This window comes from Hippocampus guttulatus, chromosome 4, assembly GCF_054856545.1.
Source record: "Hippocampus guttulatus isolate MCC_2025c chromosome 4, RoL_Hgut_1.0, whole genome shotgun sequence".
Taxonomy (NCBI): Eukaryota; Metazoa; Chordata; class Actinopteri; order Syngnathiformes; family Syngnathidae; genus Hippocampus; species Hippocampus guttulatus.
Window position 1 is genome coordinate 14,333,109 of NC_141264.1, and position 71,751 is coordinate 14,404,859.

General features: G+C 41.9%; 5 protein-coding genes across 8 annotated transcripts in view; 3 read left to right on the forward strand and 2 right to left on the reverse strand.

Annotated features, from left to right (window-relative positions):
• Nucleotides 1–4,495, forward strand: part of LOC147206056 (zinc finger homeobox protein 3-like) — a 14,395-nt gene extending 9,900 nt beyond the window's left edge. The window contains exons 8-10 of the mRNA XM_086109084.1: nt 1–622; nt 724–1,368; nt 1,447–4,495. The exon at nt 1–622 is cut by the window's left edge and continues 4,051 nt beyond it. Of these exons, the coding sequence (XP_085965210.1) occupies nt 1–622; nt 724–1,368; nt 1,447–1,563 (1,384 nt within the window). The 3' untranslated portion in view covers nt 1,564–4,495. The remainder of the gene's footprint in view (nt 623–723; nt 1,369–1,446) is intronic.
• Nucleotides 4,496–15,505: 11,010 nt separating this feature from the next.
• Nucleotides 15,506–21,451, forward strand: LOC147206057 (uncharacterized). The gene is made up of 9 exons (XM_086109409.1): nt 15,506–15,733; nt 16,977–17,469; nt 18,180–18,476; nt 18,879–19,054; nt 19,126–19,210; nt 19,349–19,581; nt 19,651–19,845; nt 19,915–20,140; nt 20,480–21,451. The coding sequence occupies exons 1-9, from the start codon at nt 15,506–15,508 to the stop codon at nt 21,013–21,015; spliced, it is 2,469 nt and encodes an 822-aa protein (XP_085965535.1). The 3' UTR covers nt 21,016–21,451.
• Nucleotides 21,452–22,065: 614 nt separating this feature from the next.
• gcsha (glycine cleavage system protein H (aminomethyl carrier), a) lies at nt 22,066–24,014 on the reverse strand. The gene is made up of 5 exons (XM_086109410.1): nt 23,832–24,014; nt 23,594–23,676; nt 23,441–23,504; nt 23,242–23,373; nt 22,066–22,469 (listed from the first exon to the last, which is right to left on the reverse strand). The coding sequence occupies exons 1-5, from the start codon at nt 23,974–23,976 to the stop codon at nt 22,372–22,374; spliced, it is 522 nt and encodes a 173-aa protein (XP_085965536.1). The 5' UTR covers nt 23,977–24,014; the 3' UTR covers nt 22,066–22,371.
• A 1,171-nt stretch (nt 24,015–25,185) lies between these two features.
• fam107b (family with sequence similarity 107 member B) lies at nt 25,186–47,606 on the reverse strand. Of its 4 annotated transcripts, none has more exons than XM_086109612.1 (4): nt 47,447–47,606; nt 32,298–32,436; nt 26,564–26,720; nt 25,186–25,977 (listed from the first exon to the last, which is right to left on the reverse strand). In XM_086109612.1, the coding sequence occupies exons 2-4, from the start codon at nt 32,423–32,425 to the stop codon at nt 25,858–25,860; spliced, it is 405 nt and encodes a 134-aa protein (XP_085965738.1). In that variant the 5' UTR covers nt 32,426–32,436; nt 47,447–47,606; the 3' UTR covers nt 25,186–25,857. The 4 variants fall into 4 exon arrangements, with proteins under 4 accessions (XP_085965738.1, XP_085965737.1, XP_085965735.1 ...); XM_086109611.1 differs by having other exon boundaries at nt 32,298–32,469; XM_086109609.1 differs by lacking the exon at nt 47,447–47,606 and adding an exon at nt 33,414–33,615.
• A 22,478-nt stretch (nt 47,607–70,084) lies between these two features.
• The window catches only part of elapor2a (endosome-lysosome associated apoptosis and autophagy regulator family member 2a), a 17,422-nt gene continuing 15,755 nt past the window's right edge, over nt 70,085–71,751 (forward strand). The window contains exon 1 of the mRNA XM_086109534.1: nt 70,085–70,367. Within this exon, the coding sequence (XP_085965660.1) occupies nt 70,230–70,367 (138 nt within the window). The 5' untranslated portion in view covers nt 70,085–70,229. The remainder of the gene's footprint in view (nt 70,368–71,751) is intronic.

Sequence of the window (71,751 nt, forward strand, 5' to 3'; positions counted from 1 at the left end):
ACCGAGCCTACCTTCATCTTCAGGGTCTGAAAATAACCATATTCGTCAGCCTGATCCCTCTCCCCGTGCATCTATCGAGAATCAGTCACTCAACCATCTCTCGATCCCAAACCCATTTCAGTGCAATCTATGCCCGATGTCCCTGCCAACATTCCAAATGTGGCAGGACCATCAGACAAGGCATCTGCTTGCAGCTCAGTCCCAGGTCCAACTCCTTCATTCTGGCTTCACAGACAGAACATTGCCATACATGATGCTCCATTCCAACCACTCACTCATGGCCAGCCAAATGCTTTCGGGCGCTATGACGCAGTTGCACCCTAGTGCCACAAGTCCCATGATTTCACACTTGAATAGCACACCAATTAAGAACTCGCTTGCTGACCTGTCTCAGAGTTCCTTGAAGCAGAACCCAAAGCTAATGTCAGAGGGCAGTTTTGATGTTCAAAGGTATAGCAGAGATGCTGAAGAAGAGCAGAGAAGGGATAAGCGTCAGAGAACCACCATCACCCCAGAACAGCTTGAAGTGTTATATCAGCGCTACAGCTTAGACTCCAACCCCACCAGAGGAGTCTTAGAGGGTATTGCACGGGATGTGGGCCTCACAAGAAGAGTGGTTCAGGTACCGTGAGCAAACATGTTATCACAAAGAAAATATATTGTTTTGTTATTTTATGATATATATTTTTTTCATCTTAAATGTGCTATTGTTTCATTACACAGGTCTGGTTTCAAAACACTCGGGCAAGAGAAAGAAAAGGGCAGTTCAGGTCAATGGGGCCAGGGTCGAGTTTCAGCATGGGCTTGAACCACCTCCGCTGTCCATTTTGCAGGGCTCTCTTCAAGGTGAAGAGTGCTCTGGATGCCCACATGAGATCGCGACACTGGGCAGAGGCTGAAAGAGCAGGCTACAATTTATCAATGAATAATGGTTCTCGTGGGACCAATGGGATGGCCGTGTCTTCTGTCATGGAAAAACCAGGCCCATCTGCCTCCTGTAACTTCGCCCCAAACACCGGCATTGCCATTCACAACAAAGAGCAAAGAGTGAAGTCAACCGGTACAGTTCTCTCTTCAAACAATGATCCGAACAACCCAGGGGAGTATGATGACTTGGAGGAAAACGATGATGAGTTCCAATGTGAAGAGGGTTCAAGTATGGCCGACCAAGGGTCTCCGAGTCCTGAGGGATCAGACTGGGGTGAGACCCTGCAGCCACACCACCATCAGCAGCAACGGCAAAGGACACAGATGAGCCACCTCCAAGTACTCCAGCTTAGAGACTTCTACAAGAACCATCGTACACCAAATCGACATGAGTGTGAGGCCCTCGGCCAGGAATTGGGACTGCCCCACCGTGTCGTGCAGGTAACTGTCTTAATTGGATTGAAGATAACAGAGGCTGAGTGTGAAACCCAAGATGTATACCTTTAAATCTATTTCCAGGTCTGGTTCCAGAATGCCAGAGCCAAGGAGAAGAGGGCAAGGACTCTGAACTCCGACTCTGCGGAAACGGAGCAGGCGGAGTTGAAAGCCGGGGCAGGGGAGAGAGACCGGGCTTAATGAAGGGTCCCTTTACATTGTTCTTAAGACTCGTTTTTCCTACCGTCAACTTCTTAAAACAAAACTTCACTTTGCTGTCAAGCCTGTTTCCTGAGCACCCCAAAGATGCAGAACCACCGTGGCCCAAAGAGAACCGTTTTCAACTGAAAGTCAACCCAAACCAAGCCCTCTTGGCAACAACTTTCCTCTTTTTTTCTATTGCTCTCTCTCGTATGCCGTCTGTCTTTCCTTGTTGCCCCTATTCCTGTTTGCGTCAGACACCTTTCTACAACCAAACCCGTCCTTGGAGAAAACAACAATGCCACATAGGCCAAAGAGCATTATTTAAGTCGGTGACCTTACTGCCTGGCTAGACCTGCAGTCTACCTCCCGGTCACCACAACAGACTCCACGTGGGCCCCTTCAACCAGACAGTGCTTGAGGACTAGCTGTGTAGCACGTGTTGTGGGTCTACGAAAAGTTGGAACAGGAACTTTTAAAGAGATTTTAGTGTAAATAGAGCACTCCAAAAGATAAACTTGAAGAAGGGGGATAAAAAAAAAAACAAAGCAGTTAATGATGGAAGATGAGGAGGAAACCAAGTAATATCCCGAAAGAGACGGTATTTCCATTGAGCTTTTGTCACGACTGACTCAGATTCCAAAGCTCGTAACCAAAATTTTCCATGTCTGTTGTTTCATCGTGTTTGTTGTCAGTAACAAACTGCAGCGCTTGACGTCTGTACAGAGAAGGGTGAGACCTGCACCTGGCACAGGGAAAAAAAAGGGTGGGGGAAAGCAATGGACTGATAACAGTGCCAGAGTGCAGCTCCACCCATCACAAGCCAATGATGAGTCTTCTGTTGTACATGGACACCTTCTATGTTCCTTTCATGGATAACAGCCCAAATAGCACAGAGCAGAAAGGCAAGTTTGCCCCAAAAGGGACTCACTATTTTTATAGCACTCAACCATAATACTGTCTATGATAACTTTAACCAAACTCAAATTTACAATGCGTGTGTGTGTGTGTGTGTGTGTGTCTAGTCATAGTTTCTTAAGATAAATCTTATGACTTGAGATCAACTGTCTTGCTTTGGTATAATAGTGTCATGATGATGAAAAGATTGTGACAGCTTTGAACTGTTCAGGTAAGGATGGACTGCCTTTCTGTTCTTTGAATATACCAATGGCTTCCTGATGTTGTGTGATGGATATGAAGCTTTCTACGCTCAGGTCAGCAGCTCAATATGGCTCCACATCCAATGTGAACCCGAGACTTTCTGTCTTGAAGGCAGAAGGGACGCAGTTTAGATTGGGACTTAAGTATTACATCGACAAAAAACAAAAACAAACAAACATCCGTGTACATCAAAGATCTGAGCTTTTCACCTCAAATAGATTGTTACACAAAAAAAACTTATTGAAGCTAAAGTGTTTAATAGCTTGAGGGGTATATGTACAGTATTTAGCTTTTGTATGGCTGACTCAAGACTCCATTGGATGTTTGCGAGGCAGCTCCCGTTCGTACACACCAACAAGGAGCTTCCGCATGAAGCAGATGGAAAAACGTAATGGATGTTTCCGATGTTATTTTTGTACGCTTAATTTATGTTTCCCTTTTCTTCCTCCCCTCTTTCTTTTGAATGTTTTTCTTCCTTTTTATTTGCAACCAGTCCTTATCTAACTGTAATAATAATAATAATATAACAATAATAGCTGAACAATAATTAATGCTTTAAGACAAATATCCAAAGACGTGAAAATACTTTACCATAAGACCTACAAAAATAAGTGCTACTGTGTACTTGACGATGTTTTTTGCTATTTCTAAAGAAGGAAAGGAGTCCCTTATCTAAGCTACTGTTTTCTGCCTCTCATAAGCACACTGGAGTACTCTGTAACCAAAACCCCAAACTAGAGCCATGGCAGTCTGTAATATAGCGGTTGAAGAGTTTTACTTCTCTGAGAAATGTTGCGGTTTATTTTGTTTCATTTTATTAGATTTTTTTTTTTTTTTTACCATAGTGTTAAACTCCAGCCCTTAAGGATGTCCAGTTTGCTGCTAATGTACTGTAGTTTCTAATGTTACTGTAGAAAGATGCATGCTCTGATCGCTTTTACCACTTAGGCTTTAATGACTTACAAACTGTAATAATGATACCTGCGATGCTGTTGATGAACTGCTTCTTTGATTCCGGCGGAAAAAAATTGGTACGCGGGGCTAAATTCGATCAAGTTGGGTTTTCAGTCATCGATTTAGAGAGGACAGCAGCAAAACATTTTCATAACAGACCAGGTCGAAACCTCCAGTTAGACCTAAAATTGTGTCCGGTGTGTTTACTTGTCAAACACAAGAATGGAAATTAGCATATTTGAAGGAGTTCAGCCCCAGAATATTGAAGGTATCATTTTATTTATTTTCGTTATTTGGTGCTTTAATCTCTGTGCTCCATTTTCCCAGTGAAAAACAGCTTTCCAAAGGACGTGGACTGACCAGTGCTATCTTGTTTTGTTCTCAAACTAACCAATGTTTACGACAATACCAATGAGCTTTCTTCTGTACAGAAATGTGCATTCCAAAAAAAAAAAAACCCCCAACAAAACACTTTTTCTACACTTATTTTCTGTGTTTTATTTCACTGATCACCGGTGACCATAAGATGTACATATTGGGGTCTTCTGCTGTGAAGGGACTCCTTGTTGTAGGTAAAACTGACTCTCTTGCTTTTTTTGTTTTTCTTTTTCCTGGATATGTTGTTGCCATAGTGATGACCAAAAAGATACGTGTGATGTGCACCTGTCCTTATGTCTTGCTCCAGTGGTTTTGTGTCTCTCTATAATATTCCCTTCACACTCCCCCCCCCACCCCCATTTCTTCCCCTACTGGTGTGTTTCTCTTTACCTTACCCCTCCCATATTCCACTGAGCTAAATAAAGTCTGCTTTGGTGCATGCTCTGGTCTCATCCCTTTTTGGTGTGATGATCCACGTTGCGCATGCTGTGCTGTGCGGGGGTGTTATTTTTTGTATTTAGAAACAATCTTCATATTCCAGGTGGTATTTCTGTGGTGCTCTGTGCATAGCCAGAAGGCTTTTGGTGTGCAATGGTGTGTGCGTAACGCGGCAAAGTGTTGGAAGCCAAGCTCTTTGGTGAATGGAGTCCTGACCTCTGGGGTCACTTCATTAATTACATCTGTGACATTCAGCCAGATGAGTTTCCTTTGTGACTAAATGATATGAGGAATATTAACGACTTTGGATGAATTACACCGCCGCTCCTGCTGATGATGATAATGTGTTTTATGACTCTGGGAGAGAGGGGAGGCAAAATTGCTCACTACAGCACATTTAGGGCGACACAGCTTTTCATCTGAAATAGTTCCAAGATGAGGAGATTGCAGTTATTATTTTTATGTTTGTTTGTTTGTTTTGTGGAATGGCAGATGATATGGAAAACGGTAACTAGTTAAAGCAAAAACTAATAACTGTGCCGTGAAAACATGTCTTCATCCTAATTGTGGAGCGTTGAGTCCAACTGCAAACACACAAAATGGCTCTGCAAAGGGAACAATTGTATAGCAAACACAGGAGCGGGCTTAAGATTGCTTTGCGGCTGATGATATCAATCTTAGAAAGTCATCCAGATAAAGTGATCCCCCACCATTTTTCCTTCTCCCTGTCCTCCCCCCTCTTAATCAAATGAGCACTGTGCAGCTGGTGGGGTTGCAGAAAAAAAAAGGGTATGAGTGTGTGGGGGGCTTTGAGGGATGGCGTGAAATTATTGCCTGCTGGTGTATATGTGTGCGTGTATGGGGAGAGGGGGGGTGCTGCGTTGTGCGTCTGTGGGGGTGGGGAGGGGGGGTGTAATGTCATTGCCTGCTGGTGAATCTGTATTGGGGGCTCATTTAGATTTAGATTGGTTATGCGAGGAGGGAGCTGAAAAGGCCAGCTCATGTTTATGCATGAAGCCCAAAGCATGCTGCTGTGGTTGGAGCCTGAATTAAAGAGACAGAGCAAAAATACATTCACACTTTTTTTTTTTTTTTGCCACGGTTTTGCGTTTATGGAAAAGACTGCAGGGTGAAGTCCCACTTTGCCTTCATTGTACATAGAAAACGTGCAAGGCCTGATCATTTTGGAGAGTTGTACACACAAATGCAGATTGATTACACTTTGATCCAAAAAACATTCCTTTTTTTTTTTGGCACCACTATCCAACTTGATTGCTGTTGCTACGGTTGCTACCCCAATAGCACTCAGTCATGCACCCAGTCATCAGTAAATGTCTCAGAAGGAGAGTTTGTTCAGCACTTCATCAGGTATAAAGTGGTTTTTATTTGGAAATGTGCTCCCTATCCATCTTTTAAATGACTTTTTAATGGTAGCCACACCATCCTAATCAATCATGTGGCAGAGCCGGCCTGCACGCAAATACACTATTTATATATCCTACACTCTGCTGCAAATGCTCTCTGCTGTGTAATTCTTGTTAATGAGTGGAACAATAGGAGCAACTGGTTTTTTTTCTTTTGGATTGAATTAATTTTGGTCGAGACATTTACGCAGTGGATTAAAATGTCTACCTTTGATAGTCATAGTAGTAGAGACAGAGTAACAATCAGCTCTGATTTACTCACAGGGGTGTGGCCAGAAATGTTTCAATAGGGTGGTTAGGGTGTCACAGAGGGGTGGCCATAAATGTGGTCATTTGCATGCTCATAAGGACCCGTTAAATGAGAAGTCATTGTTTATACGTCAGGGTTTCATGAAAGAAAATGCACACATCTCCAGAAACTTGCTCAAAACACTCAAAATACAAGCAATATCAAAACTAATGTTTTGCTGACTAGAGAATGACATTTTTATAATCAGTTGATTTGCTTTTGTGTAGTACTTAATTGACTACTTCTTTGCTCACGCATGGGTTACATTTTATGACAGGGGTGTCAAACTCGTTTTTTTGTCACAGGCCACATTGTAGTTACAGTTTCCCTTGGAGGGCCGTCATGAATTTTGGGAAACCATATAAATGATTTAATCCCCTCCACATGTTACACAACAGTGCACAACAAATTGATCAATAACTAGTTTTACAATCAGAAGTCAAGAATAATGACTGTTATTGTGAATTACAGGTGACAATTTAAAATTTTGGTTCAGGCTTTAGCAAGCATCATGGAACTTGACATGCTTGATTTGCTTTCACGGGCCACATAAAATGGCGTGGCGGGCCTTGACTTTGACACGTGCTCTAAGACATAGGTATCAAACTCAAGGTGTGAAGGCTAGATCCGGCCCACCATGTCATTTTATGTGGACCCCCCCCCCCCCCCAAAAGAAAATCAATTGCATCAACTTGCATGATTCTTACTCAAATCTGGGCCAAAATGTCAAATTGTGATGTGTAATAAAATAATGTTGAGATTTTGCAATATTTTTGAGAAACACCTGGTATGATGCAATGTGATTCTACGCCAGTGCCAATGACAAAATATTGTTCAACAAACCCTTTTCGGGACAGCGGTTACTACAGTGGACAGCTTATCATGTTATCAGGTTACAGGGTGCGTGAAAGAGTTAAGAGTGAGTATATTCAGACAAAGTTGTGTGTTGATATAAATTCTTGAAGACATTGAAATTGCTCGCCATTTTTTGGGGGTGTTTCTCCATTCACTTTTTTTGGGGGGTGATGCCAAACCATCCCCGAGCGGCACATGCCACCCCCCACCCCCCTTCATAGTACTTTACATCTATAATGAGATACAAATACGCATCAGCGGGACAATGTCCTGCGCCACGCGTCACTGTGTGAATATTACTCACACTTATTAGCTGGATTATGTTAATCTTTACACTCCCTACTCGCAGACAACAGACTCGGCATGCTACGGGGTGGTCATGGCGGCATGTGCGTGTGTGTGTGTTAGAGGGGGGTGGCTGCCATATTGTCAAACTGCTCTGCATGTGAAAAGGTAGTCTAATTATAGCACTTATGCAAATGTGTACGTGCGCGCAAACATAGGCGCCGCTGCTAGCTTACCGCTCAGGTCAAAAAGAGCCATCGTCCTATTTTGACAAACAAGTGATGACATCACAACAACTTCCCATCCTGGCTGAACTCCATCAGGATTGTACGAATGTTTGGGTGAACGTTTTATGATGATGCTGAGCGGGTCAAACTCAGAGTCACCTGGAGGAGTGAGTCTGTTATTGGAAAAAGTCAAGACTTTTTTATTTTCCAGACAGAAACATTGATACTACCCCTGTTGGAATGATTGATTGAGTCTGACACATTTGAATTACCTTCAAATTAAATGAATCGGCTGGCAGACTATAAAACATTGCTGTTTAATAATGAGCGCCTCCATTTGCCACCCCCCCCCCCTCCATCCCCCCTACATCCAATTCCATTTTGCCTGCCCGCGCCAAATAACCTCTCTCCGTTTAATGATATGCAAATGAATTTTCATGAACCCCATGATCCCATGCGATGATTAAACTAAGATGACATTAGCTGCCAACGACAGCGTTTCCGTCTGTCTCCTTTCTCTGCTCCTATCGCTGCCATCTCGCTGCTGATCCCCAACAACGGCCAACTTGTGTTATTAAGGCATTCAGTGTCACTCATGGCCTTATGAATTATCACTGGAAGAAAGGAAGGGAAAACATCTGCTTATTCAGGGTTAGGGCAGCCATTTTTTTCCCAAGCAAAATGTTGCTTCCCAGACTTGTTCAAGACCATGTACGTATGACAACACATTTGCAATCATGCAGTCAAATCACAGACGGATTTGGTAATCTTCCACCCCCCCACTCCCACTGTTTCATTTCAGTCCGGGATCCAGTTCCAGATCTGCTGTCGTTTATTGTACTCCATTTGCATAATGAAGCCAGGGCTTAATTAAGATCCCACCGGAGTCTGGTGCCAAGGATGAAGGAAAGCAGAACAAGGGGGAAGGAGGAGGAGGAGAGAGGTGAGTTCCGGCATTCCTCAGCTTATTCGCACATTTCCAAAGAGCAGGCGCAATTTCAGGGGTGGGGGGCGAAAATCCTTGACAAACGATTAAATCGCTAATTATCATCGGCTGTTGGAATGAGTGTGTGGCTGTTAATTAGTTGCAGATCCGATGCCTAGACAGATGCCCGCCCCTGACGGCGGCAACTCCCTCCCACCGGCGAAACCTTGACATCCCGGAGATGATGCCAGCGCATCCCTTTAACGCTGCCAGTGGCTATCCCTTTAAGAACATCCCAGGTGTGCATGTGCAAGAAAGAGAGGCTTCGTCATACTCATCCAGCAGCTCCCACTGTTCTTCTTTGGGCTCAAAATTATCCGTGTTTTGCAAGTTCACTGCGAACCATCCTGAATGCAGTATCCCTGTTAGCTCTTCTCCATAAAGGAACGGTATATGCCCTCCGTCTTCGTAGCGGGCAGAAGCCTCCATCTGGTGTCGGCACTCAGCAGAGTTGGCATCAGGGGAACTTGATGTTGTCGGGGTCAGTGCAGCTCAGATGCAATTGTCTCCAGACGGCAACCGTCTCCGCTTTTACGACTGTTTCCGTCCAGTTTCTCTCGGCGCATGTAAATGGCACCCAGTTAATGCTTGGCACGCTGCCATCTGCGTTGCGGGCGCCTCCCTCGAGGGCATGGCTTCTCGACAAACACCGATGGCGTCCGAGAAACGTCCTTCTCAGCATATGGGCGGCTCCTGTTTACAAATGTTTGTGCTAACTTGGCTTGGCAGCATGCCACATTTCTCGCCGTGCCCTCGCCGCCCCCGGAGAAGATGCCAACATAAAAGCGCTGGCACGCGTTGCCTTGGCACCTCTTGTCGTCTTTGTCCAAATAAATTGTGACTGACGGGGAAATCCTCGGAGGTGAATCGGCTTGGATAAGAACGAGACGGATGTCGCTTTAGCTTCTGGCCGCGCCAAGGACGCTGGCACGGTGCCCGCCGGCTGGCAAGCGTTCGCCGGCAAAAACAGAGAAGACTTCGTTTTCGCCGGCATTTTCTTTCTCGTAAGATTATTCATCACCGTAGATCTTGAAATTTAAAAAGAAAATGCTCTCGCATTTGGATTGTCAGCGTCCTTCATCCGTGGATGGCTCCGCTGCCCGCTGGCATCTCACTCACATCTGCGCTCCAGCTCGTGGCAGATTTCCTTTTCTTCGCCCGGTTGCGCCTGTGCCAGGGTGGCATCAGGGTGGCAGTACACAAAGGTCTCCTTCTCTTTGCCTTTCTTATCCTCCTCGCCCCTTCGCCCATGCCCGCCCCCGCTCAAGCCCTGACTGGATGGCACCGTGCCAACCTGCCGCCGCCATCGCTCTCATTTGTAGCTCATCCCTTCGTCGCCCTTCCCCCGTCACTACGTTTACATCCCTCTCTCTTCCTCATCCACTTTGCGATCGTTAGTAGGTGTGTTTTAAAATGTGGCATGTTTCAAAAGCGCTCACGCAAACGCGCGCGCGTGCCCAACTTGTCATTGTTTACGTGATCGCCACTCGCGGTCCACTTGTGGCTTGGGAGACTTTTTGGCACCTGAAGGAATGCCTGACTCGCCGAGGCTGTGTGTAATTACTGCAGCACTTACTTATCCCACCGAGACAACATGAGAGGAACGGAGCCAGTCCTGAGTTAGTAGTTTAGCTGCAGTTGCTTTAATTAACTTTGACCAACCCCCATCGTCATATGCGCTCCACTTCACGTGTCCCTGCGCAGGTTGGAAACGTACAGACAGCCGCGCAATTGATCTGATTATCAATGAAACCCATTCTGGACAATTGATTGTGCCCACTTTACTTAAAATGACCCTTGCTCCTTTCTTTTTCTCCCCCCCCCCTTTCCTCTTGTATCAGACAAAAGCTGTCAGTAGTGGTGAAGCCATTACGCAAATACTCTCATTAGTACACAAAACATAATGAATATGTAAATGGTGTGTGTAATTTATGCATGAGGTTGAGAGGAATTCTCTTTTCAGCCCTTCTTTGTATTCACTCAACCGATGCAGCCCTTTTTCTTCAAATGTCACTTTTCGCGCACCAAATTTGTCTCCGGCCACATCTTGTGAATGAATCGACGGTGGATCTCTGGGGATCTGGCGCTCGCGTGTTTTGTTTTTGTCTTTTGCACAAATCTTTTGATTCTTCGTGTCAAGATGTCTTCTCTTGACGTTGCTCTCTCTTTTCTGTGTTTGCTTTCGTCAAGCTCAACGTGTTCTCGCCCATAACAAACCCTGCAGAGACTCTTTAAACCAACAACCGGGTGTTTGAACAAGGTCCATCTTCCAGGAATATGAATACCGGCTAATCTATTCAACATCCCATCCCGCACTTGACTGCGGTGGGTTCTCGTGTTTTCCCTTTGTCCCTCTGCGCCTCCGTGTTAATGTGTGGTCTAACACAGCACGGTAAGCGTGTCCTGTTAGACGATGAGGAGCCTTACGCTCGTCTACAATAAACACCTTGAATACTCAGGCTCCCTTGGCAATCACCATAGCAACAAACCGCGGCAGCCACGTGAGCCGCATATTAAGATGTTTCCCTCGGCACGCGGCAGACTGTGCAGCGTCCACAAAGCAGGTGTGAGGGAAAAATAGCCGCTCAAATGTCACGGCTCACCTCTGACACACTGCCGGCCCATCTCTTCTGTGGATCGAACGACACGCACTTCCCACATTGCGCCTCCTTTCTGTCTTGGCCCGTCTTAACAGGTGCTGATGAGCCGCAGTCAATGATTGTAATGAGCTATCGATCACCGTGGGAAAATGGTGGAACGGAGGTGGGGGGAGGGGAACCGGAGGACGCACCAATAGAAGGAGGAGCGAGGGTGGAAAAAAGGGAACTTCAGGAACTAATTGGAGACGAGAATATCGACACTTGCTTTAATCAAGTTCTCATCTACTGTTGTTACGACTTGGAATGGGCAAATTGCTTTTGAGGTTAAAAGCAATGTCCTCAGGATGACCACACAGTACGCAGATACCAGAGAAGGGCTCTGACGCAGTATCTGTATTTTCTTTTGGCTTTTTTGGGAGTGTAGGGTGGGGTTGGAAGGGGGATCGGTGTGTGTGTGTGTGTGTGTGTGTGTGTGTGTGTGTGTGTGTGTGTGTGTGTGTGTGTGTGTGTGCGTGTGTGTGTGTTTACGAGGAGTGGAAGCAGACAGCTTTAGGGAAAGGGGGGAGGTGCATCGTATGTGTTGGCTGGCGTTTCAGATAATGAAATGCAGCAGGGAACAAAGAGCTGGGGGCCCCCATTCTCTGGGCTGCGGCTTCATTTTCGCTCCCGTCAAGTCTATGATTCTTCCATGCCTTCGTTCTTGTTGTGTGCATGCGTGTTTATGTTTGCGTGTGTACGAACTGCTTGTTGTGTGTACGACAACCCCATCCTCCTTCTCCTGTTAGTATTCTGCATGGCAGATCCATCTAATGTAATAACTGTGTCTGCATGTCTAATTTACAGCAGGAGAGAGTAAATAGCCTGTGGTTAATTACAGTACATGTGCGTGTTTACGTGTGCGTCTCTGCATGTTTGTGTGCGAGGGTGTCCATGCGTGTGTCTACATGCACGTAGGTGTGTCACAATGATTTATGAGTAGCAAATAGCTACACCAGTGGCCCGTTTCTTCTCACTTACTTTTTAATCTGTCTTTCCATTAATTTTCCTCGAGATGTTATGGTTTTGGAGCGGCGTTCACGAGGACGCGCATGTGAGTGCGCTGTTGTTTTAACGAGAGCTAAGCTTTGAGTGTACCTGGGCTATTGGTAGGGTGTTAGGATTCTAACAGTACCCCAAAAATATGATGGGTATGTAGTAGGCATGGGCCAGTATCAGACTGTGATGGTAAGATAACCATGTGCAAAAATATTGCAGTTTCATGGTAACTTATAGCAATGACTGCTCGAGAATGTATTATTTTGGAACGTTTGGGGAACTTTCTTCAGCCATTTTAGGTGCTCCATAGGTACATTGGCATTCCATATCTATGGCCCTGGAAGTGTTCCTTATCCAAACATTTGATTTAATTAAGACTGTCGGAGACAATGTTTTTATTAGACAGGAGATTGAGGGCTGTTAGCAGCAAAGTGGATATGGTGGAGTACAACCACGCACCAAGCTAACGTTAGCATGAATGACTTTTTGGTCACCTCTATCAAATGCAATGAACGAACACCACAGTTAAATGTCAGCAAAATGATACAAATTGGCGGTATTTTTCAGCCATAAGAACGGAACTGAGGACATCTTGTACACGACTGGCCTAGTAGTTATTTGCTTTTATGATGGAGAGACCTCAGAATCTGGAATGAATCTTGAATTTGGTTTTTAATGGAAAACAAATCAGTTGTTGAGCAGCGTCACGGAATGGATTGTGTTTGACATTGGACATTCTTCTGTAATGCAACAATTCACCAAGGTGCAACAAATTCTTCTGATTGACAAAAGCAAATGCGCTCCCCCAATGACAACATTAGTAAACAATACCGACCAAGTCACTTGACCAAGGCTTAGCCTCTGAGAGAACTGGGTAAATTGCTTGAATGGATCATTTTCTTCTGGGGCTGTGATATGGGAAGTTTCAAATAAACAAGGAAACATACCTCTGATTGGTTAGCTTTCTCAATCACTATTAATTTAAATTTGTCAAGCGTCAGTCAACTAAAACATGTTACATGAAGGAATGCCTGCCAGTACAGGTAAGCTGATTCAAAAATAGACTTGGTAAAAACCCGAGACATTGTTAACGTGATTATTGAGTGACCTGCTAATTAATTGAGATGTAGCATAAAAGCTAGCATACGAATGTCCTTCTTAATGACATTTTTCTTCCATTGAGTGGTTCTCTCGGCGACAGATGCTGTTTGTTTTATAATCTAGGTATGGTAAATGGTCTGCTCGCCTGTTATCTCACTAAGAAGGCCCATGATTGCTTGAGCTTGGGTTTTCCTGGTGCTTTTTGTCCTTGTTGTCAGCGTCAGATAGCCACCAATTCTTTGCAGCCAACTCTTCAGGTCACTCGTGCTCTGCCACCTAAAAGTGTCTTCTACAATTGGACTTTTCCCCCATGACATTAGTTCCACACAATTCTAGGTTGCATAAGACGGAGCTTTCAACTAGTAAACAAATCCTCTCATGCAATTAGACCAAGGCAGAATTATTGAGAAAACAAAGGAAATGACTTAGATGATTTTAGCATTTCTTCCCCATCACAATCGTTTGTTACATGGGGTAAACCGCTTTGAAGAGAGACAAAGGGAGACGTAATCTACAATTCAAGGTAAGTTTATTAAAAAAATAAAATAGAACATGGTGGAATTTCATAGTTAACATGATCATTGAAGGACTGGCGACATTATTTAAGTTTCTGTTGCTTGGAATAATGGAGGCTAGCCATTATGTTTTCCTAAATTACTCAAAAAACACCCACGTTTTATATGTTTGAGAAAATATACTATACCTGTGAGAAAATGCCTCCCACAACCCTATGATGAAGGTTTGGTTCCCATCTGTCCCTTACAAATGGCAACTAAAAGTGCTCTTCTATGTGCAACAATTTACAACATCTGCTCAATTTATCCTCCTCACCCACTGCTGGATTGACTTTGAAAGAAATGGAAAAATACCTCAACCTTTTTGGGAAAATCTGGCATTTCAATCCCAAACACAGGTTTTTGTCATTTCAGTCCAAGTCAGCGCCAGTCAAAAAAATTATAAAAATGTCTTTTGTTTACAAATGTGTGTTGTCCAATGCACAAAGTTGAATCAAGGGCAACTGGCCGTTTTAGTCACTCAAAAAAGCCTTCTCAAGCGTGTACCTCCACTTCCCTTCCATTCAACTTTTACTGGTCTTCCTCGATCTTCACTGACTCCCCTTTCTTTCAATGCTTCGTCCCGTCCCTTCGCCGAGTGCCTCAATGAACAGAACAGAGATCTTTATTGACAGTACACGGCAGAACATGGAAACAGCGGGTCAATCCATTTAGCCCAAGGGCCGATACACCAATTCACCAATTTGTCAGTGTTAGTTTGAGAGAGAAAAGCAGCTAATCTCTCCTCTCTGCTCTCTATTGATCACACACTTAGACTCCACTTCTCTGTCTAAACACTATTGATTCTCCCTCTCTCTCAATCTCATTCGCTCTCCCTCTCACTCTCTGTGTGTACCGCCGCTTTCAACACACTCCTTTTCATATACTGAACAATATGGATGGATTGCATGCGGCCCTGGCCAATGAGTCACACGCTTCTGGAACATTTGAGCATATTTTAGTGTCAACAAACAAGACAATGAGTGATCCCTTTACCCGGAATTTCAGAGTTTGCAACACAGGAGTCTGAACTGCGCGTTCCCTGCTGTGCATATTCAAAAGCGTGTGCACAGTCTCATTAATATCAATCCCTGTGCATAGTGAATGATTAAAAATTCACCTCTTGTTACTGCGTCTGATGCCTTTTGTTTTTTCCCCCCAGTCTCACATCACAGGGGTGCACTTGAAAAGCAAGATGAAGGTGGTGTTTCAAATGAAAACAAGGGTGGTGGTTTGATCACATTTAGTTATTCGGGACCCATGTCATTGATCCTTTTTTTCCCCCCTCACATAGAAAGAGATTGGTTCAGGGGTGGCCCGAGTAATGCAATGACTCTGTTATGTTAATGAACGGGGAGAACAGAGTGGATAATTCATCACACATGAATTCTGAGAGTCTGACTCAAAGTGGTGATGCTGGTAAGTGGTGACAGAAAACGCCTGTCTGGCTTTTGAGGCTTGAGCTCCCCTTAGCGGCTCTGTTACGTCATTACAAAAATAATGACCGCGGTTACAAAACTTAAGTCTTGTATAACAGCCGTCAGCTGTTCGGTAACAACGACTGTGTGCTTAAAGCTGCACACGTGGTCCATGCTTTTCGGGGTCGGACGTAAGAAAGTGACTTAAAAAGACTTCACAATCACCTTCCGATTGACGATGCCTCAAACTGGAGAAGAAGACGGCGAGATGGCCGTGGTCAGAAGGCTCCGAAGAGAAGTGCTGCTGGGTCGGGAGGATCCGGAGGGATTCTTCGCGATGTGCTTGTCCATCTTGGGTCACCAGGAGACCCGCGCCCGGTTTCTGCCCGCCGTTCAGTCTCTGTCGTCGGCCAACCGCTCCTTGCACTCCACCCTCGTCTCCATCTACGAAGAATATTTCACGAAGGTCTGTAATGTTATGCTTGGATGTTTAACGAATCATTACGACGCTGAAACTATACATATTTTTAAATCGGGAGCTTATTTTTTTTTTGTACAGTAATTGTTTAACAAGGCATCTCGTGCGTCCTTCTAATCATCCATCTAGTTTCCCTCAATACCGCTAAAGTAGTATTTTTCACCAACAAAACGTCTCCACTCACAAGCATCTGTAAATGTACACTTACTCGCAGTCAACGTCAGTGTTTTAAGTGTTTAGGCCAGGGGTCGGCAACCCAAAATGTTGAAAGAATGTCTGGAGCCGCAAAAAAAAAAAAAAAAAGCCTTCTATAAAACTTACAATGAAGGAAACACATGCTATATGTATGTAGGAGACTGGACTGTCTCAGAATTTTTTATGTTATTCATTCCTTTGTTGTGTGTTCACAAAAGCCCCCATATAATTTATTTTGTGATTTCCTTGCTTGATTTTCTGTTTTGGTGAATTACTTTCGCTTTTCTTAGTGTCAGTGAAGTGATCCTTAATTTCCGTTTTTCGGAGGCTATCTTTGAACGCCTCTCGAGTCGAACTAGAAGAGAGAAGGCACGGAGTCAGACGCAGATATCTGTTTGTCGAGACTGTTAAAAGCATAAATTAAGTGTACGTTTTAAAAAACCAACACCACAGCTCTCCTTTTTCGGAGTTGCAACATGTATTTATACCTATTTGAGCTATATTAGCCTCCTATCAAAATCTTCCATTTTCAAACATTTTATAAAGCTCCAGGGAGCCAGTAGATGTCGCTAAAGAGACACATGCGGCTCTGGAGCTGCGTGTTGCCGACCCCCGGTTTAGGTTATTCCGTGTTTTTTCGGTGACCGAAAGTGCCTTCGTGCAAGTAGCAATTGGCTTGTACTTTTTCTTCTGCAACTATTATTTATTGTTTGGAACCCCTCCCCCCCCAAAAAAAACATAACACAATAATTATGAATTAGTTCAAGTAATTTCAGAATTTTAATTACTTGAAATATTTTATGCAGATTTAAAATTAATAATAACAATAGTAATTGGTGAAAGAAGTAGTCCCATTGCCAATGTAGTTGAGGTTACATGGGCCAGCACTGCTAATTGTGAAGGACCTGGGAAGATTAGAATAGAAGCTGACACCAATGGCACATTAAAAAACAAAATCACTAAGTACTGAGGACAGTGAAGTGAATTGACTGCTGGGGGAAACATTGATAGTTACCGCTGATATTTTTTATGGCAGGCTGAAGACGATGAGTTGGAACTGGCAGTGACCCTGTCTCTTCTTGAAACGCAAGTTCACCCAAGAACACAGCTTCAGAAATATGATGCGGTATCCAATCAAAGTGGACACGCCAAGGAAAGAGGAGGTACAACCTCAGAACCTGCACATCAGCAAGAAACATTTCTGAACATGTCTGGTACATGTCAAACTCTGAGTGCCAAACAGGGCATGGGTGCAAAAAGTGAAATGATGGAAGACCAGTGTGAGAAAACAAATCATTCCAAAAGCAGACGTCAGCGTCGGAAAGCAGCAGCCCAGCATGTCGTTGGTTTGCCGGACTCTCCATCGGGGGCAGCACCGGTGCTGCTTTGGGTCCGCAGGGACTTGAGACTATGTGACAACCCTGCTCTTGTCAGCTCCCTGGAGTTGGGGGCCCCCGTCATACCTGTATTCATCTGGAGCCCCAAAGAGGAAGAGGGGCCTGGGATGACTGTGGCTACGGGAGGCGCTTGTAAGTTGGATATATTTAGACATGCGTGATTGAGTCTATCAGAAAATTAAAGTTTATAGATCTTTTCATCAAGACGTTACATATACTCTGAAGTAGCAAAAGCTAAACTATTCTCATTGTGAACGTTGGCTGTAATTTATATTCCAACAGTTAAATTGATTAAAAATATATCTTTATGTACTTTATGTATGTATAATTCAGGTGTCGTCAATATAATCACAGAGGAACTGACTAAATCATTCACTTTTTGTTGTTGTTCCGATGAATGGCACTGATGCGCTCTTTTGACACTGATAGCAAATAGCATGCGGCGGTCTACCAGGAGGCGAATGAAAATGTTTTGATAAATTATTCAAAGACAACCCAGACAAACATTTTATACATAGCTGTGAAAAAACATCATCTGCAAACCCAATTGAGATTTACTTCAGATCCTTTTTAGTAAAGATCAGCAGTACTCGCACATGCCATACCTTCCCAGAGGTACCCTGGCGCCTATTGCCCCCCCCCCCCCCAATCCTTTTTCAAAATGTCAATAGCTCAGGACAATTTTATTGAGTTTTTTTTTCGTTGCTGCCATAGTTCAAATCAAATAAAACCTTAAATGATTTATGTGGGGAAATACAAATTGTAAAGGTTTTATTTGAAGGCCTTAATGCCCATTCAACGAAATGATCTCTGTCAGCTCATTCTGTCTATCCTTGTGGCAGGTAAATACTGGCTTCATCAAGCGCTGTCCTCCTTTCGCTCATCTCTGGAGCGTATCGGCAGTCATCTGGTCTTCCTGGAGGTGAACGGATCCAGCACTCTGCGTACGCTCAAAGAGCTGGTGAAGGAGACTGGGGCCCGAACGGTGCTGGCCAACGCCCTCTACGAGCCCTGGCTGAAGGAACGGGATGACGAGGTGGTGTCAAGGCTGCAAAAAGACGGGGTCCGATGCAAGATGTTCCACTCGTACTGTACTAGAGACCCTTACTCTGTCAGCACGGAGGGTGTTGGACTCAGAGGTGCGTCAAACACCGTTCAGAAAGTTTTGTCTGTCTTGAGTCAAGAAAATGGCCAACAACAGCAGGGAATATAGGTGATAGTCAGACGGCAGCTTTTCCTCTTCAAAGTCAAATTGACTTGAAGTGTTTGTCGGAGGATGAAGACAAAATAACATTGCCACTGATAAAAAAACAACAACAACAACAACCTCAAGCAATAATTACAATAACTTCTTAAGTTTACAAAAGATTATGTCACTATGAAATAGACACAGACATTCTTCAATCCATTTCTCGGTTGTTCACTTCCTCTTCCTGAATGATCCACTTCCGGTTAAGCAGCTTTCAGATCCCGACAGCACACTTTTAACATCAGGATTTATAGCAACTGAAATAATTACATTCACTTCTTTTGTTTGGAAGGAATCGGATCTGTGTCTCACTTCATGAGCTGCTGCAGACAGAACCCAGCAGGCACCGCATTTGGTGCTCCGCTGGATCCACCCATGTCTCTCCCTGTACCTTCCAGCTGGCCTCAGGGCATCCCTTTGGACACGTTGAGCCTGGCACGCATGCCACGCAGGAAGGATGGCACCACGGTTAGTAGTCACAGCAGAACATTTAAAATCATGACAAAATCCTGTCGTGAAATATGATTCTTGACTTCTAGATTGATTGGGCAGAGAACATTCGCAAGTCGTGGGATTTCAGTGAAGAGGGCGCTCATGCCAGGCTCGAAGCTTTTCTTCATGATGGTGAGACACTTTGTACATCAACATTGTCGTGTCATTTCCAACCTAGAAGACCCCCATTCAAATGTATGCGCTCACATACTGTATGTAGATTTAAAGTCCGACGTCATTAAATACGCCTTCATTCCATTCACTTCCCAGGTGTGTACAGATATGACAAAGAGTCGGGCAGGGCTGATGCCCCCAACACCAGCACGCTATCGCCGTATCTCCACTTTGGTCAGCTCAGCCCTCGCTGGCTCTTATGGGACGCCAAGGGGGCGCGCTGTCGACCGGCAAAATTCCAACGCAAACTGGCATGGAGGGATTTGGCGTACTGGCAGCTCACGTTGTTTCCCGACCTTCCCTGGGAATCCCTCAGGCCCCCGTACAAGGTTTGCAATATAGTTTTGCTCTCATGTGATCGAGGGTAGTGTTTCCCAACCTTTATTTGGTGTTTGAAGGAACTGCGGTGGAGCAGCAATCGTAATCATCTCAAGGCCTGGCAGCGAGGGCGCACAGGCTACCCTCTGGTGGATGCAGCCATGAGGCAGCTGTGGCTGACGGGCTGGATGAACAACTACACCAGACACGTGGTGGCTTCTTTCCTCATAGCGTACCTGCATCTGCCCTGGCAGGAAGGCTATCGCTGGTTTCAGGTGAGACGTGTGTGACTCAACGTCTGAGTACCATTTTAAACAGTAATGATCATCTGCGTATGCGTGTAGGACACACTGGTGGACGCAGACGTTGCCATTGACGCCATGATGTGGCAGAATGGCGGCATGTGCGGTCTGGATCACTGGAACTTTGTCATGCATCCCGTTGATGCCGCCATGACATGCGACCCGAATGGCAGCTATGTGAGGAAATGGTGTCCTGAAATTGCAGAGCTGCCCGATGAGCTCATTCACAAACCGTGGAAATGCCCGGCGTCCATGCTACGACGTGCGGGTAAGGTCCACCGCAAAGCGGCTTAAGTAAATAAAGTACAATTTACGACTGACCGCTTCAATGTAAAAACTGCAGAAAATTTTGATTATTTTAAGAAACTTTTTGGAACCACAATCAACATAGATTAAACCATAAAATGTGGAATAGTAGCTCTCCTTCCTGGTTATGGCTACGGAAAGTTTCCAATTTTGAAAATTCACAGAATTCTGCAACCCTAATTTGCAATCAGGCTAAACCAATCCGTAAACATGGAAAGCTACCAGATGCACCATATTTCAGTGCTGTTGTTGCATTACCATCTAATTATCAATGTCTTTTGCCCTGTCTGTCTTGACTCAGGCGTGGTGCTGGGCCAAACATACCCAGAGAGAATAGTTACAAACCTGGAGGAGAGGCGAAGTCGCTCTCTTCAGGACGTCGCCCTGGTACGAAGACAACACGCAGAATACGTGGACACACGTTCGGGCTGCGACCTTGTGCCTCTGCCGCCCCGCCTGGTCTCTGAGGCCCTGGGCTTAGCTCAGCCAACTGGAGGAAAACAATTTCTCCTTCCAGTCATCACACGTATGGAATTCAAACACCAGATGGACGACCCGGACATGGATGCCGCCACCAATCCTTACAACGCCGTCCTCAAGGGATACGTCAGCCGCAAGAGGGACGAGACTGTGGCCTTCCTCAACGAGCGAGACTTCACAGCCAGCGTATTGCATGAAGGAGCCCAGAGAAGAGAGAGACTGGAGAGCGACCATCGCCGCATGGAGGGGCTCCCGCCCCAACGACTCCCAACGCGGGGAAGAGCCAGACGCTCCACAAACACGAATGACCGGTTCTCTATCCTACCAAGTGGTACTGTTCTTACGACACACAGGTGATCCAAAGCCACAAGCACCTGGTTCAGTGCCTTCCAAATATCTCAGTCTTATTTTTCTGATTGTTTCCAGCCTGAAATGCCAATTTTCACAGAAAAAAAATGGTAGTCTTTATGCAATATTTATGAAAAGCTTTTTTGTGATAGCATTACACTATTTTTTTCTATTTCCTCTGCCTCACTTTTTTTTTGAAAGCTTTAAAAGAGATAAAATAATGTGGAGGTGCAATGTAACCAGAGATTCAGAATACACCATGTAATGCTTCCAGTTTGTGTGGCACATGAAAAAAGACGATGATTATATTATTTGTGTTTGTTGTCTGAAGTAGATAAGCACTCTGGTTTTAGTACTACAATGTGTTAATTTGTTGGGCCTTTATTTTGTTAATGCATTAAGGATACTTACTGAGATTTCAATAAGATTTGTTTATTCAACAGTGTTCATATGTAATTTTCTTGGATCATTATTTCATGCCCCACCACTAATATGCTCTAAAGATATTTTATTTGTCTTGAATTACTGCTGCATTTGGCAGTAATGAAAAGGTATCATGCTCGGATACTTTTATTCAAATTTAAAAAAGGCATTTGATACAATTAATATGTCCACATATTTTGCTTATGAATGGATTGTTTGGGTTATCGGATCAGGTAACGATGGATTACCACCACCCCCCCAAAAAAAAAGAAAAAAAAATCAACTTGAACTTGGTTAAAAAAAATGTCACTAGGAAAGATTTTAATTGACAATATTAATAGTGAGAGGGAAAAAAAAGAATTAATCAGTGCACAACATACCTTGCAGTGGCTAGGGTTTGTATGATTGACTGTTGACATCTAGTGGTAGAATGCCTGTAGCTCACTTGTTAGTCAAATTTCTGCTTGCAGCAAAGAGAGAGAGGGAAAACAAAAATCTAGCAAACCTGTCCTAACTTAATTGGAATTGGCCACTTGGACCCTATCGTGCAATGTTAAAATGGAGGTAAATAGACTGAAAATGCAATTCAAAGAAGGGTTCTTGTAAAAACTCTAGAGAAAACACTGAGTGACAATATTCAGGAAAAAAAATGTCAATCATGAGGTTTATTGTACAGTTGTCCACAGTGTTCACACAAATTCAAAGTGCTTTTCTTGCCCAGGACGCTTGTGCCTGCTTCAACTGAAATATCAAGGGGGAAAAACAAGCTGACTTGAGCGTCACTTTTCATTTTTGGGCTTTTTGAGGCGGTAAGAACTCAACTTTGGCTGGTCCCTTTGAGTAAGTGAGCCTTTCTCAGCCGCTATTCTTCACATTTGCACAACACTGACAGAGCACCCTGCCAGGTGTTTATATGAGGAGGATAGAGGGAACGGACTGGTTTTAGTCCTCTATGGAGCGGATGTATCGCTCATAGGCCGCCTCGTCCATCAGAGAGTCCAGCTCGGAAGGCTTGGCAATCGTCATCTTCATTAACCAACCTGTGTTGAACAGCAACCAGCCATTAAGTGGTTAGATCACCTGCTTGCTAGACTCTTGGAAATCATAGCCCGCTAACAGAGTCTTTTACTCCTAACCACACACACACAATTCACCAAAAGTGTTCATGCATATTCAACCATACTGGGCTGTTGTAACTGCCTTGTCAAAATCGCTAATAAGCCATACAAGTTAAAGAAATATACATGAATGTAAGTTTAAAATTCTATTAAAATGTATAATAAAAAACAGATGAACCATTTTGCTAACTTTGCGCTTTTTTCTGTTCAAAACTACATACAACTCTGGGGGAGAAAAAAAAAAGAAACAATGACAAAATCATTATTGTTTAATTTTGCGATTCCTAAGTATAACTTGAAAAACATTTTTGTTTTATTGTGACAATTATTGATAACTCCAAAGTCGGCATAATCAGTTAACCTTTACCATTGTTATTTTAGAGTTATTCATTATTTCTGAAACATTTATACTGAATTTTAAATTCCTATGGGCAACTTGGAACATGAAAAATGGTGTAGGTAGCAGGACAGGATCCAACTGCAAATTAGCATGCAGCCTTTTTCAATGATGCTCATGAACCAAAATTCTGGTTTATGTCCTTGAAAGTTTTCCATGTGTCCTGTTATGATAGACATGTGTAACCAGTCTCATGGTGATCAGTGGAACTGTTGTCCTGGTTTAATATTGTCCGAGATGCTTCCTGACCAGGTTGCATATCGACAGAATTTTGGAAAACAACACTTTTTTGCTCACCGTCTTCGTAGCAAGATTTGTTGACCAGGCCTGGTTTGTCAGCCAGCAGTGCGTTAACCTCCACGACCTCCCCAGTCAACGGAGAGAAAAGCTCACTAGCAGCCTTAACGCTTTCCAGAGCTCCAAATTCATCTGAGACATCAGAGATGGACAAATAAAATACTTTTACAAGAAAGGCCCTTAGATAAATATTGTTTACCTTGTTGAGACAGCTGCGTCCCCACTTCCGGTAGTCCACAGTAAACCACATCTCCCAGGGCCTCCTGTATGCATGATTTGGCGTCAACCCAAATGGTTAATCGTTGGTGACGATATTTTGACTGATTCGCTCGTTCAGGAGGACTAAACGTACCTGAGCAAAGTTGCTGATACCGACAGTACCGATTCCATTGTCTTCTACTCGAATCCATTCGTGCTTGTCTGTGAATTTAAGTGCTGAACGACAGGGGGGAAAAAACCCCAGATTTTTTTAAATACAAACGGCGCGTAAAAGTAGTTCGCTCGTACGTCCTTTACTTGAGCTAGTGGCTAACCAATGTGTTAGCTAACACACAAACGACACAAAAGACCACCAGCCGGCAAAGTATTACCTGCTGACAACCGGCTCGACGACGAAATGCCTCGTAGGAAGAAAGAAAAACGATTCGACGAATGCAGCTCCGAGCGTGCTAGTAAAGGCCAAAGTGGGGAAAAGTTGGAAAACCCGCAGCAGCGGAGAAGTCGACAGACGGACATCTTTCTTCTTCGGATGATCTAAACGCGACAAAAGTGGGATAATGCTCGCAGGGATTTATTAGCGCCACCTGCTGATCCCGAGTAACACATAAAGCATTGGGAGAAAACAAGCCGTTTGTGACAAATAAAAATTATATTTTCATTTTAAATAAATGTAGAACTGTTTTTCTCCCAACGAGCGATATGCTTTTTCTTAACTTTTATATATTACAGGTCTTTCCGGTGACCCCCCCCCCCCAAACAAAGACCCCACCACCAACAAACGTTTACATGCTGTTACTTTTTAAGTATAGGGCTACACGAATTCGTTTTGCCAGGTATCTTCACTTTTTTTGTCTATTTTTCTGACTAAATTATACGTGTACTCCATACATTAGAAAACAGATACCGTGTGCTGTATGTGGTTTCAACTAATTTTGTCAAATCAGGCTTGTTACGTTTTTAAAACCAGTTCAATGTGTACCCCCGCTAACTGCCCGAATACAGCTGGGATAGGCTCCAGCAGGCCCGCGACACTCAACAGGATAAGATTAGAAAATGAATGGATGGATGGATTATAATTATTTTTAATTCCATTCACCGTTATGAAGCTTTCAAAATAAATTTCACACCTTTCTTTAATCAATCAGGACGGCTCATACCAGCGCTGATACGGGTCATCCAAGATAATGCCCACTAAACACTTCTTTGTGCACCTCACATAACGTGTACTGTATACGTACTCGGTAAAGAACTTTAGTTTCATTTTTGTTTTGTTTGCCGTTTTACCCGGGATATCTTCGACCACCGCCCAGCACTTCACCACAGCCATACCGTATGATTTCCACAACTACCCCAAGCACTGGGCACGAAAGCCATTCGTAGACCTCACATAACCGGCGTTTCAAGAGCCAATTAGCCTGCTAAATCAGTTGGACAATGATAAACGGTGCAGAAAATGGATGGATGGACGTTCCCTGAACAGTACCTTACAAACCCACTAGAGGGCCCTATGACCTTATCTTTATTCAAAACATGAGCATGAGCAAAAATATGTAGCTCCCAGAGATTCTTAAATTTGGTCCCTAAACATAACGTAAATCTATCACACGCTGCCTTAATATTGAGATAAACTGTACATCGTACTTGACAGAAGTAAAACACAGTCATCAAAAATCCACCGAAATGGAAAGATTTTACTCTCTGGAGTACACTAAAAACATTACACAATGTATTTAACACTTTTATTAATACAAAACAACAGGATATATAAAGAAAGTTTCACTCTTCTGCCCTGGGGGAGTTCCTATTGCTCAAAATTTCATTAGCTGTGAAAGTGGCATTTTTTTGAAAAAACAAAATAACTCCCTTTGTCCCGTTCTGGCTTCACAAACTAAAAATGCAGTAAAACAAACTAAAAATACACAAAACGACTAATAAAAGTGTTCCCCAATCTCGACCCCCAGCCCCAGCCCAGCCTTTCCTCTAGAAGCGGGTTAAAAAGCTACAAACATAAATAAAGAAAAACACATTTTGCTCGGCTTTTTTCACAATTACACAGCTTGTAGAGTTCATCCAGTGTCCACTTTTCCATCCCGTGATTCTGTAGGTGAGAGCACAAACCCCCCCAAAGATGTAAAAAAACAAACAAAAAAAAAAAAACCAAGACACCGTGACATGACAGCGTGGTGTGTGGGGAGAGGAGTGAAAACAAGGAAAGAAAACTGTGTGTGCGTGTCCGTGTGCAATGGGTTAGGGGTCCTTGGCGGGCAGGCAAGAGGGGGTCTTTAGTCTGTAAAAGTCTCTCCTCACTGTGGGATAGGAACTGTGAGGTCGTATGGGCAGCCAGGAAGTTCATTTTTGGACTGTAGTTAGGTCACCACAGACACAATCTGGTGACATCTAGGTGGTTCTCTCCTCGCCGTCCGTCTCCTGCTTGGTCCGGCGCAGGTTGCTCTTCATTTTTACAAATTCAGGAGTGTTCTCCTGCTCCTCCTCATTCTTCTGTTGCTCCAGCTCCAGCTGCAAAGACACGTACGTTTGATTAAATGCAGGACCAGTGCAACAATTTAACATGCATATTATACAGAAGAGCTTTTCACCATGATGTCATATGCACTTTGGGCTGGAAAAAAAAAACTTAATTGCATCACTGAGCAACCATTGCATATCACTTGAACAAATTGGCTTGAATTACAAAATCGAATGTGTCAAGACGAACCAGTCGAAAAGAAGATGTTATATGGACTGCTGGCTCCAATTTTGATGTCAAAGAGGAAGTTTATTCCAAAATTCCAATTGACTGTAGTTAATATGATCCTTGAGGGAATGGTGAATTATTCGACTTACTTGGTCTCAGATTAAAAGCACAGATGTGCTCTTTTGATGCTGAAATCAATAGCATGCCATCTAAAAACTGGCTTAATGGCATAGTCATAATTTTCATTTAATTTAGAAAAAGGAAGCTTGTATCTGAGTGCTTTTATTTATTGATGATTGGGCTGGGCAATAAGCTTGAAATTTGTATCATGGTAGGGCAGAGTGATAGTTCAATATCAATATGTATCGCCGTATGTTTTTTTTTTTTTTAAATGCCTGGAGTTGTTACCTGCTCCAATTTCTGTTGTCTTTTCATGAGTTCAATCTCCAAGTCGCTCCTCTTCTTGTGTGCCTCCTGCTCTTCCTTCTGAGCCTTGAGGACTTGCTCCCTCTTCCTCTTCTCCATAACCTTCTGGAGTTCTGGTTTATTCTGAGGAGCCAGGCCCCTGTGTGCACAACAAACAAACAAACACAAACCAACCTGTTACCAGCCATTAACAACAACAACACTAAGTACCAATCAAATGATGCGCAGCAGAGGCGCATGACCTCATTCTGCCTTGTGACATGTGCTTTCTCAGTGTGTTGGATTAAAAATAAATCAATGGTTTTCTCGTAAATTTTGATTCTAAGCCAATTGCACCATATTTTTCCGGTCTGCGGACAAGATGGCTGCCAGCACTGGAACTTACTTGAGGGGAAAGATGGATGAAATCATAGCCTGCTTGTCATTACTTTTCCAAATGACGCAGAGACACAAATCAGAAGCAAACGGGTTTGCACATTCTTGGGGTTGGTGGGGTAGGAGGAAGACACTGCACTCTCACACAAGCGTGTGTGCATGCATGCGTGTGCGCACGCACACATACACACGCGCGCACACACACAAACAAAGGATCAAATCTAAATAAGCACTTTTCAAGCTCTGTCAAGATGAAATTTCATTACATTACACACATACATGTTGGTCCATTTACCAATTTTGGCGGGGCGTATGTGACCTTTAAAAGAGACTGATGTTAGCCAGGTCACTAAGAGTGTTCATCGAATAGCTTGGTGTAATAAAAGGTATTCTTTTTACTTCTACTTATATTTCATTTAATTCTAATTCATAACCAATTACTTACATAATGAAAAAAGTTAAATGATGAAGTTGACTGAGTTTGAAAAGATCATGCTTGTGCTGTTAGCGGATCCCGGGGAGGATCACACAACGCCTGGGCGTGTGCTACCGATGTCAAAAAGACTCATCGGGGACAGTTTAGCGTGCGTGCGTGTTTGCGAGTCTTTCTCTCGCAGCGATACCAAATGTGATGATGTCATCCTGCAAAAACTCAGACAAGTTTGTGGGCCGAGGAAGACTGAAGAGAAGCTAAATGTAAATGGATTCGTAGCCTGAAAGGGATTAGCAAAGCTCGATAAAACCCGTTACAACCGACACAAAATCACACACTGATAAGCACTCCTTCGAACCTACAGACACTCTCCTACAAGTCACTCTTAAATACACTCTCACAAGAGTTTCTCACAGGCACTCTCCCACTTCCAAAAACACATTTGCATTCATTGATACACACTCAACTCACAAAAACACCCACTCCAACACTCTCATGCACGCACTCACAAAAAAGCTCACACTCCTACACACGGCCTCACAAAGACTTGCACACATACAAATGCTCTCTCACTCCATCATACGCACTCTCACATACATGAGTCTCTGATATACATATCTGCATTCTCTCATTCACACTAACGCTTGCTCATAAATAAATCGCTCACCCACTTCTATACACTCTCATACACAAGCTCACACACACTGTCAACACTCATACAGTCTCTCTCACACTTACCTCTCTCACACACCCCTCCCACCTACTCTCATACACACCCATGTTCTCCCTCACACCCAGTCTATCATAGACCCCCCTCACCTACCCCACCACACACACAAGATTAAGAGCAGGAGAATGAGTAAGGCTCCTCCAACTTTTCAACACAACCCCCCCTCCACACTCCTTGAGTGTAATAAGAGGCTGTCTTCGTGAGTCTGGGCGCTTTAATTAAATGTATCACCGAGTCTTGAACATTACATAACCGTGCTCACAATGTTCCCAGAAGCTGTGGGAGTTCTTTTTTTCTCCCTCCAACGTGATTACTTGCGTGTGTGTGTGTGTGTGTGTGTGTGTGTGTGTGTGTGTGAGAGAACATTTCCTGGCCATAAGCAGGCAGTTTAAGAGTTGTCTAAGATATGGATGGCCATTTGAGCACGTTCTTTATGGATTATGAGGAAAATCAAACAATTCATTCAAAATTGCTGTTTTGAATGGGCTCACTTTTCACTCTAGTATCGTGCCTTATAGAATAATAGTTGAGAAACGATCACTCAATTACTAGATCATTGCACATACACACACACAATTCCCGTGACAACAATATGGTAAACAACCAAAACACGTGCAAGGAGTCTCATGAAAATGAAACACTGCTCACCTCATCCCATCCATTGCAGGGGCTGGCAATGCATTACCATGTCCAGTCCCCCCCAAAAAAAACCCAACAAATGCATTTTGCCAAGTGCTCAAAAAGACGCTAAAAGAACCAACAGCACTTCATCACAAAGCCACCAAATTACACTTGTCAATTGGTGGAGCAGATCTGTGTATGTGGCACATGCAGCTAAAATACAAATTCCTCCCCCGAAACATCAAAACACTTCACCAAATCAAGTCCATGGAGATCATCAGAAGCTAACGCTGATAACGCTGTGCCAATCTTCGCTTCCGACACAGCAGCTCTGCTTATCTCTTGGCTTTGACATGATAGCGTTTCTGTGTAGTCCAGTCGTTGCTTGAGAATAAGATTTTCCCCGAGCCTAGCAGCCAAGTCATGAATGGAGAAACTCAGCATGGGGATGTAATTATTTTTATTCATCGACTTTTGATGTCACGATCTGGCAAAATTCAGAAAGCCCTGCTCACAGATCTTCTATTCATTCTATATAGTGCTTTCACGCTCACTCCCACCTAAGGACAATTTATAGGAGGAAGCCAGAGTACCCGGAGAAACCCCATGTGAGCACAAGGAGGAATTACAAACTCAAGACTCAAACCCTGAATGTCATAACTGTGTGGGAGACGTGTTTACCACTTATCCACAGGAGGCACAGTGATGGATAAAAAACGGTGTATAATGAATGCGTTTGTGGTTCAGAACGTAATTCACTGAAATTCCCGCCATTGCGGATCCACTAACTGCTTCATCTAAATTCCCGCCATTGCGGATCCACTAACTGCTTCATCTAACTCCCACTCTGACTACCACCTACAAATATTTTCACTTTTCTGTTCCAAAAAACACAGTTGCCATGTAAATAAAACCGTTTCCATCCTGGTTTTTGTGTAAATCTGGAGCAGATCAAGGTCACAGAAGATAATAACAGCGCCTGTTAAAAGACACTTACGACATTCTCCTCCCTAGTGTCTGGACAAACGTTTCCATAATAACAAACCCTTCTGGCCTGGTTATCTTGCTCTGTGGACACCCCTCTAACATTTGTTCAGAAATACATTTGATTTTTTTTTTTTTTTATTGCTCAGCCTGCATGTGCGTGTGTGTGTGTGTGTGTGCGCGCGTGTATACACAGGCAGAGAAAGGCTCTCAGCTACAAACGTTTTGTAATCTTGATTACATAACGTGCCGTTTCATGCAGCAGTCAATCCGTGCATGCATGCATCCGCAGCACCTCCACCCAACCTACCAGCACTCTGATGGGCATGACTAATCTTGTTGAAAAAAAAAAAGTTCCAGTCACCACACATACATTTCAAGCATGCCATGGAATAAAGATTTTCCTTTGTATTTGTAAATAAAGGATCGCAGGTTACTTCCTAGTAGCAGAAAATGATCAACTGAACTGAAACCAATTGGGGAGGGTGTTTTGGGGTTGTGTGTTTTTTTAACCGCAATTTACAGTGAACATTGGATATCCAGGGTTCAACATTCTTGTCATTTGCCAATTGACAGATTTTTAGGTTTGGGAATCCACCCTCCGTTATTTGCTGTAAAACTCATCTATTTGTTGTTTCGGTGCTCTGGCTAGTGCAAAAAAAATTACTTGACGAGTCGTTGCGTTTTCAGTTCCTTGCGGCCATTTTATGAACCATCTGCACACATAATCGCGGCTGGGATTGGTTCCTGTCTCCTACCAATGAATGGGGTTCACTCTACTTCAACAAACTCAAAATTCATTCAACGGACCTGTAGATCCATGGATGTTGTAAAGTGTTTCCAGAGAAGATGATCATTTAGCAAAACCTATCTAATGTCGCACTATCCATTTTAGCATTAGAACAAGTCCGTGCCATTCATCTGACTGACAGAAAAGTCAATTAATGAGCCAGTCACTCAAAGAACAAGTCATATGTATGTGTGAATTCCCCGCATGTCTATTTTTCAATCACCTTCCTTACGTGTTGAAATATATCAATTCTAGATGGCGTTCCGCCTCCCTTGGGAGCAATTTAACTCCTGTGACTTTGAATGTCAATTCAAACTATGATGGTTCGAGAAGACGGCTAATGTTATCATTCCCATTTTGTCAATCACTCTGCATGATCTCGACCTACCTCTGTGGATTCATCTCACACCCTTGACTTCTTTATAACACACTCCTGTGATGTAATATCTGTCGCTATTTATAGCTCTGACACAAAGATGCCAGCCGCTCCGTCCCCCGAGGGAAATGCGGCAGTGCAGATGGGGTGATCTCGTCACGCTGACCACATGACCTGTTTGGCCCTGTGGCGTCGATCCGTGCAAGCTCTTTGCATAACGCATCTGTGACACACTAATGCACCTCAGCTTTTATGTAAGAGTAGCTATGAAGGATGCGTGCGCCTGTGGTTTACATAATACTGCTGCTGGAGGTTGGATGCTGCACTGAAGACAATTAACGAGATGACCCCCCACCCTTCCACCACCACCCACAGCCTGCATCAGGAGGACCATCAGACCAAGGACATCTCATGACGCTTACATTACCTCACTCTCCATCAGTGGAGGTCAGACAAAGGGAACGTGTGAGAGAGGCTTTTTTAAAAGCGCTCAAGTTCCACAGCTGGGATGTGATTGGGCTGAGAATTAAAATAAAATGTCCATCAGCTACTCCTCTTCACTGTAATGCTTAGAATTGAGATTTTTTTTATATGACTCTATGAGAGCTATATTCCTTGAATGGAGTCTATTCATGAGTTTTAAATCGATACACATTTTTTATTAATGAACTTGAGATGATGAATACATAACTTTAGTATTATGAAAGCAGCTTTATGTAGGGAAAGTTTTGCCTTCGGGTTATTGTGCCTACTAGTGAACCAAATTGCAGACCAAAGAGTATTAAAAGGGAAGTCAAGTCAATATTGTTCTTCACAATAATAAATTCTGTGCGCACCTGCTAGTCTAACCACTGCATTTTGATTAATTTAGCATGTTTTGAATATAAATTAATTAGCAAAATCCACTCTCGTTTTTTTTCGATCTCAGGGGGATTTTGATACTTGATGTCGACTGAAAATGACGTCAATGGGCTCCAGTTATGAAATGTATCTGTCTGTGTGGAATGAATATATGCATTACACAGGTGTCCCATATGGAATAGTATTACTGAAATAAATCAACTTCCGATATTCAACATTTTTGATAGCAAAAAAAAAAAAAAAAAATCACACACACAATATGTATATATATATATATATATATATATATATATATATGTATACACACACACAATTATTTTCGATCAATCATTAATTATTAACCAATTCATAAAAATATTCATCAATTAATACCAACACAAATAGTCTTGTCTCAATCATGCTTGAACGCACCTAAACTTCTGATATTGTGTTAAAAGTCCACCTATAGTTTGGTGATTATAAACAATCAAAGACTCAGTCAAAAAAGCACCAATCAGTGAAGCCGCAGTGAGTGAAAACGCTTCGACACATGACACGTTTACCAACCTCTTCTGGTTCATAAGCAGCTCCCTGTGCAGGTCCTGGTGGTTGCGGGAGTTCTTGACCGGGTTGATCAACTTCTTTGGTTTGATGAGCTGATCGCAGTCACCCTCCAGAAAGTCGGGCTCGGCCATGACACTCCTCCCTGGAGACAGCAACAGACCAGGGTCACGCGAATCTGAACGCAGAGACACAAGACCACAGGCCGTCAGTACGAGATGGAACAATTAAATACGGGTGGGAATGGAAATGGACTCTTCACTGTGCTTGCACAATCTAAGAATATCACAGCAGTTTTGAATAACACTATAATTAGGTTTACATAATATTGTGTCCAGTGAACATTTATTCCTTGGGCTGTTTTCATGAAGCCATGCACTGGATTATGATGAATAATGACGATGGACCTTACATAATGTGAGGGAAGAGAACATGTCAATGAAGTACGAGCCACATACAAATTGACAAACGAGATAGACACACGCACTCACTTATTGTCTCCTTTTGCATTACTGGCCACACTGTTTACAAGTCATTTGGTTAATAGTTGATATTTATGAAGCTGGAAAAGCAGGAGTTCCCAGAAGCACACTACATAGAGTGGACAATCCACTACGCAAAGATAACAAATGTAAGCACCTATTATATAAACAAGGAGTCCACCCAGCATCATGAAGTGGTTTGATGCAGACTTCCAATTTCAAACCTGGCTGATATTTGACCATTTTGAACAGGAATGAGGAATTTCACTCAGCATAACATTAAATCACAGTTCATTTAAATTTATTAATCTTTCTATCATACTCGTGTATGAACCATGACACACAAAGCGTTGAGTATACTGTTAAGTGCATAAATGTTACATTTGGCTGGTTGTCTAATACGCTTGTTGAGCAACGTGCACCTGACTCAAGTTCATCTATGAATCAAATGTAAAGTTGAGAATAAACAATAGCACATGTCAAGACATAAACCTTTTCGCAACAGCACCTTGCAATGAAAACATGAACAAGACCCCAAACCACTGAACAAAGTGATTAAAACAATTTTACAAAACAGCTCAGAGCATGAAAATCATTCAAAACAGTGCAATTCAAAAAAGTCAACAATTACTTAACTCACCCTGCAGATGAGGAAAGACGGGATATCTGAACATTGTTGCCATGGCTTCTATTTGGGGTTGTTTGTCAAGAAAAAAAAAATACACAATTGAAAACCAGCAGTCTTGTATCTCTAAATCAGAGCGTTTCTGCTTTGTCCTGCATGCACAGCTGTCTGCATCAAAGCAAAGCCGGTCAGAATTCAACGTCTGTTTTATAGCTGTGCTTGCACACATACACACACTCTGTCGCCCGCCCAGCTTCAACTCCCACCCAACTCTGTTCAATACAGTATACTGCTTTAAAAGAAAACGCAAATATTTTGTCTTTGTGAGGAAATTATTGTCTTTTCCAAATCATTTCTGAATGCCTCTTTTCCAAGAATTCAGCGTAGGATGGGAATGCTTCCTCAAAAACCAACACAAGAACAATGGCATCCCTCCTGAGGGTCCGTGTAGTTGAGGCAACGCGCCACTAGAGGTCGTCGTCCTTGCACAAGCAGCAGGCGCTCATGTCATGTTACATAAAGCTGCCTGGGATAAACATGGCGTGTGATTGGTTGATTTCAGGGGGATACGTTCCACATAAAAGGATGCTGTTGCCTGATGTGCAAATTCATTCATTTGTCACCTTTTAACACACGGTGGTACCTTGATTACACGTTTGATTCTTTCAGTGACCAAGCTTGTAACTCCCTCTACTCTTACATCGAATCAACATTCTCAATTGAAACTGAGATGAATTTATCCATTACAGACTGCAAAAACAACCACTTTTTTGCGTGTGAATGTGTACGTGTGTGTGGGGGTGTGTTTGTAATAAAACATGCTCTTGAGTGTGAGGGGTCAAAACCTGTCTTGACTTTCAATGTGTTGGCAATACTCTCGATGAGACAAGCCGACATTCACACCCTAGTTTTTACAGACAAGGTGCGCGAGGCCCTCTTCCATGCCTACCTGTTGAAAACATACTTGACGAATACACCTGACAAATATTAATGGCCATCGCAGCGAAGAAGTTATTCATGTCTCGGAGTATCTCGGGTGATACTCCAAGACATGTATGCACAAAAATCCAAATAAAACGCAAAACAGTCAAACATTACTCCTGTAATCCTCGCTAAATTAATCATCAGCTCCTCCTCTTCACTGCCATCCTAAAGGGTGTTCAAATTTCGAGCTTCCAGCTGTCACCACCTTTGAATCGCTACGAGTGATTTCTTGTCATTTTTAGGTCGTAGTACTTTATCCCATTCCTCAAATATAACAGTTAAATGTCTTTAGGGCCAGTATGCAGGGATGTGTGTAGACGAGCAGGGGGCTATAAAAGGGGTCGATTAGGGAGTGGGGGCGTCTATGTCTGTGTGCGAGCCCACGCATGCTGTGCACATCAAAGGTGGGTTTTGTTCGTGCCACTAGCAGGGGGCGGAGGCTCTCAAAGGCTGGCAGTGTTGTCAAACTGTCCGTTAGCTTAACACATGTGCTCCGACTTCCTGCGCGGCCCCAGGCTGAGGGGAAGTGACATAGCGAGTTCAAAGGGGTCTTGCAACCTCAAATTGGAGCTCCCCACTTCACTTCTGCCCTTACCGCTGTTGCCTTTAAATATTCTATTTACTGTCACTTCTGGTTCCATTCTGGTTATACAAACGTGCCATATGTTAAAACACCGTAAAAACGGAGTTCAAGATTTTTACACCAGGTACCACTTAAAAAAAACAAACATTTTCTCCAACTACCACCATCATGAGCAACACTAATATGCAGTAGCACAGAAAACATGTTCAGTTAAAAAATGACACAGAGGCTTTAGCTCCTAAAAAGCGTAAAAGTTATTTACAACTGACCCGTACTTTACTGGACTTGAAACAATGTTAAGACACTGTGAAATTTTGGATAGTTTGAACATATGATTCCGCGAATCGCCCAACAAGAGATGATTGATAATCAGGTGGAACTGGGACTGAAATTCCAGTTGTCTCAGAATCGTTCAGATTTTAAAACATCAGTGCAAAGCTTCAATTCCGAGTGAGTCACGCCCTACAGCCCACGTACCACAACTTTTGAGAATCGCTGCCTTATAAAAGCATAGGCAGTCAATAAATAGTTAATGCCCACAAAGACACCGGAATTTTTACGGACTATATTGTAATTTCAATCTGTTTGGTATTTCATCCACATACAAAGAGCTATTGACCATGAAGCAATGTAAACATGTTCCGCACTTTTGCATTGAATATTCCTTTCTCCTCGGGTTGCTTTCGTTGCCAATATGCCTTTCCTGATTTAGATTCACGAAAATGTCCTTAACATTGGAGGTTATGGTGCCACCTGTTGTTTTGAACACACTCTTTTTGGTTTGTAAATAGTATGCCGACTCCTATGGTAATGCTTCTTATGTGCCTCAAAATGATGCTCAACTTGGAGTATGCATTCACCTCCAATGCCATTTTCAGTCGTCACCTTTTTAATCCATTAAAGATGCAAGAGTCTTGGATTATGACACTAAAAGCTCCAGCCACTGGGAAGATAGCCAATTCTTTTGAGTAAAACCTTTTAGCTGCAAAGATTGCTTCAGTGGGCATCCTTAGGATTCATGCCGCATCTCCAACACAACATTGTGAGCTCTCCAAAACAACGCCTCGCGGTTAGCTTCCTTCTATATACTAATGAACTCCACATGATCCCTCCATCTTGCATCAACTGGGGGAAGGTAGCACTGCATTTACAAGCTAATTTTCCAAGCTTGCAAGATAATCTTTTGAAGTACATCTTGTCCAGGAAACATACACAATCAGTTTGATGTTTTATCATTCGGTACCTTACAAAAACTTGGAGACAACCTTGGTCTTCCTTCCATCTCAACACTTCAACAAAATGAGATGCATTTCTCAGGTATTGCGTTTGAAAAATGTTATATACCATTTCATGTTCATCTTTGATCTTGTTGATCTCCTGATCTGTACCGCTCCAATCGCTGGAGAGCTTTTTAGTTTTCCATCTCCAAAATTTGGAAACAGATGTACTGCTCTGTACACCTGTAACTAAGTTGAGAGATGTTTTGAACTTCTGCATCAGATTTAGGGCCAATGATGACGACATTTTTCTGGTCTTATTGCTGCAAGGTTATATAACATTTCCGACACGGCGAATCGCCGTAAGGGTCAACATGGAATCTGTCCCAGCAGACATAAGCGGTGGACTTTACACCGGACAGATCGTGTACAGACTTTATATTTTCACTTTCAACACCCGTATGTGCCTTTGTGTTCTCCCAGTGTACTGCTTTGGGACAACACTCAATACCTACCGGGAATCCCATTACAAGACTTTTGTTTATTGCTCTTGGGAACCAACACACGCTCCCATCCCCAGGCAACACACACAGTAAGACAGAAAAATGCAACGAGCCTTCCAAAAGAAGTCTGTGAACTGTGTCTAGACGAAAAAAAGCTAAGCATTCATAAGGATACTAAATGAAAAGCATTCAAGCATTAAATGAGAGTGAAGTTGGGGGAAAAGAGAGTAAAACTGGGTCAGAGTCACGAGGAAGTGGAAAAGGGAGTGGCCCGAGACACATTTCCACTGTTTACTTGACTCCTTCTTTGCCATCCACCTAGCCTGTACTGACGGACTATCTCAGGTCCTAAAAATCATCACACTTATGAGCATCCAGAAAATGTCCACTATACAAGTGACAGTTTTAGAAAATACAAGAGGAAGCAAATGATTGAATGAGTGAATGGAGAGTGTGGTTGGCAGGCGCAGCGATTGTGCTAACGGATATTACACCAGAGTAGTCTCTCATCACCAACTTCCTTGTTTCACCACCCGCAAAAGAAAAAAACAGTAATTAAAAAAAAAAAAAAAAAAAAAAAAGGAGGATTCCTCTAAAGCAGTGGTGCCTTCAGGCACCACGCGGCCTGGCCTCCAAGGACCACGAGTAGCCTGCAGGCTATTATTCACCAGTGAGTGGATATTGTGACTTTCTAGGAGTGTTGTAGAAGTGAGTGAAAACACTGGCAGAGATGTATAAATTGTTGCATATTTATATTTGTTTCCTACGTGAGGAATAATATTGTCAGTGCTTTCTCATTAATGAATAGCATGATATGAATTCACATAAAAATAACAAGAAAGGTAATTTGGGCAAATGTGTATCACACTCTTCGCCCTTCGGGTTAATTAGTACCTAGCTTTTTTTTCTCCATTTAAATTGAATGCATTACAATTTTCAAAACAATTCAACTTACGAAAAGCCTCTTGGAACCCGTTGTGTTCGCACGTTAGGGACCTCCTAACGTCTCTCTATAAACCTATCTATCTTTTTGAAATGTTTGTTTTAAAACATGTATGTTTTGCTTGAAAGTACATTTTTATCCTGTGTTGCTCAATTCTTGTTATTATTATTATTATTATTATTATTATTTCCTGTGGGAATATAGGTGTGAACACAATGCTGCTGAAATATCAGAGCCTCTCAACTGGTTTGTTGCTCAGACGCAGAACCGACACAGACAGCAAGGAGGTGGAGCAGCAGGCGGTCATCTTCCCCATCTAACCCCTCTTTTCCTGTCCAGGATGGTGATGTGAACGACCGAAGGCCTTTTCAGAGGTTTCAGGGGTAATCTCTTGTCGGCTGGGTGCTGCTGGCCACACCCATTCTGACATCAGCAGGACACGATGTGTTTTCCACAGGACGGCGTATGGAGGTCATGCTTGCTAAGCATATGGGTCGGCATCTTGCAGTTTGTGTGTTTTCTTGAGGCCTAACGAGAAGCTTTACGATCGTTTGGTTTCACATTTAAAGTAATACTTTATTACTATGAACCCCTCACGTACATACAAAATGTGTCACGTTTAAATCATCTTGAAAAAAAATAATAAAATCCAGATTGTCTATTCTACTCACAGATGGGAGGTCCGTCCCTCTGGGGAAATGGCGTCATCAATACCCCTACAGCATCCCCCACACTCCTTTCACCTGTCAAACTCTCTCTTCCCCCCCCCCCCCCATATCCATTTTCTCTCGAACTCTCTCGTCCCACACGTACACGCATTCACAAACACACCCTTATATTACAAGCCGGATGGAACCTGGTACGCGCCCAGCAGCTTGTTTGTTAATGAAGCGAGCATTCAGCCATAAAAAGGAGAGGTCCTAATTAAAGCACAGAGATAGATGGATGGGCTTTTAACTGACAGCTGTAGGGGTGTGGTGGAAGTGGGGGCTTGAGTGTGCTTGAGTGAGAGAGAAAGTGTGACGGATAGAACTGCTTGGGGAGTGGGAGCTAGCGGTAACAATGAGGTCATTTCCTGTATAGGCCATGTTCAGGGCACATGTACGTACACGCGCCACGTCATGACCAACCAAGCAGATAAATCACAGTAGAGTCACGCGGTGACGTGCTCGGACAAATTTACAAACAATGGTACTTCGCTCAGCGTCAGGAGTGGTGCAAATGTCTGCAAAGACAGAAGGAACTAATTGCATAAGGAAAAAAAAAACAATTGGTGAAGTAAGGACGGATGGACATTAGAACAGTGAGGCTCAACTTTTTCCGTTGGGGGCAACATCCAGGAAAAATATCCCATGTGAATTTTAGCAAAAGGTGGACTACACCCTGGAATGGGCGCCGCAGAGCACAAACAAAGACAGACAACAATTCATACTCGCATTCAAACAGTTATTGAGTGGGAGCTGCAGCTATCAAACATTTTAAGAACCAGTTGTTCTAAAGATGATCGCAAATAAAAACAGATTTTGCATTATTGAATGACAATTCCAATAATAAAATATGCATATTAGGTGCAGGTATTATTGATCTCCCCTTGGGAATTGTCATCTTCACATTCTATACTGCAGGATCTGTGACTTTTGAGTGTGTGCAGCTTTAAAAGGCGGGGCCGGGCCAATTGAGTGACGTGTACATCGGCAAATGAGAGTGTAGTTGGCTGTTCAGAGCCAGTCTGCATATCAATTATCAAATTGGAGATATCGGTCTTTTATGCACTCTTTTGTTCTTATTAACTTCTTTCGACACAGTCTGCCGTCACACTAGTCCGTGGGCAAATACCATCACCACGAAGCTTCAAGGGCCGAGATTGTGTTACGGCTTGTATTTTTGGAATCAATTTGAGTTATTCAAATAATCATTGCAGCTCGAAAGAAAAGCCACACTGCCTGCATGGAAGTCGAGCAAGTAAACCTCAACACCGCCAGTGACTTATTAGCTCATGATAACAAATGAATAATAAAACTCATCTTTTTACACATTACACAGAGATTTTTTAACACCAGAAACTGTTGGGAATTATGCTTATTTTGTTCGCCTAAATCTGTTGTCATTCATTATTCCCGGTTAACATCCTCCATCTTGCTGCTGTCCCTGGTTATTGTGCCTCATAGAGAGCCCAAGATTTCAATCAAGAACTCATTCGCAGTTGACCTTAGGTCTCTTTGTCACATATTTTTAGGTCATGTCATAATGTGTGGAGTTTGAAACAAGCAACAAGCCCATTTTGTTTCAAAATGTAGGCAATCATCATGCAGTCATTTGAAGAATACTTTGCGGTAAATACAGTACAGATTACCTGTACGAGCTTCAGTATGAGTACAAGGATGCTTTTCCCTCATCAAATATGGGCGTCTCACTTTTCATCAATAAGATGTTAGAAATCAGTATGAGGGATCTCGCTTAGACCGCCTGCACTGTGTGGTGAAGAAGAATAAGAAACAAGAGAATGGGTTGTTTCTATTCTGTTGTACTTCCTATGCATCCCTCCTCTCCCACTGTGTGATGATGTCACCAGGGAGATGCAGGGTTATGGGAATTTACAACCGGGGTTTTAGGGTCATAAAACCTAAGATGTGCAGTCATGCGAGCACACAAGGCCAGCACAGCGGCAGAGATTGTGAGGCATGTAAGTTTTGTATGCGATATCAAAGGAGCTGTTTTTCCAGCATGTCGCGCTGGCCACTCTACGGCCTTTTTTTTCTGCTCAGCAACATTTTATTTTCTTTTTTGGGGCAGCGTTATGGCCAGGATGAATCATAGCAGTGTTCTGTTGAGTTAACCATAGAAAATAGTCACATGCCTCATAGTCATCAGATAAAAATATTTTTTTCCTTCATCACATTGAAGAACAAAATAACCAGTCACACCCTCACTCTGAGTTTACACGTTTTTTTGAATAATGACTCAAATTCACTAAGGTAGCAATCAAGCAAAAATGTCTGTGCTCGATGCTATGCACAGTGTGTCGACTATTATAATAAAAGAAGATCGGAATGCACGCCAGAAAGTGAGTTGCGTCTTGTTTTTACGTGGGGGTACTCTTTCTCCCTTCGATGCTTCATCTTTTTGAAATTTTACATTTTGAGATTGCGATTGTAATGGTTAAACAAAATGATGAATTGAAACATTAAAAAAGTGACCTTCAAAGTTCCACTTAATTTCTTTTTAGAATGGAGAATTCTGTCGATTAACCCACGATTAATCGAGTAATCCGATTGCCTTATTAAATACAAGCACGTGCATGTGGAGTTTTCAGGTATTTTTTCGTTCACTTGGGGTCGCCATCCTCATGTTCTACTTGCAGACTGAGCACGAAAGGTTTTCAAAGGCGGGACTGGGCATCAGTGAATGGGAGCGTAGAGTTGGCTGGCTGTTATCCGGCTAATATGTTACAAATTTGCTTACTCCATTTTTTGCTTTCTCAACAGTTTGTTTAGTGAAATCGTTTTATGTGCACCGACAGCTGAGTCCACTGACCACTTGCAGGGGCATTACAGTTACATTCCAACTAGCGATGGCTAAGATTGCTACGTTACCTTGTGTTGGCGATTGTAGATATGCTGTTGTGGTGCACGATGCACTTTATATTTCTTGTCAAGTGTAAAAATAAAATTTGGACTTTCTCCGTATTTTACAGACTCTTTCCACCTGAAGGTTAATATTTCATACCAACAAAAGCTCTTTATTTATTTTTCTTTTTGGAAAATGCTGGTACGAAATCAGGCATTCTAGGCTTCAACATTCCCCAAAAAGTTCATAAAATCCTGGAGGAACTGACAGTTATTATTGAAATTGGTCATGCTTGGCCATGATCCAGCCCAGACAGATTTGTTTTGTTTTCCCCACGAAGCCCCAACACGACGGTGTGCTGTTGCCACACGTCCTGCTCTCCGGGGGCTTGAGGCAGATTACAGAATGAATGGGGGTGATTGAAAAGGCAGATATGCCGCATCGAGTCACGCTGTAGGAATGTGATGAACCTACAGAATGATTGTCACACAACTATATGGTTATCCAATCATGTTTTTGGCTGCTTTTGAGTGACAGGAGCACGTGAATGCAAGGGACAGGCACTTTTCTTTCAAAATCCAAACGCTTACTCAAAGCAAAATTTCAATACATGCCCCGAGCGGAGGTGGCGGTGGAGAGGTGGGGGGCAGATGTAGGGTACAATAAGAGGTCACACCTGTCAATGCAAATGACTCTATACCATACCTCTCTGCTGCCTCACAGCTGAGTGTGACACATGTTCCTAGATGTACATACGAAGGCGTGGTTGGGAACAGGTGGACCGCACGTGTACACACACAGTCACGCATACTTCTATTCTATGATGCATCCATTAAGTCTACTGATGTACTTTTTATCACAGTATGGTCCAACTGTGCAGTGAAGCAGAGAGGAAGAGACTACAGAGGGTCATGAGGGTAGCAAAAAAAGGTTTGAGTTGCGCTGTGACCTCCCTGATGGGACAGCAACACTTCCCGCTGTCTCAGCAAGGCAAATAACGTCATCAAGGACTGCACTCATCCTGTTTTCACTTCACTTTGTGTCACCTGTTGACCTCCGGCAGGCGCTACAAGAGCCTCCCCGCACCCCAAAAAATGTTCCCAGCGCCGTAACTACTCAAAACGGTCACATAAACGTCATGAATGCCACTGCGCAAACAATACATGCTGCAAATACTGATGCAATGTGGCGCAATTTGTTCTCTTTTGTCTATATTCACGACAAGGTTGCGGTGTTGTTTCACTTGCCATTTCTGGAATCCTTTAGATACAGCAGGCTGGTTAACAACACTCTTTGTTGGGTGCCAAATTTAGAAGACATTCATTTTCAAATTACAGGGACTTCAAAAGGCCATATTGCCCAGCCCTATTATGGCCTCAGAGTGGTGAACTGTACAGCCCGTAATAGATTTACAAAGGGGATTATTTCTATTTCCATGTCTTCCTGTGGAGTAAAATCTGAACAGTTTGTGTTGGCCATCAGGGGTTCCACTGTACCCCAAAAGGATGAAGCAAGTTACATCCGGCTATGCAGTGTCAAGTCGGGTTTGACACCCCCTAAAAAAGTCTTTGTTAAATCTGTTCTACTTCCACCTTCAAAGCTTTGTGCGCTACTACGCTCATAGCGGGCGGGCGGGGGCTTGGTGTTGGGGGTGGGGTGGGGGGGCGTCACGCCTCCCTCCTCGCTTTGCACTGACTGAGGGGGATCTCCGCTCTTATTGGCTGCACCGGCGCACACCGGGGGGGATTTGGGAGGTTCTCCTTTGTTTACATGCTGGCTGGGAAAACCCAATAACAACTGTTACCTTGGGCAACCAGACGATCCACAGTTATCCACATGAGAGCGCACGCACACAAACCAACACACAAAAGTGGCGATCGAAACAACTGTCTTTGTTCTCTCTGACTCAAGACACTAAATATGGCATCCGTATGATAATTTGGAGTTAGCAAGGCAGACAATTGTTTGACAATTTTATCACGCAGTCAACCGGCCCGCTAAAGTTGGCTTTGGGCAGTAACAGAAAGAAGTGTGTCTGTTCCTACTTGCGTTTAGAATTAGATCATACATCTTGATACTGTACTGGCTAACAAAGATCTTAATCCAATCCAATGCAGCCTCGACACTCAATCTCTCTACACTTCTACCTCTCGGTCTGGAAAGGAGCTCGGACGTTGTCATTCGTCCTCAGGGGCTGCTGCAAAGTGGTCTTGCACAATTATGGATCCATATCATGATTGAAGCCTCACACTGGGCTGGCCCAATCAATTGAGTTCTTTGTGAAAGCCACTTCTCAATAGGTGTGTGTTTCAGCCTTATCTTATCTCATTTCTAAGTGAATCAACATACGGTGCCAAGCAAACAAAAAGAGCCGGCGTGACTAACTTTTACATATTGCACACGCACTGAAAAGTCAATACTTGAATTGTCATATTATAATCTAAAGCCGCAGGGCAAACGTAAACTGAGCCTTTGTCCTGTTATGTCAGGCGTGTTTACTTTGCGCCCTAATAGTTCATTTATAAGGCAAAACAGATTTTACAGACAACAGCAGCGGGCAAAAACACAAAAACAAAGTCAGATTTCAATAAATGGCTGGAGCACGATGTGAATCCAATTTGCTCTTAATCACTTGTGACATTATTGAATATTCATTTTCTGGAAAGTAGGCCATGTCGAGCTTTGATTTGAGGATCATGACAGTATTTGATTAGAAATTTTCCTCAACATACTATCAAAGATAACCTAAGCAAAAATGCAGTTTTAAATGGTGATTTGTTAAAGGGGGGAAAAGATTCAAAGCCCTCCTCTTACCCTTTGTGAAAAAGGACTTATTTTACTTGAAATCATGAATTTACTTTCGCAAATCACACCTCCAGACCTATTCAATCACGAAATCACCTTAAGAGAACCTGTATGACAAAGTGAAGTCAGCCAAAATACCTCAAAAAGCTGCAACAAAAGGCCATGATGCAAATAACATAAAGAACAGATGAGATATAAATGAATTGACACTCTGGAAAGGATAACAAATCATTCCTAAAGCTTTTGGACTGGAACAAATCATGGCCAGGGCCATTTTCCAAAAATTGAGAGAGAGCATGGAACAAGAGTGGCCACCCTACAGAAATGACCCCAACAGCACAGCACCAAATCATCCAGGAGGCCAAAAACAAACCAAGTACAACATGTGAAGAACTGGTGGCCTCCCTACCCTCAGTTTAGTATCCATGACTCAACAGAGAGATAGTGACAGAGCAAAAATTACATCCACGGCAAGTTCCCATGTGAAAACAACTGCTGACAAAAAAATAAAAAGACTTTAAGGGGTCATCTTACTTTTGCAAAACACGTCTGAACAATTACCACGACTTTTCCGAAAATGTTCTATGGACCGACGTCCCAAAAGTTGAACGTTTTGGCAGGTATAATTCTTGTTCCATCTGGGGTAAATGTAACACAGCATTTCAGAAAAAGAACATCATACCACCAGTCCAACATCATGGTGGCACTATGTGGTCTGGGGTTGTTTGCCACTTCAGGACCTGGATGACATTCTGTGATTGATGGAATCATGAGTTCTGCTCTTTATCAGGCCATGTGACCGCAATGTTAAGTAAGTTTGGGTTCTGCAACAGAACAATGACCCAACGATCATTTTTTCTCCCTCAATAAAATCCTTCATTTAAAAAAATATTTTGATTTTAATTAATATTGATCATTTATTTGATTATGGGAAATATTTAAGTGTGACAAACCTGCAAGAAAATTAGAAATCAGGAACGGGGCAAACACTTTTACACACCACTGTACATCACTAATCAATGCAATTCAATGTCTTATAGCTTGCATTGATGATGTATGTCCAATCTATCAGTTATATTGGGAGATATGATGCATTTCTTCTCATCTCAAAATATGCAATCTCATATACTGTATATTTTCCATTTAAACTGACAGTATGCATATAAATACCCACTTGAGCAAAAAACAACAACAAAAAAAAGAGTAATTTGGAATTGTGTCACTTAAACCATGCAGTGCAAATCTAGTGCAAATCTAGCCTAAGGCTATGTTCACACAACAGCTCAATTCAAATTTCTTTGCTTGTATGTGACATGTATGATTTTTGAACAAAGTACAATTCTGATTTTTTTTTTCAAATCCGTCCTGGGCAACTTTCGTATGTGGATATAAATCAGACATGGATCTGATGCGTCAGCTGTATGAACACTCATCCTCACACATCCGACTCATCAAAAGCCAAATACACACTCTGAATGCTGGGGAGACTGCTTGCGAGACGTGACAATCATCTGTGAATCTGCAAAGTTACAGGAACAATGTTGATTTTGTATTGAACTTTGATTTAAGATCACTTGAAAAATGAGGCATTAAGTGGACATTTGTGGTGATAGCAGTGATTCTGCCACGCAGACAGTTCATTCCTTACGCGCTGCAACGACGTGATGTCATCTTCAGTCAATATCTCCTTGAAATGTTGGGAAATGAGGAGATCGAAGAGCATTTATTCCCCAAAATATTTCTACCTCCTCCCGCGTCATTCTTATGTCGGGGGTGTTCCGTTCACATTAGAAGTTGCATTTGTTTTTGCAGCGTGGAAGAGTACATAGAAAGGTTGGCTCAAACAAAAAAATCTGAATTGGGCATGGCGCCCTGCAGTGTGAATGTAGCCTAAGACACCGGGGGAAATGGTTTAAATTGTGAGAAGACTGCATAAAATGTCTCCTTTAAGGTGAAGTCCTGAAGGGTCATTCTTGAAAGCAGCTCACGACGTCACTTTCAAAGAACTACAAGGCATTCTTTGAAATGCACCAACAACAAGGCCTGAGCACAAAACTCAACAATCTCTCAAGTAGTGTAAGTCTTGAGGATCAGCACATTCTGCTGACGCACACACTTTTCACCCACACAGACCGGCAGGACTGTTTTCAAGTAATACCATCAAATATATATACACATCAAATATATACACACACACACACACACAAACATGCAGTCAACCCTCATGGACACACAACCAAATCCTTATCCAAATACCGAGCTTCTTCTAGGTCAAAATACATACTGCCAACTCGGTAATGATATATCCCGAGAGATGACCCAGAACCACTAATGGACATGTAGGCCCGTCAAGAACGGCAAACCAGTGTATTTCATTCACAGTGAAATTCCTTCGAGCACAACAACCATATGAGCATTCCAGTTGTAACGTTCGCAACAAAAACACGCCTGACAGCATCCACCCTTATGGGAAACAAGAGACGGAAAGAAAAGAGAGGGGAGGGGGTTCAAAGATCAGAAAACAGATGTAAATCCTTTAGCAAACGCAACTGCAAATGGCTAACACATGTTAGGGCGCCTTCAACTCGCAGATCGCTAGGACAGCTCCTCGACTGCACAGGACAAGGGCAGGACAGGACACCGGCTGTCACTCGTGGCTGTCACACCTGACCACCTCAGAAAGTTGGCTAAAGTTGCGCTTTCACCGCTACTTGGATTAGGCCATCTTTGAAACACTGTCCAATTTGACCCCAAATGTTTGCATAACTCATTTTGGTTAAAGTTTGACTAAAATGTGAGTATACCTTAACAGATTTCTTGCAACATATACTTGCTTTATACTGTTGGCCTGATGACAGCACAATGTGCAATGCACTCATACCCATTCGTTGAGTTGTCTTTAACTCGAAAGAAAATCTTCAATCTAGAACATCACCGTGAATCATAGACGTCTGCACGTGTCATCGTTTAATGTACGAAACAAAGGCTGTGAAAGGCACGCTAAGATCAAGAGTACGTTGTTGAAGTAAACGATTTCGATCAATTTAAATGTCGCAAAGTGAGACAAGTGACGAAAGTATACAAACGTACGATTGTAGTGTGCGTGTATGTGTGTGTGTGTGCGTGTATGTGTGTGTGCGCGTGTGTGTGTGTAAACTACACGTCACGGTACATCTCCTGTCCCGTTCGCTTACTATAACGCCACAGCACAAGGACAACAAGAGTTTGCATTTTGAAATTTGCCTTCATTTTTCCCGCGTCTTGTTTTACTCGTGTGTGGTATGCTACACTAAATGACCTCCCCGCGTCCCCCACACAAAAACACCAACCCTTGACGCTCAATCACAATCGGGCTGCTTTTGTTACAGGACGCTCATGAACGCAACCTCAAACCAGCACGAGACCCAGACATGCACGCACACACACATTCAGAGACACACACTCACCACAAAGTCAAATGGCGTCACCACTGCTTCCAGCTGTGTACAAAAAAAAAAGTGGTGAAACGGTCAAAAAGAGCGCATCTCACGGTCACCGGTTGGCTTCGAGGTGTGTCTTCGTCTTTTGGAAACTGCTCAAACGGTCCATACGCACACTCCGCCGGGAACCACAAGATATGTAAATTTCAAAACTATGGGAGGGGCTGAGTGACGTCACAAGAGGGCCTCCCCTTTCTCTCGAGACTCTTCACACAGAAGTGGGATGTAACCAACTACGCGATTCGTTATTTTTCAACTATCCACCTCACTTGATTGTTTTTTTTTAACTTTTAACAGCGATTTGTGCGTTGAATTCCTTATTTAATTAAAATAAGCTGATATGACAACACATTGTAAAAAGTAATGTCGAAAAAAGGGAGACAAAATCCCACTGTTGACCTCTTCATGATGATATCACGTCACTAGATGGTGACGGTACAATTACGTGTAAAAATACCTGTTGCTATTCATACATTGGGAACAAAAGTAATTCCCTTTATCAGATAATTGTTTTTGTACTTTTTGTGACATCTTTGTTTGATGGTGTACTGTTCGAATGTAATTTATATGCCTTGGCTCAATAGGTTAAAAGACACTGGTTAAAATACCTGCTTCTGATTGAAGTTTTTTGGGCGAATTGCCTAGATTGCAGTTTGTCAAAGTATGAGCCTTGGAATTCATCAAAAATGGTTGCTTCAAACCAAAATTGCTGCCTTTCTGTTCAATTTTATGCATGGGTCCATGTGTCTTTTTTGTGCAGCCTTTTATGAAAGACAAGTAAACTGAATTTCATGTCAATCGGTGAAAATAAGTGTCAGAGATTCGGTTTTTTCCCTTACTTTCCAGGGAGCGCTACTGAGTTTGTTTTGTGAGTGGGCACATTTGGGACTTCTTCAATACAAACATTTTAAATCTGCCTCTGCATTGTAATGTCAACGTGCTAACCACTCGACCACTGGGTCGCCACATTTTAAATACGAATTAAAATTTTAGAAATGTCTTTCTTTATGTGACTGTTGCTGGTTAGACCTTATTTTTCAACAGCCTTGTAAGATATAGCGATCCCCCACATTCCAACACATATTTGGTGGTATATGTTGGTGAAAAATACAGTAAAATAAAATAAAATAAATAAGCACTATGTGCTGCTCTCTGACAGTGAAACCTCTCTACAGCAGCAAAAAGACAATTAGCCAGACGTGTTTATACACCAACATTCTAAAACATGCTCTTCGGTAAGTGATGCCTCTTGGGACATCTGGCTGGGAAAACTTCCGTTGTGAAAAGCCTGTTATGTGTTTTCAATGAGTGCTCATGCTGCTCATTAATAACTTTGCGATCATGTTCACCGCCTCTATCATATGGTGGCATGGTGGCATAAAGAACTTGTAATTGCAGTCAGTTAATGGTGTGATTACAGCTTTGGTATGTTAATGTGTATCAAAATACACATTATGTAACAAGCAGTATCTTAAATCATCAACTGTGTGCGTGCTTTGCAAGAATGACATTAAGGCACCCTCACATTTGATGACCAACCTCCATAACAAAATGTGTTTCAAATTAACAATTTTTGGGATAAATTTGTTGGAAGAAGGCATTTCTTTGAAAGCAACACCTATTTTGTTTGATCACAGACATATTCAAAATGTAGGAATGAAGCTCTGAAGCTCTCTCAACATACACACAATCGTGTTACTAAAACCTTTTCAACCATCTAGAGGAAGAGAAAAATATTTGAGCTTCAGTACCAAATGATTTAGCAGAAGCGACATCATCAAGCTAATTGCTCTGACCATGGGTAAGCCCCCTCTTTCATTTTTCATATTCTTTTGTCAATGATTTCAGCTGCAATTGAGCGTGTCACTCAAACCAATGCAGTGCTGTTATTCAAATTATCAAAACTGACTTATGTCAACTTTTTTTTAGCTAAGTTTGTTGTTAACCAGTCAACACAGCAGCTAACATAGCTATAATGTACTCTTGAATATGTCACTCAAACCAATGCAACCATTGAACCCATATGATCAGAAAACAATGTAGTAATACTCCTTTCTCTCATTGCATTGCGACGGTTGATGTTGATCAATTTGAATAGCAACTAAGAAAACTAGCATATACGCTTGCGCAAAAACTCTAAATTAGCAGTGATACCATGTTTCTGTAATTAGAGTAACTGTAAAGTTAGTATTCAAACACAAGGATGAAATCATACTTTAATTACAAAAGTCTGCACCTTCCTGTGTGGAGTTTGCATGTTCTTCCTGACCCTGCGTGGGGTTTTTTTTTTCGCGTACTCAGGTTTCCTGCCACATTACATAAACATGCATGGTAGGTTAATTGAACACTCTAGTCTAAATTGTCCTTATGTGTGATTGTGAGTGTGAATGGTTGTTCGTCTATGTATGCCCTGCGATTGACTGGCAACCAGTACAGGGTGTACCCTATCTACTGCCCGAAGACGGCTCCAGCACGCCAGCAACCCTTGTGAGGATAAGTGGCTCGGATATTGGATGGATGTTTTTTTTAGTTGCCTAAGGTTGCACAAAACACAGCAAAATATATGTTTTGACAAATTAGATATTTATCTAATATATGAATGTACTGCTGATGCTTGAGCTGAATAAATCAAATTACATGATGGGTTTCTAACCCATTATTGTTGAAAACAGCAACAACAACAAAAACTAAAATAAATGGTCTGTTTTTCAAAAATGTTGGTGCTTGCTGTGTGTGCCCAAGGGTTTCCACCCCTGCGTTAACACAAGTGGCAGTGTTCATCCGTCATTCACTTCTTTGATTATAGCAGATCAGCGTGATCACTCTTCTCCTTTAATTACAGGGGCCCGGTCAGCTGCTTGGCGCAGACGAAATATCCCGAGTATTCTTTGTGATGAAGAGTAATCTTCTTAGTAAAGAAGGGTCACTGGATCTACTTATCCACCACCCTTCTGTTAAATCCGCTCTATAGAAACCCCGATTTTGATGGTGTATGTTGCCCTGCTTATTTCCTGGAAGAATAACACGCTGGGCCTCTGCCTCCATTCAAGCGCCGCTAAAAACTTCCAAGAATTACTGGAAATGACTAAAATAACACACAGAGGCGAGGGCGTTGTTGTTAAGTGAAGTGTCCTTGAAGACCCTCTCATAATTTAGGAGCGTGTGACTAATAGGAGCACCGAGTTGAACAATGGGATGAGTCACAAGAGGGGTCATCTTTGACAGAGGTGACACTCCCCACCAAGGACCTGCAACACAGTCAGCCTCCCACTACACAGGAAACAGATGTGCGTGTCTGTGTGTGTGTGTGTGTGTGTGTGTGTGTGTTTGTGAGAAAATGAATAGTGTGGGTCAAAACATTCAGTTGAAGACAGAATTGGGTGAATAAAACTTTCACTGGCCAAACTGTGATCAAGGCCTAATGGGAAGTGTTCACTTCTTCAAGTGAGGCAAGCTTTCCAGCGTTGCCTGCTGCGGTTTCCGTTTCACATGGTTACTGAGAACTTCTGTACCTCTTTTAGTAGGTGCAGCTGTGATGTAGACTCAAGATTCAAGGCTGTGTGTGCTGAGACACACCCGGAACTCTGTTTTGAGCAAGCTTTTTACAGTTGTATAAAATACTCAAAATTCCTCCCAGAGCCACTGTGCTACTTCCACGGTTTCTCTTGTCGTTTACTGCTTCACTACTTCGCTAGTTTCTTTGTGACTAAAGGTGATCATTACCCATAACTCAAGACAAGTGAGCCAAGTATGACCGAGTGAACATTTACCATCTAAAAGGTTCTGTACTATTTGAAGCATTTTACAGTTGTTTTCATAAAAGGTTGGTTGATTAAAATGTATGTCTTATTTTTTAAATAAATGTATCTTTTTAAATAATTGGTTCATCAATTAAATGGTTGATTGAGTATTGTAAAAAGTATTGATTTTTTTGCAGATTTTTATTTTTAAAACAAAGATAATCATGTTTAAACACCTCCCCGCCCGGTAAACCAGTCAAATGTTCTGCCTGTAATTCATATTTTTATTGTTAGAAGTGTTAAGGGACCGAAAAGGAAGGTATTTTATTCATTAGATATTTTCTTTGTTCATCAGCTGATTAATCGGCTATCAGAATTTTTCTCTTCCCAATATAAGAATCACCATCGGTCTCAAAAAATCCACATCAATTGAGCCCTACTTTTGCTTTACCTCACCCACGCACAACCTGACAAATAGACAAAGTCTACAAAGGAAAGAGAGCCATGACTGTACATGACTGTGTTGTTGCCTCTTCCTGTGTATACAATATATGTGGGAGGGGGGCGTGGATGCAGTATATGTATGTGTATGGAGGGAGCAGTGGGGGTCCTCCCTGGATGTCATGACCTGGAATTGGACTTTTTGCAGCCACTCCCACCTCGGAGCGCCTAATGTCGGAGACAGATGTTTGTGTTATCATTTGTTTTCCCACAGTTCTCGTGTGTGCACATGTGTATGCATATATGGGGTCTCGCACGTGGGGGGGCTTCTTGTTTTTTTTTTCCTTTCAGCGTTTTCGACAGGATGTGGTGGTTATCTGCAAAACATCATGGGGATTTGCACCACATGGTTCAAGTGACACAATTCTGATGTTTTGCTGCCAAATAGGTCACTTGCAATGCGCGTCATGATAGCGTAAAAATCAATAGCCCGTGGCATTATGGGGGAAAAAAATGGCAAATGTAAATCATGTGCTACAGAAATAATAAAACCATATGTTGCGAATTACCAATGTTTATTTATTTCATTTTTGGACATACTGGTATAGTGTAGGCCAAATGCTAAAAAACAAAACATCTTTTTATTGACTCAGATATGCACAACTCAATACCCTCTGGCATTATCGGAAAATGCTACGTTTGTAGGACTTAGCTTACAAGTACCTTCGAATGTACTTGCGAATATGTTCGAACGTACTTTCGAGTACGTTTGAGCATACAGTATTTAAATAGTATGTTTGAACGGATTCGCCAGTCACCATACAGTATTTTCACTCCACATTGGAAGCTCCACGTTTCCATCAATACCAGCTTTTCATTGTTAAAATTTCAAATTGTATTTATTCTATTATTATTATTTTTCTTTGATTAACAGTGAAGGACTTGACCAACATTTTTGTCGTGTGTCGGTCACTCAAAATGGAGGTGTGCAATGCTGGGTCCTCACACCCATAATAAGAAATGCCTGTTCTTTCATTTGTAATAGTAGATTCATCTTTTAATTTATACTATCATGAATGAAGCGATTGATGAGAACTTATTTTTCTATCATTAAGCTGCAATTAATAAGCGGCTTGGTCGAGCATGTGCCACCATAGGAAAAGGAGTAAATGTTCATAATGCACATAATTGCAGTGTACATAAACAACGCCCACCCGCCCCCCACAGCCGACCTACTTTGAGATGACTGTTTCTGTTTTACACCCACCATATGCTGCCATGTGTAAGAAGCATTGTTGGCTGTTTTCTCAAAAAAGCCAATATTCATTTTTTAACTTCACATTTTGTGACATCTGAGAAAGTGGAAAATAAAAGATTGGTGCTCATCCTGAGGCCAGTGAGCGGCTTTTGTTTGCTGCATGAAAAAGAGGGTGTTGATAGGTTGTTTGTATGGCCTTGATCAACCCAGTGATTAAGAAAAAATAAAAATAAAATAAGCCAGTCGGCCTTGTCTGTCATTTGGATGTTATTTTTTACCCGCTTCGTGGCTGCTGAGAGGCTAAGAATGCTGCTTGTGACTGAAGAAGATCCAATTTTGATTCAGACAAGCAGCTTATAGAAATGCTTTCACTGCTGGAGTGTTGTGAGCTGGCCACTGGTAGAATGCAGATGTTATTTTGTTTGTTTGTTTGTTTATTGAACATAAAACATATATACAGTAATAATTTGACAGAAAATAAGGTAGATAAAAAAAGTAAAAAGAAAGAAATCAATCTTCATTCAACACAGTTATTATGTTCAAGGGAGTAGGAAGAAGTAAAAAACTTATCTAGTCCTACCCCGTTATGTGATTGTATCTAATAAATCATTTTTATATCAATCAGAAAAGAAAAAAGTAAGAAGAAAGAAGTCTCCATTAAGGCTCATACTTTACCCTTAACCGTGATATTTTTACAACTTTTGGTTTGTATCGGGATTATATACTTCCACACCCTGACACTCTTGTGTCAATTTTCTCTTGTATTCATAATGGATATTTATATACCTTTCTCTATTTATCAACTTGGTTCTGATTTATCATTATATTTAATGTTTTGAATTTATCATTTTATTATGATCCAAAAGCATACATTGGAAGCTCTGAAGTTGAAGAACAGCAATCATACAATTTGGGTGGATCAAAAATTTCAGGCCAGAATGGACAAGGTTTAATTTTAATTTCTGGCATAGGTCCTTAAGAATTTTCCTGTCATGAAAGAAATGTCGATCCAATTTCATATCGATTGTTGAAACTGTTGGTATGGGGCGCATCAGAATGACTTTCTGGGGATCATGGTTGTGACCGTTAAAACAGTGATTACCTTTGCTGAGCCAAGGCACATGACAACAAAACTCTGGGCATGGCATCAAACAAGAAAGAGAACGGATATACGGTGGTACCTCCATTTACGAGTGACACGATTTACAGGTTTTTCAAGAGACATGCCGTTGCTTGGCCGAATTTTGTCTTGAGTTGTGACCAAAACATAAAACAAGCATGACATGTTGTCTACTTAACCAAATCATAAACATTGTCTCACAAAATTCTGCTAGCTACCGGTAAATTCTAACACGCCATGCCAAAACGCCATAAATGGGCCAACGAAACTAGCATCAGTGACACCATAATTATAAACTTTCTATCTTAACACAAGCAGTAGCAACACTTGCAAACAGACCAAACAAAGCTACTCAGGCATAATTCTTGATCCTTTTCGACAAAACTAAAAGTATTGCCTTTTAGTTGCGACAGACTTCTTCTGTGTTTCATCATCAAATCTCTGCCATCTGGTGGCCAAGGTGCACATACGACAAGGAGCAGCACTATGCACATCAAATTATTCTTTACATTCAATGTAATTATGATACTATTGTAAGTGTTTTGAGAGCTTGCTCAGAACCCCCAAACGGTGATTCAGTTGTTCGTGGAAGAACAAACAAGGATTCCACGAGGGCCTCCATTCTGCCTAATGAGTCTCAGCCCGAGAAAGATAAAAGGGTCTTGTTATTTCTTACCATCTTTTATTTGGGATGTCCATTCACACAGCGCCGTACAAATGCCTGAAGACACAATCATTTGCATACCGTGGCCCAGTTACGCTCGTACCAACTGCTTGTTCTCCCAGTCATTTCCAAAAGTGTATTTATAATAGACGACCCAGTTTATATTTGGGTTAAGATTTGCGTTTAATGTGTTTAATGTGTTACTTGTCGTCAAAGCTTACGTTGTGTTGACTGTTTTTCCATTTTATTTTAAAGGAGATGTATAATGAATTTTTTATTTGTTTTATTTATATTTTTTTGCAATTCAAAACCAGGTTTCTTGATAACTTGTTTAACCTGTTTTGAAGGGGGGAGGGTGTCATAGGCAAATGCCCCCCATCTACCGCTGGTTACCATGACAACTCGAGTTTGAGTCTATTATGTACAGGTGTGTGTGAATATCCTCACAAGGGTCGCAGGTGTGCTGGAGTCTATCCCAGCTATCTTCAGACAGTAGGCAGGGTACATTATTTCATTTTTTAACGTACTGGTGTAGTATACTTAAAACCATTCCCGCTCACAATCACACCTAGGGAGAGGGACAGTTGAGAGTGTTCAATCAGCCTGTCATGCATGTTTTTGGAATGTGGGAGGAAACCGGAGTACCCGGAGAAAACCCAAACACGCACGGGGAGAGCATGCAAACTCCACACAGGAAGGCCGGCGTCAGAATCGAACCCTGCATCTCTCCACTGCGAGGCGGGCATGCTAACCAGTCATGCCACCCAAATACAAACAATTCATTTTTTTCCATAACATGTCTCTTTGAAGCACAATAAAGAAAGCTTTAATGATGGCAGAACATATTTCTATTTCCACCCATTCCAATGGGGAAAATCCATACACATTGTATACACAAAGCTGTGACACACGTAGCAAAGAGCTAATGCCACATGTGCGGTCGTGCCAGGCAAGATGAAGTTTGTGAGGTCAGTGCTATGTCATCCCCCTCAGTACCCTTGTGAATTGATGACTTGTTCTCCAGCTCCATTAGCCACTGACAGACACTGACGCTGAGACCATGCACTGCCCTGCCTTTTTTTCCCCATTCATGCACACTCATACTTCTTGTTCACATTACTGTGACGCCAGCGGTGGTCTTGGTCATTATATATGCAGTGTGTTCACACATTCTGCTATCCACACAAAAGAGGTGTTGGCAAGTACAAATACTCTGTTTCTGTACTTAAGTAGATGTTCCCGGTATCTGTACTTTCCTTGAGTACCGTAATAAATTTTTTATACATTTTACTTTAAGACCCTGTAAAGTGACAAGAAATACAGTTTCTAAATTTGGCAAACCTGATAGACGACTGTTGTTAACAACACTGATGAATACAATGATTTTAAAAATTCCCCAGTAATAAAAGAAAGCTTCAAAATCATGACATTTTAAGTCATTTTCCCCTCTCGTAGACATTGGGATCGTGTCTGAATGCACTGAAACCACGCCTCGCTCAACTGTCAATCAAATAGCATGTCTACGACATGGATTAACATGAATTTTGTGAAGTGTATTGCTTATGCCTACTCATAACTACATTTCTGAGCCCAAAAAAATGCAAGACTGAAATATATCCCTCTGGGTCGTCAAGGGGCTTTTTCACACCGCAACAACGAGGTACTCTAAATCGGTTTTGCTTACGCCCCGTCCACATGCTTGGTGGCACAGCAGATTTTTGATGTATTTTTTTTTTAACCTCATTCTCTTTTCTTCTCTGTGTGATGTGTGTGCACTTATGGGCAACAATGAGGCCCTCGAAAGCAGCCATGCTAGCTCAAAGTTCCAGGCCACATCTTTATCAGCACTTAGGCTTTTAACCGTCTTTTTTTTTTTTTTACACACAAGTATCTGTACTTCAACACAATAGTGACACCTTTTGACACCTCTGTGCTAAAGGTGACAAAAGCCACAGATGTTTTCTGTACAAATGACTACGCCCTGCAGCGCGGCACAGAGAAGTAAATTACAGACCACACGCTGCTATGTTTCTTTTCTGACGTCTGCATGTGATATTTGCATTTATGCTCAGTTCACAACACACATGTGTTTGTCAAAAGCTCGGCATACACAAATTAAACAGCAGCCCTCGGATGTTGTCGCTCGGGGCAGGCTGTTATTACTGGTCAGGCCGCGCTGATTTATCGAGCTTTACAGTGGCGAGCCTTTCTACTTAGTCTTAATGATTGCCATCAGGAGTGCGAGCAGATGGCTCAGTTGCCATACAGTAAAGGATGAAATATCCAACTAGATGGACTCCAGTTTCTGCCATATAAGGTGCCGGTTGAAAGCATGTTGTCCTTAAGATTTGCACTTAAATGCTTAGCAAATGTCACAACATTAAAAGATGTTTGATGTTTTGATTACACTTCAACTGGATTTGTTTTAAACAGGTCATTTGGTACACCTGCCCCACCCATCCATCCATCCATCCTCCATAGGACTTGTCCTCATTAGGAGCCCATTTCATCTAACTTTAGCCATGAGAATGGGTACACAATGGGCTACTCACCAGTCAGTTGAGGGGCACAAATAGACAAAGATTAAAAATGCATATACATTGACTTTGTCCCTGAACATCACCAATGGATAATTCAGAATTTTCGATGAATCTAATGTGCATTTTTTTGGGAATAATAAGATAAGATAAGATAAGATATCCTTTATTTGTCCCACACTGGGGAAATTTACAGTCTACAGCAGCAAAATTGGGGGGTAGAAAGAAAAAAAACAAAGTGTTAGCATTCACAAAAATAAATGTTTCAGTTTCAATGTACACAGTTCGATTAAGAGTAATATAAATATAGATATAGATAAGGTGGCTGTGCTCTTTACAATTGTTGTCGACAATGTGGGTCACAACAGAAAATGAGTGACAATGGAGAATTAATTTATGGATCATTATGGAATTGGAAGACAATTTAGGCAAAAACTTTTTAGAAAAACAGACAATTTATTTTTTGCCCTGTTTTCAAGAAAAACAGGGAGGAAAAAAAAACATCCTATATTTTCATTCATGCAACTCAGCCATCAGTGGTAACCACATCTTTCTTTGTTCCGTCAGATATTTGACTAAATTACTGTATATGTGTATTCCCTACATTAGACAACAGATACCGTGTATGTGGTTTCGACTAATTTTGTCAAATTAGGCTGGTTATGTTTTTAAAACCAGTTTACGGTGTACCCCGCCTACTGCCCGAAGACAGCTGGGATCGGCTCCAGCATGCTCCACGATCCTTATGAGGATAAAGCGAATCAGAAAATGAATTGATGGATGGATGGATTTTGGAATCACTTCGACAAAAGCAACTGTTAAATTTTATCTTGGGATATTTCTGATTTACAAAACAAGTATAGGTCCCTCTGACATCTGTTTTTTTTTCATGAAAAAGCTGAATAAGCAGGACTTAGTGGGTAGAAAGGCCCTTGCTACAACACACATGCTCTCTGGTGGCAGGAAATCAAGGTCAGTGTGTCAAGTGTGTGCACGCTTGTGGCAGTGCTCCTCTCACACTACTTCCTAGGGCAGCAGTGTCAAACTTTTTGCGCCAAGTACCACCTAAAAAATATATATTTACTGTAGCTCCAAAAGAACCACCATCATAGCCAATATTTAAAATACATTAGCATGTAGACCAAGGTGCTCATGAAAAAAAAGAGAGGTTTTATTCCTAAATGTATAAAATATATACCGGTAGTGATTGGCTGGCAACTGATTCAGGGTGTCCCCCGCCTACTGCCCGAAGACGGCTGGGATAGGCTCCAGCACCGCCCGCGACCCTAGTGAGGATCAAGCGGTTCGGAAAATGGATGGATGGATATACCGGTAGTCTAAATTCGATTTAACCTTTCACTTAAATGTATGACAAAACCTCAAATGATTCAATAAAAAAACGTAAGACATATAAAACTCTCATCATTTGCACTTTTCTTCTTTTTTTAGGCCTTAACTTGAAGGTATCATTAGGTCGGGATCATCGATTTTTTTTATTAACAAGCGCCATTTATGTTTTTTTTTTAAATCAGGAAAATCATATTAGCTAAAATTTTCAAAATAATGGTGATCAATCTTCCCCAAAATATATGTGGACATCTCTAATTTAAGCCTACTTCAACCTCAGAAAATATCACTAAATGATTAGCCTATTCATGGCTGACTTAACAGAAATGAAATGAGCAGCTTTTTAGAGTGTTCAATCAACCTACCCTTTTTATAATGTGGGAAGAAGCCGGAGAAAACCCATGCAGGCATGGGACAACATGCAGACTCCACACAGAAAGGCCTGGGCCGGAATCAAACCCTGGACCTTTGCATTGTGAGGCGGATGTGCAAACCAGACGACCATCCCACCACCTGTTCATAGGTCATAATATATTACATTTAAATCTTATCAGGGATAGCTTGACTTAATTCTTCCCCGAAGCCCACCTCCATGGGGTACACCCTCCACGGCCGATCTGAAAATGCTGTCATGAATAGTACCAGTTACCAGTTTGCACACCTTGACAAGAAACTTCGTTCGCAGAGGACACCAGCATCATTAGGTGATGGTTCAGGAAGAAAAAAATATGTTTTTTGAATACAGTAGATAGAATATTATATTGAGGTTTTAACTGTATGCATTTCTTTTCTTTGTCAAATAAAAAACATATGAGTGATTCTTTTACATACTCATGGGGAACATGCGTAACACGACACTGTGAGAATCGTTGACTGTCCTAGTACATCCTAATTTTGACACTTGGCAGAGAAGCACACATTGTTCAGGGTCGCTATTGTCAAACTCACTGTGCTCCTTTGGTGGCCCCCGAGAGAAGATTTTGTCATTTTGCTTGTTGTTGTTGTTTGTTGACATCTTTGTGGCAGAGTTAAAAGGTATTAATCCTTTAAAAGCATCTCAAATGCTGGGCCGGGTCAGTGAAGCATTACTGGCAGATCGAGGAGTGTGGTTAAGCATTTCTCCCCTCGCTTTAGAGCAAGGGGCTTCACTGCATTAAATATAACAGAGAAACAACGAAACCTAACAAGGCCGCTGCCTATATAGCAGCCTTTTGATCACATCGGCCCTCTTTAATTTTCTCTACTCATGTATAGTTGACAAATACAATTCTGCTGTCTATCCCTGCTGCACAAATTGAAATCTATTGACAGTCTCCAATTATCCATGTCGAGCTGCCAATCTGTATTCATTATATAACTTGTATTAGTCTCATGCAGTTGACACATACAATGCTGGCTATTCCCGCTGCCTTTTATTCAGATAGTTTTTATTCCTCACATGCAGGCGGTTCATACATTGCAGCTGCCATTTATTGCTGCCTTTTGTTCCCCTTTATATTGACTTGGTGGTTTTTCTTATTCATGTACAGCGGTCAAATAAGACAATAATTGCGCATATTCTGGCTGTCATTTGTTCACCCGGTAAATGTGCGCTTATATCGTACTTTATCTACATTCAAAGCTTCTTAAATCGTCTTAATTGTGCACGTGCAGTTAGTAAAGAGAATGCGGTTGACTATGATTGCTGCCTTTTGATCACGTTCACATCAGTTTATGCAGTTTTTATCACCCAGGCATGGTTGTTACATACAATAGTGCTCTCCTACTCATTTAATTTGATTGCTGTGCAGAGTGATATATATTTATGGACAGTAGCCTGCATCACATTTTGGGATACAGATTATTTTTTTTTGCGATTTTCTTATCCTTGTGTGCTACTATTGGCCCCTTTGCTAATGTAAATCCATTACAGAATTTCAAAAAAGCTTCTTCTATTGTGCTGTATTGTTTGTGCAGGTTGTTTTAGCAGGAATGATTTGAACCCCCTAGCACACAAAATCATTTATTGCTCTCAAAAGAGGCCACGAAACAAAAGACAACAACAAGACGCTGCCAGCAGCTGGGGCAAGCGTCTCTTTGTTTTGCGCCATCCCGTCGGTTTGCTTTAATATCCATTTTGCACGCATGGCCGCACATTGTCAATCACATTATTATGAATCCGCCACTTAACTCTGTGGTTTGAGCGCACACTTGTCATGGAAACGGTCAGCTCAACACGCATACACATGAGAGGTCACGAGTGTGTCACCCTGTTATTTCCTCTGGTATACTTTCCCCTTTGCATCAAATCCAAGTTGTTTTTCCATTGGCAAAAGAACATCACTGCAGGGACCTTTTTCCAGCTTGTATCAGAGCCGACATGGGGAAAAGAGCAAAGAGGAGGAAGCTGGGGGTTTTTTCCATACCTGATAACAGTCCATCCTCTGTCTCTCCTATGTAGGTTGTCCTGTCAGATGCCGTTTCCTGGAATGGAATATGTGTGGGAAGAGAAGACAAAGGGGATTGAAGTCAGTCACCAGAAGGGCATTGTAGCAGGGGCAATACATTAGTGACGTGGTTTCATTTATATTTGTATAAAAATAAAATGTTAACATTTTTACAAAGTCAAGTCAAGTCAAGTCAACAGTATTTATAGAGCATTTTCAAACAGCCATCGCTGCATACAAAGTGCTGTACATGGAGCAATTTAACATGCACAATAAACAGTAAGACAAATCGGTAATAAAGGCAGTAGAAAGCACCAAACAGAAAAACCAAGAACAAATCTAAGTCATGCTGAGTCGAATGCCAAAGAATACAAGTGAATTTTGAGGAGGGTTTTGAAGCTGGGCAGCGAGGAGGCTTGCCGAATGTTCAGTGGGAGGTCATTCCAGAGAGAGGGACCAGCAACAGAAAAGGCTCGATCCCCTCTGAGCCTCAGTTTAGTTCTTGGTACTTCTAATAATGTCTGGTCCACAGACCTGAGGCGGCGGGCAGGTGTGTAGGGGCGGATGAGCTCAGAGAGGTAAGGTGGCGCTAGATTATTCAGAGATTTGAAAACAAATAAGAGGATCTTGAAAATAACTCTAAAAACACAACAGCCACATCATCATCATCAGGGAATAATGACAATCAAATAATTAGATTTTTGGGACTGATGAAACCAAGGTCAATTTAATAATGATGGCAAGAGATAAGTAGGTACATCTAAGTAAATGATCCAAAGCATGCCACATCATGTGGCAATCACGGTGGAGGTGGCACTGTTAAAAGTCTTTCCAAAGGAAAGGAAATTGATTATTCTTCAATGGAAAAGACACCCATCAGTCATCCTACCATGTGCACATCCATTCACCTGTTCCATCTTTGAATCTATCATCACCCATCCATCATTTATTTGTCCAGTCATCTATCAGTCAAGCACACCACCCATCCATTCACCGATTCATCCATTTATCCATCCATCATCCATACAGAAGTTCAGCACCAATCCCACCTGACTTTTGGCATGAAATGCAGAACACACTGAGCTATGTGAAAGTGATCACGTGATTTCTTTTCAAATCCACTTGATAGAATCATGAAAAACTCAAGACAGACTCTGATCAAATAAGATTGCATGTTTGATCAGTATTCGTATACAGTACTTGTAAAAAAAAAAAGAGATGCCTTCAAATGGGTAAATAAATAAAACACACACACGCACACACATGGTGGTAAGGGCTAACCATGCATACCATGGTAATTAAACAACCTGATTTCCTGCTAAACGTCTGCATGTAACTGAGGTGGTTTTGCATGAGAACACTATGTTTTGATATGAATGTTCCAATGGGGAGGATTATGTTCTTCTCAGCACTTTGTTAAAAAACAACACTGCTGTTTGCTAAATAGCCCTGCTTTGTCATGGTTTATTACCCTGCATGTGTGTGTGTGTACGTGTGTGTGCCCTGTAAGTCACACTCAGGAATGGTGTTCTCATATCAGACATTCTTGTGTGAACCTTATCATTGTGACTTATGAATAGACAGATTTCAGATTACAGTTTTAGCCATTGCATGAGTATGCAAGTCATATGAATCGTCATTGATAAGTGCAAAGTTTGCACAAAGCTATGAGCACACACACAGACACACACGGGAGTTTTGAACCTTCCAGACCAATTCTGCATTCGTTGTGCAAGATGTCAACGACAGCATTAGATAATTGAAGTGAATGGCAAACATCAACCGACAGCCATATTTCAGCCTGAAGTGGATCTTATATAATCTTGTTGCTAAATGATTTGTCAGGCAATTCAATGTGGCGTTTGCTCGGGAAAAGTATTTTTTTAGCCAATCAGCAGAGTCTGCAAAAAGAGTCAAGTCAACCCTTCAACTTCAAAATAAAACCGTCCCAAGCATTGATGTCAATATACAGTACAGTACAGTATTGTTTTTACTATCACCGTTATTTGGTAGGCCGTTTTACTTTGAAGGTGGCTTTCTCACTGCGTTGGCAGCCTGTTACTGTCTTGCATGAACAATTGTTGCTGAAGTTCGTTTGCTTCTTCCATACAGTAAATGTAAATAAGCAGGTACTCGAGGCAGGAGAAAAATCCCTCAAGCATTTCCTTTAACCACGGTACCCAAATTATTTTCAGACCTAATCGGCATCATAGAACACGATGATAAAGGCTTTCAATTCTATTGTTTTCACTATTTCTTTGTTTCAGTTGTTGTTTTTTATGCCCTATAAACAAAAATGAGTTGAGCGTGTCAAAAGAAGCCTTGCAAGTCTATGTACACGCGCATGTACTCTGAAACAGAAAATGGCACATGAAAAAAGATATGTGGCTTTGATGGCTTCGCAGGCACTTAAATCACTGGAGCAATCAGTAAGAAGTACTGTAACTTGATGTCATTCCGTGAGACAGTGAGTATATTATAAATAGTTTGCGTTCAACTAGCCACCGGAAATTATCAGACTATTGTACCCCGAATACATAAATGGTCCGTGCACAGAGTCCATTGGTGATCTAAATTCAGTCCGTTAAATTGTCTAAGCGACGTGATTGGGCCAGCCAAGTGTCATTCACAGTATAGACCAATGTGCTTTTCCACCACGCACTCAAAGCACTGAGCCAATTAATCCTCATTCACCTACTGATGACGCAGCATTAGAAGTAGTGTAACTGGTTGTTGAGTATCTTGCTCAAGGACACTTCGAAATGGTCAGAAGGGTCGGGGCTCTGGGTTGGGAGATGACCACTCTATCACGGAGCCATGCAGCCCACGTAAGCGTTTTCCGCGTGGTCCTAGTGCTTGAGGGGATCCACTTTTGTTTTCGTAACAGTGGGTTTGAATAGAAGAAAAAAAAAGGACAGGGGGACGAAAACTGCCTTTAAAAACCCCGTGTACACGCCCCACCCCGCCTTCCTGCCTGACGGCCCTAGCTATATTAAAGTTCAAATCTCTTCTTCATATTTGAGGCTGATTTGTTCAACGAAAATGCGAATTATCGCTAATCACATTTAATTTCCACTGAGTCATCCATTCCAGTGAGACATCCGGCATAATTTCCAGGATTGCCTCTCAAAAAACATGCATTGCTTCCTCCATTCTCATCATTGGCCATTTCCCACTGCTGATCAGCATTATTGATCATCCCCCGTGGAGACATTTTATGGTACATAATGTGTCATCCCTCCCTGCATGCAGGCACACGTGCACAGATTAGGAAAAACGACGTGATGGTGTTTACAACCAAAAAAAGTGTCAGGGAAAGCTAAACGCTGTTCTTCTAAGGTGCAGTGGCAGCAACTCTACGAATACTGTACTCACGAAAGGAGTTTAATTAGTACTCCAACATTTACCAGCCCCCCCCCCCCCAGGTATTTATACTCTTACTTACATTTCTATGTCAACTACTAAGTACCGTCAAGTAGTATTGCTGCCCTGCTGAGATGAGCAACCCCTTGCTGAGATGGACAATAAAGCATCCTCAGCCAGTGGCTGACATCATTTGGTGTATAACGCCCTCTTGTGGACATGTTATGCATACCTAATTTTGCTGGACTATATTTAAAATACTGTACAGTACTGTAGTATTGTTGTAAAATCTGGATGTTGCAGTTTTTTTTCGGATCAGAAAACTTTGCAAAGACTGTGGTTCATATTGAGGAAAAAACCTTGAGCCCCTTTCCCGAATTTTCTGAATAATATTTTTAGCTTGTGCACCGCTAAATCTAATATTGTTCATGTGTATTTCAGTGCATTCCATCAACTGTGACATTACCACAGAAGGACTCATAGAGGATGGGGGCAGGTTTTTACCTTGGGGTGTCTCAAAATAATAGAAGGTCTCGGGATATGAGAGGATCTGAGCTCCATTTTTGCACAAAACTCCTCCTCCTCCTCCGAGCTGGAGGAAAGGGAAAACGGATTATCATCTTTGTCCTGAGGGTTGTACATAGAGTTCGTTCGAGTAGTTTCTTTTGTGGAGAAACGGCCGGTGGTCCCTTGAGACTTCTGCTGAGATGAAGGGGCATCGGGCTGTGATGTCACAGGGTTTGGCTCACGAGTTCGACACTCGTCAGATTCTGGTGCAAGAGCTGGCTCGGTGTTAGAGTCAGATGCGTAGCCAAAACAATGGCCAAGGGACGGGCAAGGAAGTCCGTGCATGATGGGATTTGGATGCTAGATCCAGTGGACCAAGATGCTTTTTTAACAGAGCGGTGCCAGTAGCTCATCTGTAAATAAAATAAAGTAAAATAAAATGCCAGTTATGGTGCACTTGTCTGACTTCCAAGCAGGCAGATTGGAGACCAGTCCTGGGTGTCTTGACCCAATGTCAGCTGTGATACACTCCAGTTAGATGTAAGATAGTGTAGATGTAAAATAATTGGTTTGCAGGCTCCCTCTAATGAAATGCGAAAGAATCACTGCTGATACAATTCAGTTATATTTAGCTTTTTAGTACAAAGCATTTGCAATCATGGTGAACTGCTTGTTTTAAACATTTTATTGAGGTACAATTTCAAAATTCAAAGACATTTATAACATTGAGCTTACCGAAGCTTGTAGATTTGCTTCCAGCCTCTATAACTTTTCTTTTCTATTTTATCAATATTTTTCTTTTTATGTACAGTACTTTTTTTTTCAAGCACAGCATTTTTTTTATTACAGTTTATTTGTACTTAACTTTCAGGTACAGTACATTTGTATTTAATCTTTACCAATTCCTTCAACTTTTACAATTTTTAATTTCACCTATTCTAAATATATATTTTCCCAACTATATTGAAGCACAGTGTTAATATTCAAACTATATCATGTTACTGTGGCTGAATGTATTAAATATATATTTTAGGAATAAAACTTCTCTCTCATGTTTGATGAACACAACTACTCAAGTATATTTTGCTTTTGGCAGTGATGGTGTTAAAAAGTCTGTCAACCATTGGTGTTGTGGTTCACTTGCCTGACTTCTTGTCTTGACCGGCGACCAGTCCAAAATGTAGTCTGCCTCCCTGGTATAGGCTCCATGTAGTGTTAAAACAAAACAAAACAAAAAAATACATAAAATAAAACAGCTAAAATCTTGCAAGCAGTTCAGGGTGTCGTCTGCCTTTTGTCCAAAGTCATCTGGGTTAGGCTCCAGCTCCCCACAAATCTGAACATGATAAGCCCTACCTAATGCAAAACAACAATAAATAAATAAAGTAAAGGTGTGTCTCTACATTGGCTTGTTAAGTCAGAATGGTCCTCGAGTGGCTATGAGGTTTTTCTCACTGGCAGTTGCTCACTAGTTCCTTGGCAAATTTGTCATTCATAGGGGTCCAGATGCCCTTGAGTCCATCACCTGGATATAATTCTCTCAGTTTCTTACATCAGGAACATCCCCAACCACTCGCACACAAGCAAGAATCCCTCGTCCTTCACCTTGTCATGTCCTCTCAGGATCTTGGTTCGTACTTGTGCATGTTTTCATTTACATGTTTCTTATTACTCCATCTGGTAGTACCTGTTCTCTTCGAACAGTCCGGCAAGGTCACGTGGTTCCACACATGGAGCGAGGGGCACTCCGATTACCATCCGATCTGGGGTCAGTTGATAACATGCTTACCCTGCATTTGGACAGAGCTAATAAATGATTCATCTGACTGCAGAGCGGTGCAAAAAAAAAACAAAACCTTGAGGTTATCGTAAGGTTACAGATGGTTGAATACAGAGGCGGACGAGGGGGCTTCAGTTACAGCCGGACAAGGTAAGTGATCGGCAGAAAGAGAAAGCAGAAGTGGAATGGAGCTTTCCTCATTTGGTGGCCCGATTACGGAGTGTAGCTTTTCAATAACAGACACACAGGAGGTCATGCATAAAAGGCACTTACTCATACTGATATTAAGAGACAACAGTGCTGGGAGACATTGCCTGTCACTCAGCTGAAATGCAAAACAAAAAGATAAGATGGATTGATAAAGTCAGTGATCTACTGTACTCCCAGGCATACTACTGTTACCCTTGGGTTGCAAATCCTGACAAATGCTCGGTTTCTTTCAGGAGTAGAAGCTGGCTGTTTCGCTAGCTGTTACTTGTACTGCTGACCTAGAGAACAAACCTACTTGCCTATGCAAACAAGTACAGAAAAAAATGTTATTTTGATCATATGCACAACAGGTTTGCATCAGGCAGAGTGAGAGATTCACTCAAGGCTAACTATGTTATGCTGTAAAAATATGAAAAATAGAAAAGACAACATACCTTGGCTCTACCCTGTTTTGGAAAATTGTTTGATGATGTCAATCCCATCATATAATGTGATTCACTGCTTTTTTTTCTTCTTCTAGCATACATCTGTAGTTTGGCTAAAAAGGTAACAAGGTTGTGTGCATGTTGTGGGACACACGCTCCATTAATAATGATTCCTATTTGAAAGATGATGTTCATTAAAATAAACGTTCCCACAATTACAAGAGACAGCAATGAAACAAATAATCCCAAAAAAGAAATTGAAATTTTATTTTAACTGTTTTATTTCAGATTCAATTTGGGCATTAGGGGGTGGGACAAGAGAAAATGGAATTTTCAGAGGTACTCCAGACTTATTTAGTATTTTTAAAACTATTTTCAAGCATTCTTTTGTCCCATTTACTTATTTATTTTGATTTTGTCCTTGGACAAATAAATATACCCTACTCAGAAACTGCATGTTTTAGTATTTTCTATGTGGATTATTTAAAATTTGATGGGTGGGGTGTAAAATGTCCTCCAATTCTGGAATTACCTTACAAGTACAGTCATCCTGACACTATTAACTCACTCACTCCCAAAGACATATTTATGTCTTTTCACACTCCACACGTTCAACCCCAGATACTTATTATTTTTCAAATTTTTCAAGACTGAGGGTACAAAAAAAAGGGGTCTAGAATTGGCTGGTACGGAATGAGTTGATACGCTTCTAATGATACCGTCTACTCCTGCGACTTACTACAGTAATACTACTCTTACTCCTCGTCGTACTCTCACTACTTTTCATCATTCTCCTCCTACTTTTCTACTCCTCATCCGACTGAAACTCCTATTCTCCCCCTGCCTCTTATTGCTACTTGTAACACTGTAGCAGTAATCCTACAACTCCTCATCCTCCTCCTTCCACAATTACTACAACTCAAAGTTCTAATTCTACTATTACAATAACTAATTCTTCTGGTGATGATAATAACAAAATTTGAGCCATTGAGTCAGTTAATGCTACCCATGTTGAACTACGCTGATTGTGGGACTTGCCCGACGTCTCGTAGTCAACGTGAATACAGTAAATATTCCCATCCCCGGAATTCTATGGAAAGGAATATCCTTCACCCGGAATAATAACCTATGCATTAACATTTTGACTACGATATTACGTGTTACCGGAAGTTGCTTAAGCGGAAATTCCACTACCCGTAACCCGGATGGAGGTGTCATGCCGCGGGAGCTTAAATACATGCAACACCCACCCGATGCGACGGAAAAGACACAACGCAGAAACAAGTTTTCACTTCGCGTTTTTCGATCATCAGATTCTAAACGACGACGTGTAAGTGAGTTTTTATTGCCGTGCGTTCTACTGTAATTGTGAATGATTTTAACTTTATTCACTTACGTCCTGTAGAACGCGGCACTAGCTTAAAAGCACCACCCACTCGACATGACCGAAGAAACGTGTTCGCTTCGCCGTTTTCATTCATCAGATTCAAAACGAAGACGTGTAAGCGACTTTTTATTGGCGTGCGTTTTACAGTAATTGCGAAAGATTTTAACTTTATTCACTTACGTCGTGTAGATCATCGCATTGAAACGTAGAAGAACTGTTAACGACTGGAGCGGAGCGAGTGAAATGCATCCGTTTGAGCGAGGCTGGACACAAAGTTAAAAAGATCCAGCAGACACTTGGAGTCGGAACGACGCAAATTTACGAAACTTTAAAAAACAAGGCATCGATTCAACTCCTGATGACAAGCCACCATCCAGCAAGGAAGCAATGCAAATGGCAACAAAAATCCTTCAGTATGCACAAGAATTACCAGACATCAGTGATCAACGGGACAGTTACTTGCAACTAGCAAGAAAACTGTATGACACGCAGGCAAACATTGTCATAAACCAAAGAATGCATCCAACAAAACAATCCAAAATAATTTTTTTTTTCCCCAAGACAGAAAAAAAATAAACATTAAAATACTGTATGTATTTTACTGTTGTGATTTTTTTGGGATACACCTGTATTGCAGTTTTTGTTATATAAACAGTTTTTGGACAGTATATTTTTGTATTTTATTGATTGTGTTGTTACACGTGCATTTTGTCAACATACTTGCAGGTTCATAAAGGACATGTACCATGCTCATTTCCCAAATGAAGAATTTCTGTTATCAGGACAAATTGGACAGCGCAAACACGAGTCCGTACTAGAGAATATTTACTGTATTGCAATGACAAATTTACCCCCCCACCCCCACACACACATACATACGCAAAAATACCTCAAATCGAGGGACTATTTTAGATAGTATGTTATCCAAATGAGGACGATAATAGTCTGTTACGATATTTATTTTGAGTTGAATGATCTTCTCCTTTAAATTATCACGACAATACTGCAGTGTTCAAGAGAGTCTATTACCGCATTGTTCGCCGTAAGATAATTACTTTATGTTTTTTCCTTTGTCAACGTCACTTGAAGCGTCATCCGACTGTGGTTAGCCACACATTAAAGTCAGATACTGCAGCATAACCGGTAACACTCTACATTGTGTGAGCGTTTTACCTTCGAAATAAAGCACACGTGGTTGTATTACAGTACAAAATAGACCAATTTCAACTACAATGCCACTTTAAGTATCGTTATAAATATTGCAATAATACAATGAAACCAGACAAAACGGCGCGGCTACTGTAAAATAAAGAAGGACCGCCTCTAATGTTTCATGTTGAAAAGTCGGACTCGGAAGTCCTACTCTCTCTATTTAACTTGACAGACGCGAAGCTCCGCGGGAGAGCGCTGTCCGAGGATAATCGCAGGTGGCGAGCTTGACAAATTGGCGGACGACAAAACATGCGCTTGAATGCCATTTAAACAACAAAAAACATTTAATTTTACGTTGATTATTTATCGCTCTTGCTTTTTGGATGCTCAACAATGCCCTCGCCGGCTCGGTTCGTTGCCAGCTGGGCTCGCACCATCCACATAAAACATTCCCTCCTCGCCATCGTCATTTTCCTCTGCTGCGAGCTGACGATAATTGACGGCGCCGAGAAACAGCGGCCATGCACGGAGGTAAGTGATGCGCACTTGTTTCACGCTCCATTCACGCTTAATTCCTCACCCATTCTCACCTTTCATTGCCTGTTGTGCACTGATTGGGCTGCGTGTGACGTCCAATATCCCTTGAGGAAAAAAACGTTTCATTTCCGGTTTCCCGAGAAGTCCTGATCATCACAACAACACAGGGGCATCTAGACTTTTTCTCTCAGGGACCACTGACATTTTTCACGTTTAATCTATGGAGGTGTCTTGATAAGACTGTAATTCGTTCTGTGACCACGCTTGTAACTCAACATCTTAAATAAATGTTTCCTATTGAAATTAATAGATCTACGCTGACTCAGATCCGCCCCACCAAAACAATTTCTCTTTTCCTGCATAAGCGCAGGTAAGCGTTCTGCGTGGATGTAAGGAACCAACAGTATTTGTCAAGGCAAAAAATGAGCAATGCCTCAAATTCGTTAAAAACAAACAATGTTGAAGGGTCACTGTATTTATCACAGTAAAACTAATTTGTTAGTGTAGGTAAAGAAATGCTCAGGAATGTATATATATATATATATATATATATATAAGTATATGCTATTTATTATGGAGACAGTCTCATGATTTTGTGTTTTTGGTCTGAACTGAGCAGCAACAGACTCATATCTCCATGTTCAGAACCACAATAAGAACAATCTGTGCTGAGGAAAATAAGAAGGTACTGAAAAAAGCTGTTTTGAAATTATCATTATTCATCAGGGCATTATGGATAAAAATGTTACTATTTTAGTTCTAAATACTGCAGCTTTGATGCATTTTTGCAAATGTAGAAATGGTCTCTATTAAACGAGTGTGCAAACATCTCTTGCCTTTCCATCCACCATAGAAAGTAAGTTCTCTTGTACAATGGAGGCAAATAACACGGACCATGTCATTTGTTCATTTTTGTTATATGCCACAGGCTGATGATAAATGAACAGCACTGGGCCCCAAATGGGTCCTCTGCCATAATTTGGACACCACTGCCATTACATGACTCATGAATGCTTCCTCGCTCCAGTGTGTTGAACTTGGGCCACTGTGCGCTTATCAGTTTCCTGCATGCACTGTTTTTCCCTGTCCAACTGCTCTGGATCAGCTCAACACCTCCTCTGAAGCCCACTGGTGTCACACTGGTCCCTGAGATTGAAGGGCAGCATTCCTGAAGGCAATCACTCTTGCTAGGGTTAGGCATTTTTGGCCTTGAAGTAAAAGTAAAGATCTCCATTTATCTATCTATCTATATATCTATATATATCCCCCTTCACTGAAAAAGAAAAGCAAAAGACAAATTCAAAATGCAGTTTTAAGGTCGTTTTCGGGCTCCCTTCTGTGGTAGTCTCCGTTTGAAGCAATTAAAAAAAATGGTCAT

Excerpts from the sequence above, each read along its gene's own strand:
- fam107b (XM_086109608.1), bottom strand. The coding sequence starts at position 33,456 with ATGGCAACAATGTTCAGATATCCCGTCTTTCCTCATCTGCAGG. Across the intron at positions 26,721-32,297 it reads CTGCTTATGAACCAGAAGAG|GGGCCTGGCTCCTCAGAATA; the intron begins GTTGGTAAACGT and ends TTGTGCACACAG. Across the intron at positions 25,978-26,563 it reads GACAACAGAAATTGGAGCAG|CTGGAGCTGGAGCAACAGAA; the intron begins GTAACAACTCCA and ends GTGTCTTTGCAG.
- gcsha (XM_086109410.1), bottom strand. The coding sequence starts at position 23,976 with ATGTCCGTCTGTCGACTTCTCCGCTGCTGCGGGTTTTCCAACTTTTCC. Across the intron at positions 23,505-23,593 it reads GTATCAGCAACTTTGCTCAG|GAGGCCCTGGGAGATGTGGT; the intron begins GTACGTTTAGTC and ends TCATGCATACAG. Across the intron at positions 23,374-23,440 it reads GACGCAGCTGTCTCAACAAG|ATGAATTTGGAGCTCTGGAA; the intron begins GTAAACAATATT and ends CTGATGTCTCAG.
- LOC147206057 (XM_086109409.1), top strand. The coding sequence starts at position 15,506 with ATGCCTCAAACTGGAGAAGAAGACGGCGAGATGGCCGTGGTCAGAAGG. Across the intron at positions 17,470-18,179 it reads TGTGGCTACGGGAGGCGCTT|GTAAATACTGGCTTCATCAA; the intron begins GTAAGTTGGATA and ends TCCTTGTGGCAG. Across the intron at positions 20,141-20,479 it reads GTCCATGCTACGACGTGCGG|GCGTGGTGCTGGGCCAAACA; the intron begins GTAAGGTCCACC and ends GTCTTGACTCAG.